Source organism: Dromiciops gliroides, chromosome 5, assembly GCF_019393635.1.
Source record: "Dromiciops gliroides isolate mDroGli1 chromosome 5, mDroGli1.pri, whole genome shotgun sequence".
Classification (NCBI taxonomy): Eukaryota; Metazoa; Chordata; class Mammalia; order Microbiotheria; family Microbiotheriidae; genus Dromiciops; species Dromiciops gliroides.
The window spans coordinates 294,096,476-294,165,238 of record NC_057865.1 but is presented as its reverse complement, the minus strand read 5'-3'; the positions used below and the strand labels follow the sequence as shown (position 1 = coordinate 294,165,238).

The 68,763-nt window shown below is 51.5% G+C and overlaps 4 protein-coding genes across 5 annotated transcripts in view; 2 read left to right on the top strand and 2 right to left on the bottom strand.

The window, feature by feature from the left end:
* The window catches only part of TTLL12 (tubulin tyrosine ligase like 12), a 37,323-nt gene extending 18,339 nt beyond the window's left edge, over nucleotides 1-18,984 (top strand). The window contains exons 4-14 of the mRNA XM_043967010.1: nucleotides 208-367; nucleotides 1,401-1,534; nucleotides 4,239-4,315; nucleotides 11,089-11,205; nucleotides 11,766-11,960; nucleotides 14,555-14,666; nucleotides 15,636-15,787; nucleotides 15,869-15,950; nucleotides 16,659-16,727; nucleotides 17,397-17,541; nucleotides 18,111-18,984. Coding sequence (XP_043822945.1) covers nucleotides 208-367; nucleotides 1,401-1,534; nucleotides 4,239-4,315; nucleotides 11,089-11,205; nucleotides 11,766-11,960; nucleotides 14,555-14,666; nucleotides 15,636-15,787; nucleotides 15,869-15,950; nucleotides 16,659-16,727; nucleotides 17,397-17,541; nucleotides 18,111-18,262 — 1,395 coding nt within the window. The 3' untranslated portion in view covers nucleotides 18,263-18,984. The remainder of the gene's footprint in view (nucleotides 1-207; nucleotides 368-1,400; nucleotides 1,535-4,238; nucleotides 4,316-11,088; nucleotides 11,206-11,765; nucleotides 11,961-14,554; nucleotides 14,667-15,635; nucleotides 15,788-15,868; nucleotides 15,951-16,658; nucleotides 16,728-17,396; nucleotides 17,542-18,110) is intronic.
* A 3,894-nt stretch (nucleotides 18,985-22,878) lies between these two features.
* Nucleotides 22,879-37,738, bottom strand: TSPO (translocator protein). Of its 2 annotated transcripts, XM_043967203.1 has the most exons (5): nucleotides 37,620-37,702; nucleotides 34,331-34,374; nucleotides 29,818-30,013; nucleotides 25,390-25,528; nucleotides 22,879-23,432 (listed from the first exon to the last, which is right to left on the bottom strand). In XM_043967203.1, the coding sequence occupies exons 3-5, from the start codon at nucleotides 29,997-29,999 to the stop codon at nucleotides 23,247-23,249; spliced, it is 507 nt and encodes a 168-aa protein (XP_043823138.1). In that variant the 5' UTR covers nucleotides 30,000-30,013; nucleotides 34,331-34,374; nucleotides 37,620-37,702; the 3' UTR covers nucleotides 22,879-23,246. The 2 variants fall into 2 exon arrangements, with proteins under 2 accessions (XP_043823138.1, XP_043823139.1); XM_043967204.1 differs by lacking the exon at nucleotides 34,331-34,374 and having other exon boundaries at nucleotides 37,620-37,738.
* Nucleotides 37,739-41,738: 4,000 nt separating this feature from the next.
* Nucleotides 41,739-42,948, bottom strand: LOC122729106 (histone H3.3A-like). The gene has a single exon (XM_043967777.1). It carries the CDS (start codon nucleotides 42,517-42,519, stop codon nucleotides 42,109-42,111), a length of 411 nt encoding a protein of 136 aa, XP_043823712.1. The 5' UTR covers nucleotides 42,520-42,948; the 3' UTR covers nucleotides 41,739-42,108.
* Nucleotides 42,949-44,383: 1,435 nt separating this feature from the next.
* Nucleotides 44,384-51,689, top strand: MCAT (malonyl-CoA-acyl carrier protein transacylase). The gene is made up of 5 exons (XM_043967291.1): nucleotides 44,384-44,419; nucleotides 44,924-45,451; nucleotides 46,304-46,391; nucleotides 47,718-47,935; nucleotides 50,589-51,689. Exons 2-5 carry the CDS (start codon nucleotides 45,020-45,022, stop codon nucleotides 51,018-51,020), a joined length of 1,170 nt encoding a protein of 389 aa, XP_043823226.1. The 5' UTR covers nucleotides 44,384-44,419; nucleotides 44,924-45,019; the 3' UTR covers nucleotides 51,021-51,689.
* The last annotated feature ends 17,074 nt before the right edge of the window (nucleotides 51,690-68,763 follow it).

Sequence of the window (68,763 nt, the reverse complement as noted above, 5' to 3'; positions counted from 1 at the left end):
GAAGAAGGGTGAGGTCCATATCAGTAGAAGGTGTATCACCAGTGGAATGCTAGGTCCTTGAAATAATGTTGAGTCCACACAGTTACCAAAGCTAAACCCCAAAATGCAAACATTGGCACCCACAGCTGTGAGGATAAGCTGAAACACATTGCTGTTTAGAACTATAAGTCTTTGTAACATGTCTCTTTTATTCTTTCTGTCCAAAAGACTGCAGAGGAAAAGGTTCCTGTGTGGTATATCATGGATGAATTTGGCTCTCGAATTCAGCACTCAGATAACCCCAGCTTTGCCACGGCACCCTTATTTTATATGCCTCAGCAGATTGCCTACACAGTTCTCTGGCCCCTGAGAGACCTTGAAACAGGTGGTAAGTCTGCTTGTCCTCATTTGATGGTCCACAAATATCAGTGAAGCACCTACTATGTGCCAGGCACTATGGATACACATAAGAAAAAAGGCAGTGGCTTCTCTTCACAGGGAGAGACAATGCGTACACATGCAGAGCACAAAAATACATTTGTGTGTGCACATGTGTAGAAAAGTTAATCCAGGGTCATTTGGCCAGGTAGGCAGGCACCTGCATTTGGGGAATCGGGAAGGGCTTCATATAGAAGGATCCAGGGCTGAAGTTTGTCAGGAGAAGAGAGATGAAAAGACCAGGGATTCCAGATTAAAGGACAAGGCAGAAGTGAAGTGGCCGACTGTTGGGGTTGAGCTTGAAGAGGAAAGAAAGTGAAATCAAGTAGGGGGAATTTTCCCATCCAAGTTCATAGCTCTCCTCCAGTTTACCTACAGACTCCCTAGTGTCTGGACCTCAAGAAAGATCCCCATATCTATGGATTGAAAGTCTGCTAGTATAAAGGAGGGCAGGAGCTGAGAAGGAGGAGATCTTGGTGAGCCAGGTGCTAGCTTGAGAAAGGAGGGGGAAGGAGCTGGGCAGACTTCCAAGAAGAAACGTTTCTGAGTAAAGCAAAAGTCTGGAAGTGCCTGTGGGCATCAAGGAGTGCTCCAGCTCCCCCCAGGACCAGTGCGCTTGGGTGGAGAGAAGGCAGAGCCAGTGCCAGAGAGCAGAGTGAGGGGAGTGGTGTCATCAGAAAGAAGCAGGCTCTCAGTGAGAGCTAATGAGTAGAAAGAGGGTGGGAGAAGAAGGTTCAGAGGGAACCACGATTTGACAGCAGAAGAGATGGGTGGGGTCGGATTCACATCTGGATGGTGTCTAGTCAAGGGAAATGAGGATGAGAGAACATGGGAGCATAAGGGCGTCATGGGGTGGCGATGATTGATGAGGACAGAGCCTGCTCTCCCTGCTGTTGTCCCTTGGAGCGTGCCATGGCTGCCCTGGCAGTTAGAGAGGTGCAAAGAGCCTCGCCACCACTGCTGAACCATGTACCTTGACACAGAGGAGGTGACCCGGGACTTCGCCTACGGAGAAGTGGACCAGCTAATCCGGAGATGTGTGTTGTTGCCGTGGGTTCCTGATGACGTGTTGGATGTCAGCTCCTCTACCCCCGAGCCATCAGAAGAACACTACCAGGTATGGCGGTAAGCTTGCCTGTGGCAGGCATTGCTGCGTGCCACCTTGCATACTGTCCTTGCTCTGCAGACATTAGGAGGCTGTCTCTCAAATAGGTGTGTCTTTGTGCAGAAGAGGGTGCTTGGCCAAACAGCCAAACGAGGACCCTCGGAGATTGGGTTCAGTATCAGGAAAAATGTCTCAGCTCCCTCAGCTGCAGGTGCCCCGTGCCTCCTGGAGCCATCGAAGGGTGTTGTTCTTTGGAGAGCACCCCCTCTGAGGTCAGTTCCTTTTTGCCTTCTTCACACTCTCAGCCCTCTTGCTGTAGATGTGCCAATATATATAGAAGATACCACCCACCCCCACCCTCCAAAGTGAAAAGAGTAAGGCCTTGGTCAGATCCTACCTTTGTGACTTTGGGTCAGTTTGCTCATCTGTCAGATAGGAATAATATCAATACTATCTGTCTCATGGGATTATTGTACCACTCACAGGAAATAATATAGGTAAGGTGCTTTGCAAATTTTGAAAACACTATAAATGTTATTGTTAGTCTGTTCCTATTATAGGGGCACTGTTTAGTAGGGGCTCCAATAAATGACTCATGTTTCTGTCCCAGAAGGCCGGGTCCCTTTGCCTAATTTGCCTCATAAGACCATGGGATCTACAGTTGCAAGGAGCCTTAGACACAATCTGTGCCGGGGGTTCTTCCGTTCTCTAGTGTTCTGGATGCCTCAGGAGTGAATCCAGGGAAACCTGGAGCCCCTGTTGGAATAATGTTTTTAAATGCATAAAATAAACTGTGTAGGATTCTAAAGGAAACCAATTCTTTTGAAATACAATGATCAAATACCTTCAAAAAACAAGGCCACAGACCCCAGACTAAGCCCTGATCTCACCCAGTTCCCTCCCCACAAAGATAAAAAGACTGACCACGTGCAGCTTGGGCATGGTCACCTAAGTAGTAATGATAGCAGCAGCAGCGTTCTAACCCGTATCCACTCTTACTCTACACTAAGGGTTCTCACCACAGCCCCGACTCAAGAACCATGAAACGTGAGGGATGGTCAGAACAGTGGCCATCCAGCTAGGAGAAAAGAATGATACAGCACTTTTAAAAGGCTTTCCTCCCAGCGATCCTGTGACATTTGAACAGTTTTGCAAGTGGAAAGTGGCGGAGTCCAAAGTGGGCTCAGGGCATCAATTGAGTGGCTTTGCAGAACAGGAGTTTGGACCCACATCTCCTTATTCCTAGTTAATTGCCCCTTTGACCACAACCAGGAAACTTTTCAAGATAGCAATCTCCTAATCAATGTTTTCCCAAAATACTGTTATTTGTATTTTAAAGTTTTAAAGTTTTCCTGATTGACTTTTGGTTTTTGTTTTTGTTTTTTTCTTTTTGTGGGGCAATGAGGGTTAAGTGACTTGCCCAGGGTCACACAGCTAGTAAGTGTCAAGTGTCTGAGGCCAGATTTGAACTGTTGGGGCCAAATTTGATATGGGGAGAGTTAATCGAGTGGCTCGCTGAAATATTGGGTCCCAGAAATAATGAGGGACCTCTAGGCCCGAAGCTCCCTCCCCTCCGAACTGCCTTTTTAGATATTTCTCCCAGGCCAATAAGAAAGGAGCCTGACAGCCTCTTTTCCACAAACAAATCAGGTTTTATTAATGGGAATAAAATAAACAGCAAAGGTGAAATTAATAAAATCAAAGACAAGGGAATAGGGGAAAACAAAAATGGATAATCCCCCTAAGTCTAAACAATCCCCAAACTCGCTTCCAGTTCAGCTCATTCAGAAGAGCTGGGCTCGTATGTTAACTCACCACCTGGAGCCCTTAGCTTCAGTGGGAAACAGCTTTGCAGCCAAGGCCCACAGGACAAACTGCCAGGGAAAAAAACTCTTTCTGCCCACTCCTGCAGCTCGCACAAAGGGAAAGAGACCGAGCTCCCCTCAGCCTCCCCCCAAAGGGGAGGTCCTTCAAACTGCCTGTGGAGAGTGGTTTCTCCTGCTGACATCAGCGGCACACGTCACTCAGGACAGGCCAGGTGTGGCCCATCCCAGTCAGTCTGCCAGATCCCATTATTTTACCACAGAACTCAGGTCGAATCCAGGGCTGGGGCTTTATCTAGTGTGCCACCTAGCTCCCCCCACCATTGACTCTTTTTGGGGGGGGGGGGGTGGGGCAATGAGGGTTAAGTGACTTGCCCAGGGTCACACAGCTAGTAAGTGTCAAGTGTCTGAGGCCAGATTTGAACTCAAGGTCCTCCTGAATCCAGGACCGGTGCTTTATCCACTGCACCACCTAGCTGCCCTCCCCTCCATTGACTCTTTTTTTTTTTTTTTTTTTAGTGAGGCAATTGGGGTTAAGTGACTTGCCCAGGGTCACACAGCTAGTAAGTGTTAAGTGTCTGAGGCTGGATTTGAACTCAGGTACTCCTGACTCCAGAGCCAGTGCTCTATCCACTGCGCCACCTAGCTGCCCCCTCCATTAACTCTTAATTGGCAGAGTGAATAGTTGAATTTTCAGTTGGTCTAGTTTCCACATTGTGGAAACACAGGACTCTGGGCAGTGGAAGACAAGTGGAGTGTGTCATTAAGTGGAAGGAGAATTCCAGCACACCCTAATAATTTTGGGAACTGTAAGAAACTTGACCTTATGTAAGAAGGGTCTCATGAATTTACCCCCCTTCTCCTAAGAGCTTGTGTGTTCTGTTTCCTCCCAGGCCATTCTAGAGGAAAACAAGGAGAAGCTTCCTATTGCAGTAAGTCCAGCAGCTTATCCCAGAGGTCACATATTTAGGTATGTAGCTTCTTCCTCAAATTGCACAAGAAAGCACTTCTCTACCTTCACTTTTTCCTGACACTGAGCAAAGCTTTTCCAAATTAGTTCGTCCTTTTCTGGTCAATCATTCGTGGGCGGGAGCAGCTCCTTAAGAATTTCCAGGGAGGTTTGGGGCAAAGGCGTCACGAGAAGGAGCCGAGCCTTTGAGTGGGTTGCAGTGAATGGTCTGTTTCCAGAAGCCTGGGGTGGGCGTGCGCCCTCCCCTATGGCAAGGTTTGTGCCAAGGCTTCTGAAGCAGATCGGGTCAGGGGCCTTTCTCAGTCGTGTTTTTAAGTGCATACATAAAATAGAGAGGCTTGTGAGAAAGCCGACTCAGAGTTCTTGGAGTCCGGCTGAAAAGCCGCCACCTTCATGGATGGGGTCAGAGACGGGGAATTGTACAAGTGTTTCCACAGTGACTTGGCCCTGGGAAAGTGCTTCTGAAACAGAATGTCTGCACTGTCTGCAAGACGGGGGCTTGAACACTCCCTGGGCAGGTTCTTCCAGAGTGGAGCACACCTCCTTTATGGCCATGATTCACTTAAATTGCACAGTATCTGGCGGGTCGGCATCCCACCTGTTTGATGGATTAAGAAAGAACAAGGCAAGTGGATAGAGTACCAGCCCTGGAGTCAGGAGGACCTGAGTTCAAATCCAGCCTCAGACACTTGATACTTACTAGCTGTGTGACCCTGGGCAAGTCACTTAACCTCAATTGCCTCACCAAAAAACAAAAAGAGAGACAACAAGGCAGAAAAGGCAAGTCTGGAACAGTGAGATCTCAGTCCTGGTTCTAATGCCACCATCTGTGTGTGGCCTGGGGCGAGACCCCAGCACTTCATTCTGTTTTACTGATGGAGAAACTGACCTGGACAGACATCTTTTTAAAGATCACTCCAGGGGGCAGCTAGGTGGTACAGTGGATAGAGCACGGGCCCTGGATTCAGGAGGACCTGAGTTCAAATCCAGCTTCAGACACTTGATACTAGCTGTGTGACCCTGGGCAAGTCACTTAACCCCAATTGCCTCACCAAAAAAAAAAAAAAAAAGATCACTCCAGGCCCTGTGCTAAGCACTGACAAGACAGAGAAAGGGAACAGTCAGTCAGTCCCTGCCCACCAAGAGCTCCCAGTCCAATGGAGGAAACAAGATGTGAAAAGCAGCTGGGCGATGATGGTGGCTGCCCTGGGTCCCCCCCTTGCAGAGGGTCTGGGAAGGACTCGTGGGGACACTACCAGGAAGAGAGGTTTGGCTTCTGCATCTATCTTGGTGCCTGCCTTAGGCACATCTTACTTGGCATCACAGGGAGCTAGAAGGAAGCAGTTGCAGTTTCAGTTCTTTGCCGTGAGTGGTTCATCCTGGTATAGGAGCCAGCCTCCATCGCTTCCCTCATGTTGGATACTTGGAAATGACTTTGCAGGTTACATCCTGAGGCCTGCCAGGTCATTTCTAAGGGCCCTTAGCAGTTGTCTAGTCCAGCTGCCCATGCCGTGCCTGGATGCTGGCAACATCATCCCTAACAAGTATCAGCTTCTGCTTGAGCTAGGCTAAACTATAACAAAAAGGCATTTCTCTGGGTTCTCATCTAGTGTGCAGTAAAGTGTGCATTTGTTGTTGGCTTGTTTTGTTTTTTTTTTTAATATTCAGGATTAAAGTAACAGCGAAGGCATGTTCAGTAGCCATAAAACTGGAGGTGCAGCATAGTTTGCTTTGTGTGCCTAGCCATATGTCTTAGGGACATAGTGAACCACCAACTAGGTTGTTGCATCCTGATGTTCTGCATGTTGGGACAGGTTGGTTGTGAAACTCTGGGCAGGCCTAAACCAAGTGTTGGCAGACCTCTCCTGTATGGGGGGCTTAGCCAGCCATATGAGAGGAAGACTCCACTCAGCCAGCCTAGCTGTAAAGTCAAGCTATGGGGAAGAGAAAATGTACATTCAGGACTCCCTGTCAGTGCCACTGCAGCTTCATTGCTGTGGATACTTCCTCAGCCATAACTATGCTGGTTGCAGCCCATCTGTGCTCTCACACCCTGTGTAGCTATTGTCCATCTCCCACATGCACCCTTGGCAGAAAGAAGACTGTCACATTTCCTTGTCTCCGGCCTTCTCCATTCCATCTTGAGTAAGGCTCCTGCCTTCCAGGGAAGGGAAGCATTGTAGAAGCTCCCCACCCTGGCCCCCTTGGCTGCCTAAGCCCTAGGAGGGGACCCTGAACCAAAACCTCTTAGGGTTCAGTAATTAACAGATTCGTGCTTTGTCATACCCTCCCTGTCTCAGATTCTGAAACCCTGCTGTCCTCCCTGTCCTCCCTGATTCCCTCACTGTGCCCCCTAACGTCCCACTCCAGAGCTGCCCACTCCTCTTAATAATGGCAGTGCCTACCATTTATGTAGTCATTTTAGGTTTGCAAAGCACTTTACAAGTTTTGTCTCGTTTTATCCTCACAACCCCATGGGTCAGGTGCTGGTACAGTATTGTCTCTATTTTACAAGCAGGGAAACTGCGGCGGGCCAGATCCTCTCTGGGACCCTTGCTCCCTAGGTCCCAGCCTGCTTTGATCTTAAGTCTTTTCCTTTCCTACTCCTTCCATCTTCTGGTTCTCACTGAGACCCGGCTCCCTTCCGATGACACAGCCTCTCCGGCCTTCCTCCCTTTCCCTCATTCCCCTTCCCCAACACACTGGTTGAGATGGGGGTGTCACATGGAAGACTCCCCCTCTGCCTCCATCACCAAGTCACTTCTCCCCAAGGCTCCTCAATCCCTATCTACCCCCCACACACACACTCCCAGTGGTGGTGGCTGCCCTCTGGACCTCCAGGACACTCCTTTCTTCATTCAGTGCCCAATTCACAGCCTTTCTCTCCTCCTTTATCCTGCACACATGCTAGGGAGCTCCAGTGTATGTGTCAGTGCCCTCCAAGCCCAAACCCTGTTCCCCACCCACACTGTGACCTCCAGACCATTGCCCCTCTGCTAGCTCCACTCCCCTCCTCACCTTTTGGTGACCCAGTTAAGCTCTACATGATCCTCTTGATTTCCCTGCTCCCTTTAACCTAGCGGTGATCTTGCCCTACCAAGTCTCCCTTTCAGTGACTCTCGCCGCCTTCACTGCTGTGCATGTTCTGCTGAACAGAACTGGAGGAAAATCACGAGTCTGTGCTGACACAAGCGGGCCCTCGCCGCTGCACGGCCATCCGGCTAGGCCTCCCTAATCTAGTCACTGTCGCTTTGCCCACCTCCTCCACCCTCCTCGAACCTTCCGGGCCCCTCTCCTCCCCAGCAAACCTTTCCCTGTCTCCAGTAAGATGAGTGGAGGGAAGGTAGAGTGTGCTTCCCACCGTTCCCCTGACTACAGTGGGACAGTGCTGAGAGCCCCGCACTGGGGCTTCTCCTGCTCTTGCAGCCAGCCAAGCGGTGTGTCTGACATTCAGGCCAGGGCTCGCTCGTTATGTAATTAGCTGGCAAGAGTCTCAGCGACCCAAATGACAACGTGACTGTGGTCCTGTTTTGTTTTTGTTCGTTGACATTTGCCCGGCAATGTATTGTGACTCAGTAGTCTGAAGGACTCAGCCTGTCACGTCAAGCGAGAAAGTGACGTGTTGACATTGTTTTCCATCTGACTCCAGAGTCGTCCTCTGCTTTTGTCTCACTGTGATGTGATCATGAGACCTCGAGGTCTCTCAGAACTGTTCATGAAGTCCCCGCCCTGACAGGTCCTAACAGGGTTTATGGCGCCGCTGACATTACTGGGTGTGCTCTGTGCCAGCGTGCGCTGCCCAGAGTACGAGAAATGGGCACGAGAAGACTTCGAAAGCCGTGATGGTCCTCCTCAGGTGTCCTCAGACGGCTGATTTATGCCTTGGATCATTGTCTTGATTAGAGTAGCCAAGGCATTCTTCATCATCATATGGTGTAACTAACTCTTACTGCAGACAGTGTTCTCCCGGTTCTGTTCCCTTCACTTTGCATCAGTTCATGGAGACACTGTAACTATCTAGTGTCTGTCTTCCGTCCTAGTTTCAGGGTACTTGGGAAAACAAAATCGAGGATCTTAAAGTTGTTTCAGTGAATATACCATTAGACTTAGAGGGAGTTTGCCAGTCTGACAAGATGGTTTATGTTGGCTACAGAAATGAATTTATTGTATGTAATTGTGGTCTCCAAACTGTTTTGATTATGCACCCCCAGCATAGATGAATTCGTTACTTCAAAATTATCTGTGTGCCCTACCAGACTAATAATTACGTGCATTGTAAAATGTAGACAGAATAGACCTTCTTAGAGAATGAGAGATGAAATACTTACTCCCAGACACCAAGAGGGCACCACAGCTTATCAAGTAAAGGAGTAACAGATCTGTGCTCTGGGGAAATCCCTTTGGTAGCTGTGTGAAGGATGAGTTGGAGATGGGAGGGCCTGGAAGCAGAGAGATGAATTAGAAAGAAGACCGTGATGCAGGAAAGGTGTTGAGGGCTCTGATTAGGGTGGAGTAGAGAAGGAACACACAAGAGATGTTAGAAAGGAGAAATCACAAGCCAGGGGCATGTGCCCAGGGAGTGAATGTCCAGAAAGATGATGGGGCCTTTGACAGAAACAAGGCTGGGATGGGGGAGGGATAATGGGGAGAGGTCATGAGTGCAAACAGATGCCTCGTCCTCCTCCGGGACTCACTTCATCCCAACCCCAGCAAAAAGGAGAGACGAGGCTCCTAGCCATCCTTCAGTGGCCCAGAATGCAGAGCCTGCTTTTCGAGGGTGACTGGGGGGCTGAATTTCACTCGCTGCTGCTATGGGCATACTGAGAGTGACGAGGTTGCAGCTGGCCTAGGAGATAGGGGGTGGGATGGATCCCCTAGCATCACGCCATAGTCCTCACTTGAGAGGCCGTTGGCATGTGGCCCTGGATAGCTTACAAACCACTTTACAGAGATGATCTCACTTAAGTTCACGACATCTTTGTGGCAGACGCGGACTTTGACTCTTTAATTAACAGATGGGAAGATGGAGGCTGTCCAGGGTGCCTGGAGTGACACCACAAGGCAGTGGCAGAGCCGGATTTTACCAGTCATTGCCCTTCCTGCCATTCTGTGACAGAATATGTCTTTCTAGTGATGGTGTCTCTTCTTTGAACAGAGAAACCGATTCTCTCGGCCAACTGTCTTTCTCTGGCTTCACACAGATCACTGTCCCTCGGCTCTCACTTGTCATCCCAGTAGTTTTCCTGTGCACTTCAGCAGCCTTTCCCACCCGGGTGTTAGAATTTCCCTGGTCGCAGAGTGGTTTCCATCGGTCAGGTCCACTTTAGGGAGGCCGCTCCCCCTACCACCTCCAGTGACGCCACGAACTCAGCCCTTGCATTGCTCTCTGCCCAGCACTGGGGCAGCTTACTTAGCAAAGCTTTCCATAGCCTTCTCCTCAGTCTCCTCCTTCCTGGCCTTGTCCAGGCACACGGATGGCGTTGGTGCTTTGCCCCAGGCCTCCTCACCCGGTCTCTGCCTCTCACAAGCAAGGTTCGGTTCAAGCGTCTCCAGTGTAGCCTTCAGCCCCCTCCAGGGCACCTGGGAGTGTCCTCTGGGGACAGGGACAGATCCATTTTTGTCTTTGGGCCCTTAGCACAGGACCCTGCTCCGTGTTTGGGGGGTTTCATCAGGGGATGCTGTTGAGGTTAGTGAAGCATTTGTCTGGGCAAGACAGGGACACTTACTGGGTGAGGAGGTGCTTGGATGACCAAACTCCAAGAGTCACCCTCCACAGAGGGAGGTCACCTGGGGATCTGGGCAGGGCTGTTGAATATTTGCTGATTGGGTGAAAGAGGCTTTGAGGGAGGGATGACTGACACACTGGGTAATAGCATCCAAAAAGAAGGGGATGGACGGTCCGAGCCTAGAATGATGGAACATACTTAAATAGAGAGAGAGCCTAGCAGACGAGTGTAAAGTCTTATATTTGGGTACGAAGAAATCAGCTCGAGCAGTGTGAGAGGGGTAGCAGTGGAGGAAGGAGGCCTGGTGTGAGCAGACAGACATTCACCTGAGTATGTCTAAGAGTGGGCTACAAGGGGCAGCTAGGTGGCGCCGTGGATAAAGCACCAACCCTGGATTCAGGAGGACCTGAGTTCAAATCCGGCCTCCTTGGGCAAGTCACTTAACCCTCATTGCCCCACAAATAATAATAAAAATAAAATTAAGAGTGGGCTGCAAGCTCAGGATGGGTTAGTCTAAGTGTGGGCAGCCCAGACAAGCCATCATCGTCTTCAGATGCCGTTGGTCTGCAGGCAGACGTTATTAGGAACTTACTGCAAACGAGAAAGAGTGTGCTAAACACTGGAGATTCGAAGACAAAGCAAAAAGAGCCCCTGCCCTCAGGAAGCTTACATTCTAATAGGAGAGCTGCAGAGCCAAGAGCAGGGAGGACCAGAGTCCTGCTAGCTTGTGCCCTGCTCAGGCCCCACCTGTTCAGTCGTGGGTTCCCCATTCTAGAAGGAAGAGGAGTGATCAGGTCACATGGAGAGGGAAGGGGCCTGGAGATTGCCCGGCGCAGGGGCTGACCAAAGCAAGCTCTGGGTCACAGCCCCAGGCCTCAGAGGAGGAAGCAAGGGCCCAAGGTTTAGTGACTTACCCTGGGTCTGCCTGCTGATGAATGCCTGCATCTGGATTTGAACCCAGGCTCTGACTGATCCAGCTCTGAGCCTTGGGGGCAGGCCTGGGAGAGGCCCTGGGGCCCCACCTGCTCCACCTTTGTTTCCTTCTAGGGTTTACACAGATCTCCAGCAGGTGCTAAACAACCTCACCCATCCCCGGTTTCAGTTCACCACCGTGGAGGCCGAGGCAGACATCTTGTACAACTTCTCCCATTTCAAAGACTACAGGTATGGGCTCCTGTGTCTCCCTGCGCCAGGCTCTTCCTGACGCTGTTTATTCTTTATATCAGTGGTTCCCAGGGAACCTCCTGGCTGTGGTCAGCTGCATGGATTCCCCCAGCTCTTCCTTAGCAGAAGGGAAAATGCATTAAGCCATCTCTTCTCTGGAGCTGGTTTGCTGGTGGGAATTCACGAGTCTTGTTTCCACTTACACTATTGTAGTTGAGAGGGCTTGTTTCCCTGCCTCGGCTTACTTCATTCAGATCTTCTGCCTTTCTCTGAGTTCCTCACGTTCGTTTTGTCTCGTCTAGCTTCACGGTAGAAGTTTAATCTCGGTCTCGTCCGAGCGCGTCTCTCTTTTGCCAGCATTCTGGTATATTGTGAACAGCAGGAGGCTTGTCACAAGGCCTGGCCGCAGGTCCCGAAGCCCTTCCCCAGGCAGAGCCTCGCTTTCCTCCTATAAAATAGGAATCCTAGGCTTCGGGGTTGGAAGGGGCGTTGGGAAGTTCAGGCGCCGGGATAGGTGTGAGGGCGTTTTGTGTAAATGGGAGTTTTTACTGTAATCGTAGGAAATTCAGTGAAGAAAGGCCTCATGTGATGCTGAATCAGTTCCCTTGTGAGAACCTCCTGACAGTGAAGGATTGCCTTGCCTCCATCTCCAGGCGAGTGGGGGGACCCGAAGGGCCCCAGTGGCTGCCCAGGACCTTCAACCTCCGGACGGAACTGCCCCAGTTCATTAGCTACTTTCAGCAACGAGAAAGAAGGTAACTCATTAGTCAGTAACACGATCAGGGGCTTTTGTGTCCACAGGGCTTCCTGCCCCCTAAGCAGGCCTTGCTCACTGCACCATCCAGGCCCCCACATCCTGCAAGTGGCAGCAGGATGGGCACCCCTAAAATCAGAGTCGGGAGACCTGGCTAAAAACCCAGGCTCCGCTCCTTAGAAACCTGGTGACTCAGGAAGTTACGTTTATCTCCCTGACCCTCAGTTTCCTCATCTATAAGGTGAGGAGATGCCCTCCTGCCAACAACACGTATGGAGCATTCTCCAGGTGCTTTGGCCACAGGGTGACCACCAGCCCATGGGGCTTTGTGGGGGAAGCACTTGGTGAGTGCCCAGGCCCTTTAAAAAGGTCAGGGGTTAGCGGCGTGCTTTCCTCAAGCCATCCCCTCTCCCTGCTTCCCCTTCATCCCTATCCTCGGCTCTGCTCTCGGCGCTTGGGGGCGTCTATTGTCTCTAGTTGCCAGTGGTACCAGAAGAGCATCCGTTTTATGGAGGAAGAAGCCGGGCCCTGGAGAGATAAATGAGACTCCTCAGGCCCAGCTCCGAGGGACAGCGCAGGCGCAGCAGAGGCTTCTCCTATGCTCCTTTCACTCGTTCTTCCGTTCCTTCCCTACAACATTGAGGTGTATGAAGCCCTTTTTCTCACGACATGCGTGTGGGGTGGGCGTGTGACCCCCATTTTTCAGGTGAGGGAGGGGAACACTGAGAAGAAGAGAGAGTAGGTGGCCAGGTGAGAATGTTTTCCCCTCGGTCACACTGCTTCTCATCCCCAGTACACTTCTCTAAAACTGTTCTCTCCGTGACCCTGAGCAAGTCATCCCACCTCTGTCCGCCTCAGTTTCCTCACCTGTAAAATGGGGGTAATAAAGCGCCCCTCTTCCCGGCTTCTTGTGAGGACAGATGAGTCATGTGTAGAGCGCTCGGCTCACTGCCCCGCCCAGAGCAGGTGCCTGATAAATGCCTATTCGTTCCCTTTCCCCACTTGAGAAAGACCCCACAGCGCGCTGTCTGTGAGGTTGTGCCTGTGCACAGAAAGGAAGCCGATAAAGCCCAGGCTGAAAGTAAGCTGGAGCAGTTGTCTGGGATTCCTCAGGGAAGATTTCTTCCTGCAAGAGCCACTTCAGGGGAGAGAAAACTGCAAATGCAGATTCCTCCGGGAACCATCGTGCATCCACTGCCCCGGCTTCCTGGAAATATCCCCCAGCCATTCCTTGGTCTGCCTTTTGGGACCCAGCAAAACAAGGGGCCCGGCCTTCTTGGGGCAAGGGTGTTTAAGTGTCATGGGAAGAGAGCCTGGCAGTGGGAAGGGATTGCAGACTCCCTAGGAGTCTGTGGTGTAGGATTCAGGGGCCAGAAAATGAGTTTGGACAGCATGAAGTCAGACATAGAGGTCTAGAAAAGGGACCGCAGGTGGGCCTCTGTCCTGATGAGCCTGTGACAAGTGTGTCCAGAAGAAGGCCTTGCCGGGATGGGGAAGAGGGTCACATGCAGCCCCTGGGGGCGCTTTAGCCCAGACAAGACTTGGGGCCCACAGTAGCCGCCTGCATATACCGGAAGAGCTCGTTATTGTTTGGTGCCCGATTCTGCTTGGCCTAGAGGGCTTAACCTCCAACCAAGGAGAGACCACGGAACTGTCCAGAAGAGGAAAGGGCTGCTGGGGGAAGACCTGGATCACTCTGCTATCAAGGAGACTCCTTCCCCAGGGTCTGCATGGGCCTTTAGGCCTTGCTCAAAGGAAGCCTCTCCGTCTGTGGGCATCCAGGCCCACCACAGGAGCACGAGGCAGCAGGCCACGCCTCTGGCCACCTGCGGAACCTCTAGCAGAGCCAAGGCCGTGTTATGAGACACGTCTGAGGGAACCAGGAATGTGTGGCTAGGGGGAGGACACACTAGCTGTCTGCATGGTCTCTCAGGCCCAGGTGGAACCAGGACCCAGGCTGGAAGCCACAGGGAGTCAGATCTGTCTGGATATTATACGGAGAGCTTTCCAGGGCGGAATAACGGAAAAGCAGCATAGCGTGGGGCAGAGGAAGGGAAATTTAAAGTGGGGCAGCCCAGATTTGACTCTGATGTCAGGGACTCTAGAGGAGAGCTGGCCAGTGCACCAGATGGTGAGCTGCCCATGCCTGTTACCAAGGCTGGAGGACCACTTGGCATGAGTGTGAGAAGGGATGAAATTCTGAGGTCCTTTGCACATGCTCCCAGGATGGGCCACTGAGCAAACAGCAGGTGCCAGCCCACGGCCACAGACCTACCTTCTCTGCCAAGTCTCTCCCAAGGGTGGTTCGGCTCCTAGGAGGCTTTTAGGAGTGAATGAATTCAGTCCAACGTGGATGCCAAGTGACTGTGTCCTTCATCTCTTCTGAAGAGTTAGACCAGATCAGATGCTGGTCATTCATTCAGAAGCCCCTTGGGAATATTCACCTACCACATTTGAACATATCAAGAGGGTGTCACCGTCTCCGTTAGTCAGGGGCCAGCTGTGAATCCCTGGCTCTTCCCTAGGGTCACATGGGTGGGGGGGGTCATGGGGGCAGGTGCCAAGCTGTGTAGCCAAGATTGCCTTTTGTCACAGGGGAGAAGACAATCACTGGATCTGTAAACCGTGGAACTTAGCTCGAAGCCTAGACACTCATGTCACAAACAACCTCCACAACATTATCCGGCTCCGGGAGAGCGCCCCCAAGGTGAGACAGGGCAGGGGCTGGCCAGAAGTGCGCTCCCTCCCAGCACAAGATGGCACATGTTCAAACCTCAAACAGAAGGGAAAATTACATTTTTTAACCTATTTCCGAACATCAGGGTAACCTTTGAGTCAGTACATACCAGCAACCACTTTTAGCCTCCCCATCCGTGGAAGCTCCTTTTTGCCTCACTGGGACACATACCCAGAAGCCAGACGCTGGGCTGGGCCTTCCAGGGGCCCAAGGGCAGGCCCAGCTCTGCCCCTTGGAAGTCGTGTGAGCCTGACAAGTCATTTAACCCTCCGAACCCTAACCTGTCCAGTGAAGACAGTTGTCTGACCCACCAGCCTCACCGCCTGTGAGGTCCTAATTAGACCGGCCAGTGGGCGAATCTTGATTGGGCAGAGTGTTCTCAAGTGAAAGTGCTCCTTATTGTGACCCTAGTGAGGCCAGTCACACAAGTACAAAGCTTCCTAGTGAACGACAGTGCCTGTTTGCACCACAATGCCTACGGCCTGCCCAGCCATTCTCCATTAGGCGAGCGACCTGACTTCTGTGGCTTCAGTCAGACCCGATGGTCTCTGCGGTGCTGTCTAGCCCCAAGGGGAGCTTTCCAAGCACAATCCCGCCCTTGTAACAGGGTGGGAAACTGAGACGCAGAAGGGGTGTGACCGTCCATGGTCACACCGTTAGTATCAGTTAAGATTCAAACCCAGACGTCCAAATAAGCCCCGTGCTCTTGCTATTGCGCTGTGCAGGAGTGGGCTTTGTCTGTCTTTCTCTAGTGATTTTTTAAAATAGATTTTCCTAATGATGTATTGGGGGTGGGGGGGTCCTGTGCATGTGCCAAAGCTTTCTTCTGAGCTGAACAAGTGACGCCGAGGAATCACGCAGCCAGCCCCTGTAAGTCTGGGACCTGCATGGTCAGGAGTGTCCACCGTCTGTGCCCGCTTTGTCCCTGCTCTCCCCCAGGTGGTCTCCAAGTACATAGAGAGTCCTGTCTTATTCCACCGAGATGATGTGGGAATGGTCAAGTTTGACATCCGCTACATCGTACTGCTGCGCTCGGTCAGGCCCCTGAGACTCTACGCCTATGATGTGTTCTGGCTGCGATTCTCCAATCGGTAATCCCGGGGGCTGGGGGCGGGGCTGGGGAGCCAGGGCGCAGCTCCTACTCATCCATCCTTCTTCCTGTGTCTGTCCAGGGCTTTCGCACTCAATGATTTGGATGATTACGAGAAACACTTCACTGTGATGAACTATGACCCAGACACGCCTCTGAAGCAGGTGAGTGGCGTGGAATGGTCCGCTGGGCGTGGGGAGGAGAGTGGGCCTTTGGCTTATCTGAAGATAGATTGGAAGAGACAGGCACTGAGGGGTGCCAGGCCCAGAGGCACCTGTTCTGGATCAAAAGCTTGGTGCCCCACGTGCACGGGATATGCAGCGCTGCGCAAGGCCTGGGGGAGGCGAGTTACTGCAGGCTGGAGGATTCCAGCAAGACTTGGAGGAGCGGGGAGAAGGCCATGTGCCCCCAGGGCCCGCAGGCTAGCCCAAGGACATGGAGGTGGGCATGGAGCATGGGGAGCCTTGAAGAGCAGGCGAGATGTTAAACTTGCCTTGGTGGGTCATAGGCAGCCGCTCCAAGGCTTGGGAAGTCTGCAGAGAAGAGAGGGCCGTGCATCGGGCGCAGGTGGGAGGGATCAGTGGGGATGGGGGCAGTGGAGGCCAGAAGCCTCCTTAAGGGCTGCAAGGAGGGAGGGGGAGGGAAGAGCCAGGAACACCAACTTCAGAGTCCGCAGACGGGGCCGTTGTTACAGCTGCGGTAGAGCCCCCACCCCCGAGTGCCCAGGCCAGAGTCCCAGAACCAGAGGGGCTTCCTCCCCAGCCCCTTGCCCAGATGCTGCCCCCCTGTCCCCAGAGCCCACAGTGCAGAGAAGACCCCGTCCACGGGGGAGGTGGCAGGGATGGCAGCTTCATGGGCTTTCTCTGTTTTAGGTTCACTATGATGAATTCATTCCCCTGTTTGAGAAGCAGTACCCAGAATACCCGTGGCAGAGTGTGCAGGTAGGCGAGCCTGTGGGCCCGGGCTGGATTAGCGACTGCTGACCCGGGGGACACGGATGGGGTGAGAGACATAACATGACACACAGGACACGAGGGGCCAGCTCTGAGTGTGGGCCCCCCCCCCCCCGCCCTTGTGGGGCAGGGCGGGGTGGGGAGAGGACTTCCCTTTTTCTCTGGATGCCTTAAGGGTCCCAGGGCACTTTATCACCCGCCCTGTGGCTCATGGAGCATAAGGATCATTATGCCCATTTTATTGATGAGGAACCTGAGGCTCTGGTGTCACTTCTGCCTTCAAACCCGCCTCGTCGTCCTGCACAGGCCTTTCCTGGGTGTCGCCTCTTGGTGTCTGAGGCCTTGTGCTTGTTAACACCCCCCCCCCCCCAAGATAGGCTCTCACCTAGACAGCCCTTCTCAGTCCTGAGGAAACAGCCCTTTGTTGAATTCCAGGCCAGGCGTCAGTGGCTGGACGTGCCCCTGCCGTAGGACCTCTCCCAGATGTCCTGGGCTCTGGTCTTCAGGCACCCGGCCAAGTGAGCAGAGAGGGAGGTCAGGCTTGGGAGGAAGCACCCTGGACTCCCAGCAGTGCCCCGGGCGGGCAGCCCTGCCTCAGCAGGGGTCCCACACGGCTGCCTCGGGCAGTCGGCCTAAATCCTGCCCTTCCCTTCTCAGGCTGAGATCTTCAAGGCCTTCACCGAGCTATTCAAGGCCGCCACGGCCAAGCCCGCGCCCCTGGGGGTCTGTGACTACCCTTCCTCAAGAGCCGTGTACGCCATCGATCTCATGCTGAAGTGGGACCACTCTCTTCCTCCTAACAGTAAGGGAAAACCCCCTCCTTTCTCCCCCTTTTTCCCCAGTGGCCATTCACGCTCGCTCTGTCTGGGCTATCCCCCTTGACCTTCGACCTTTGCCCTTTTGGCCATGTAATGATTTATGGTTGGTCTCTGTGTGGGCGTCCTCTGTCCATTCTGGGGTGTCCGCTTCATGAGGACAGGGAGCCTCTGCACACAGTAGTGTCGAGATGGGGTGAGAGCCCCTGGGCCCTGGTGCCTCTTCTCGGGGACTGGAGCCAGGTCCTGAGTTGAGAAGGAGGCCTCAAGGCCAGAGGAGGTCTGTGGCCTTAGGAAGGAGCCAAAGAACTGTCTCGAGGGGGTGACATCCCCCAGACCTGCCACAGGAGATGACTTGGCTTGGTCATTTTCTCAGCTCCGTGCCGGGGCCCCAGAGGCAGCGGGCAGTGTGTGTGCCCATGTAGAGAAGGCGGGTGAGGGGGCAAAGGGCTCTGAGTGAGGGGTGAGTGGGGGAGGAGCTCAGGGAGAGGAGAGCCCCAGGAGGCCTGGGGCGGCACTGGGACCCCCCGAGTGACCCGCCTGCATTTGACCCCAGGCAAGAAAGTCATGCAGCCTCAGATCCTTGAGGTGAACTTCAACCCGGACTGCGAGAGGGCCTGCAAGTACCACCCGAGCTTCTTCAATGATGTCTTCAGCGCCTTGTTCCTGGACGAGACCAAGAACTGTCACGTGACCTGCATCGTCTAAGCTGGGGTGTCCCCCTCTCCTCCTCCTCCTCTTGCTTCCTTCTTCCTGTGCTTCAGGGTCTCTCCCTCAGGTCTGTGAGCTTTCCTTCAGGCCTGGAGACGGGAGCATCTGTCTGTGGGGCTTTCTCTCTCCTCACTTGTTTGCAGTCACTCACTGTGGGGCTAAAATGCTGTGTGAAGATGGGGTATTTGCTGGTAACCTGAGCAAGGAACTGACCACTCTCGGTCCCTTTTTGCATCCATTGTGCTTGGTGGGCAGGACCCCCGGGTCCCATCGTGTGTGGATGTTCTCTGACTGCCGGCCAACATCAGAAGGCGCTTCATTCCTTGATGTCCCCCCCACCCTCCCAAGGGTAAAGCAAGTTATGAGAACTCGTGTCCTCCCCATGCAAGGCAAGAAGGAAGCCCTCACCAGCAGCCTCAGTATCCCGTCCAGAATCTTCTGAGGACCAGGACGGGCCGTTTGCCAAAGAACTCTGCTGGGCGGCTCAGAGCCCACCTTGGACGGGGCGGTGCACGGTCAGAGCTCTTGCTTCGTTCAGTGATCTGAAGTGGCTGATGGGACTCGTGTCCCCATTTTACAGATGAGGAAACTGACTGACAGCAGTGGAGGCGACTTGTTGGTGGCAGATGAGGCTCAGAGCACAGTTCATCTTTTCAGGCTTCAGGACGCCACATGCTCACACGAGCACTCGTGTGTGTGTGTGTGTGTGTGTGTGTGTGTGTGTGTGTGTGCGTGCGCGTGTGTGTGCGTGTGTGCGTGTGTGTGTGCGTGCGCACGCTCACTCTCTCTCTAGCAATCTCTATTTGTCTTGTTCCGCTTGTCCAGATTTCAAGCCATCCAAGCTCTGAATGTGCATGGTCCTCACTGGTTTTCTTGGGGGCCTAATCATCTAAGTCATTTGTTTACAGAAGGTTGAGACTCCCCTTTAAAGGGATCCAGAAGTTTTCTTTTGTTCTTGGTCTGAGAGTGGAGTCAGTCCCAAGAAATAGGCCATCCCGTTTTCCTGTCTCGTCTGGTAGAACATTCAGTCCCGGGCCTAAGCCTGTCTCGGGTGCGAGCTGTGTGACAGGAGCAGAGCACTTGGGCTCTCTCAGTTTGCTCATCTACAAAACGGGTCGCGGTCTTTGCCCCGCTTAGGTTTCCCAGTGGTTGTGAGTACACGCGATAAGAAACGGAAAGGCTTTGCCGCTACAAGTCACCACACACCCAGGAATGATTGTTCTGCCCTCTCTGTGTTACCAACTTGTGCCGCCCGGGCGCCGTCCCTGACCTTTGGCTGAGGACAGCTGCAGCCGCCCTTCCTCCTGCCCAGGTTTTCTGGGAGAATGAGGATCAGTGAATGTATCGGGGCCCTTCCCACGTGTGGTTTCCTCCCCTGGAGCGCTTGTTCTTTGCCATGATTCCTCCTCCACAGATCTGTAATCACAATAAAGTGCTGCTTCCTATTTCATCTGTCCTTGTGTTGAATCTTCTCTGCAGGGCAGGCCGCCAGCTTAACTCACGGTTCAGAGTCCCGGAAGGTCGGCAGCGGTCAGGACCTCATTCCCCTCCCCTCCTCCCCATCGAAGCCCAAGCACACCCACCCCCACCCCGGGATACTTGGCCAGCCCATGCCTCTCCCTCTCCTTCACCACATCAGTCAGTCACTAAATGCCTGGCGTACCCAGGACAAGGGATGAAGCTCTCGTCACCCGTGAGGCCCTGCCATCCTAGCACAGAGACTAGTGCACTGCAGAGGAGTCTGGGGGCAGAGGAGATCAGCAAAGACTTCCCGCAGTAGTGGGTGGGTGGTCTTGAAAGAAGGGAACGGTTCTGTGGAATGGAAGTGAGGAGGGAACACGTCCCAGGCATGAGAGGGAAAGCCAGTACAGAGGCACCCAGGTACTGGGGGAGGGAGGCAGGGTCATACGCAGAGCAGAGAAGAGCAAGAGATGGACAGTGAGGCTGGACCACAAGACAGGGTGTCCAGGTTATGAAAAGTTTCAGAAACTAAACAAATGTTTATTGGATCTCAGGGACAATTGGGAGCCCTTGAAGTTTGTTGAGTAGGGGAGTGACACGTGGTCAGATCTGTACTTTGGCAAAATCACTCACAGCTGTGTGGAGGGTGGCCTTGCTTGGGCAGATTGGCACTTTTAGGTAGGGCCAGGAGACAAAGGGGCACAGAGGCCTGTTTGTAGAGCTAATGGCCACATATTTATTCATCTATTAGTAGAGGCAGGGACACCGTTAGGAAGCCATTGAAGTTGTCCCCATAGGAAGACACCATGCAGTCTAATTCTCTGGACTCCCACAAAGATGCTGAAAGCATTTGACCAAGTACTGTTTGGAGACCTAGGGAGAAGTCGCAGATGGTCATCTCCCCAGCACATGTCCAAAGAAGTGGCCCGCAGGCAAGCGACCAGGGCAGGAGCCATGGAGGAGCAGCACCCCGTCCGCCCCCCGGCCCATGGTGTTACTAACTCAGCAGAGGAGATTGAAGGGGAAACAGGCTTGCTTCCAAAGGAGTCGGCTTTGCAGAGAGAAGGGAGGCCGTGACCAGGTGGCAGCCAGTGAATGAGTTCTGGTGCATTAACAGCATCCTTGGAGGGTTGGCCTCCCGGGGGAGGCATTTTGGGGTGTTAGGCAACTCAGACCAGGGCACCATTGAAGGGAGCTATCAGAAGGGTTCCCTTCCCTGCAGACAGGCCCGGCCAGGCCAGGGAGGCACGCCATGATGGGGAGGGAGGGCGCAGTGCAACGGTGTTTCTTTCCCAGGCAGGAGTGGGCCAGCCCATAGGACAGGGAGAGGGAGCAAGATGGGATGGCATCTCTCTAGTCTTGATAGAATGCCATAGGCCCTGAGAGGAGACCAACAGAGTGGGTTGTTTTGTCTCAGCAAGAGGCCAATGAGGGCAGCTGGAACACTTGGAAATTGTGGAGGAAGCACGGGGTTTGATTAAAAAGCCCTTGGGCAGGGCAGCTAGGTGGCACAGTGGATAGAGCAGCAGCCCTGGAATCAGGAGTACCTGAGTTCAAGTCCAGCCTCAGACACTTAACACTTACTAGCTGTGTGACCCTGGGCAAGTCACTTAACCCCAATTGCCTCATTTTTTTAAAAAGCCTTTGGGCTTTGTGAATGGGCATTAGGTCCATGGAGTGGTGGAGAAAGGCTCATTCATCATTATGGAAAGAGCAGTTTCTGTGTCATCAATGCTTGCTCACCAGCTTTCTGGAATCTATTTATTAGATGTTTTTCTTTGGTTTTGGCCTGCAGGCTAGTTTATAGGGGCCTGTTCTTGGCCTGGGCTGGCTCACTAACAGGTTCAGGGAGGTTGGAGTCTTCCCGGTTAGGGAACAGTGAGTCATGGCTCTGGTCTCCCATTTCCACTCCTCCAGTCCTCACCCCATGAAACCCCTGGAATGTCACACTGTCCCCTCCACCTGTCTCCACCCCTGACATCTCATCCACCCTTCAGACTTTCCCTTATCCACCTTATCCAAACCTCCAATAGCATTTGCCTTGTTCTCATGGTAACCTCCTGCATCATAATTCTTGTAGAGCCGAGTGTGAACTCCTCAAAGTCTTAGAGCAAGCACAGAAGATGCATCGCACCCCAAGGGCCAGGGGTTTTTTTATGGGGTTTTTTTGCAGGGCAATGGGGGTTAAGTGACTTGCCCAGGGTCACACAGCTAATAAGTGTCAAGGGTCTGAGGCCAGATTTGAACTCAGGTCCTCCTGAATCGAGGGACGGTGCTCCATCCACTGTGCCACCTAGCTGCCCCACCACCATTATATTTTGAGAAAGATATTGATAACCTGGGAGTGTCCTGAGGAGAGCAGCCAAGAAGGCACATGGTGTTGAGATGAAGAGATGGAGCATGTGAACTGTGGAGAGGCAGATGTGACAGCTATGCTCAGGTATCAGAAGGATTGTGATGGAGATGGGAGGGCCGGGATTTGGGGTACTCAAATTTTTTTTAATTGTTTTAATAAATAATAAAAAATTAGGGGCAGCTAGGTGGCGCAGTGGATAGAGCACCGGCCCTGGAGTCAGGAATGCCTGAGTTCGAATCCAGCCTTAGACACTTAACACTTACTAGCTGTGTGACCCTGGGCAAGTCACTTAACCCCAATTGCCTCACCAAAAAAAAAAAAAAATTAGATCCAAGAACTGAAGCATAAATCTAGAAATATCATTAATAGCTAAGTTATCAAAGAATATGAATAAACCATTTTTAAAAGAAAAAAAAAAGGACCATGATGTGAAAGTAGGAGGGGAGTCAGCTTTGCTCTGTTTGCAGAACCAGGGGCAATGAATGGGTAGAAGCTGTGGAGAGGTGAGGCTGGATGGCAGCAATGAGGGGTGCCCCAAAGTGGGATGCGCTGTCTGGCAGAGAGAGTCAGGGAGTGGACTCCTCCCTGGAGGTCTGCCAACAAAGGCTGAACAACCACGTGGACATGCTTCGGTGGGGACTTCTTTGAGGGGTGGCTGGGACCATCCCACTCTCCAGATGCTGTGGCCAACATTCTTGACGCGCCCCTGCCCACCCCTTGAAAAGACTCTGTACATACTTTGGTGAGTTTCCGAAAGGACCTGGGATCTCCTCCACATCAAACATCCACATCGCAATATGGTTGTTGAGAAATTTATTTGCATCTCAAAGTCGGGACCATACTAGAGCGTGACCAAAATGGTGGCACCAAGCTTGGCTCACTCCACTGCCCACAGGCACAAGGGCTGTTTCGTGCTGGAGCCCGGTTGAAAACGCTAGAACTAGTCACAGCCCAGTTCTCATATATCTTGAGACACCAGGAGGGAATTTTCAAATGAGATGCCACCCTTTGGGTGGCCCCCACCTACAGAGGGAATGTGTTTTGTTTCCTTGCCAAGCTGACTCACTTAAGGAGAAGGCTTCCGACTGAGAACCTCAAGTTGGCTTTAGCCACATCCTCATCTCGGTTCTGAGACTCATCTCAAACAGAAACCCCAGAGCTGCTTTATTCGGTATCAGGGCGACGCTTCTTGTCTTTGTTATCCCGCCAGACGCAGTAATTCAGGGTTGTGGCCATCACCATCCAGGCCAGGTAAGGGTACATGAGTCGGGCAGCTGTCGGGCTCACTGAATACCAGGACACGGTGGTGGCCACGGCAGCCCCGCTGGTCAGGATGATCTCCACCAGGCCCTGCAGAGAGATAAGAGGGAGGCATTCAGGGACACACTTACAAGGACCCTGAGATGCCAGCCCAGAAACTTTTCAGTGCAGAACGATTTCTAGGCAGAAACCGCTGCTCCCCTTAGCTCAGATGGGCCAGGGCCAGGGTGGGGAAGCCTTGGACTCAAGTCAGGAGATACCTGGCCTCAAGTGCCAGCTCTTCCACTGACACCCTGTGTGAGCTCAGCCAAGTCACCTCCTCCCTCGGCCTCCATTTTCTTGGCTGTCAAATGGGGATAAATACAGAATTTGTACTTGGTATTTCACAACACACTTGGTTGTAAAAACTGCCAGACTTGCATAAAGTCACAATGGAGATAACAAGGAAGAGAACATCCTTCAAAACCTGGCTCAAGGGGCAGTTAGGTGGCGCAGTGGATAAAGCACTGGCCCTGGATTCAGGAGGACCTGAGTTCAAATCTGGCCTCAGACACTTGACACTTAGTAGCTGTGTGACCCTGGGCGAGTCACTTAACCCTCACTGCCCCACCAAAAAACAAAAATAAAAACAGCTCAAATCCCAACTGCTGTAAGGGGCCTTTCTTGGGGGCTGCAAGTGCCTTTTGACAGGGTCCCCCATCAACCCCGTGTCTATCTTGTGTGGACACAATTATTAATGTCCTGTCTCCCCATTTAGAAGGAGAAGAGCTGGGGGCAGGGATCAAGCCAGTTTTTGCCTCTCTTTGTCTCTCCAGTGCTTAGCACGATTTCCTGGCCCATAATGCGCTTTTGGTGGTGAGACAACAGAATCACCTGGGGCAGGTGGGACCAGCTTAGGGAGGTCTCATCTCATCTGAGTTGGAAGCCCAGAAGTCCCTTCCGTAGCTGGCTCCTTCCTTCCCCACATTTATCCCTGTCCTCTCTTGGCCATGCCTGGTAGGAAGAACTTGGGCACCAGAGAGTCCCACTGTTTTCCAGGTGCCCAGTGAAGGTAGAGAGTGCTGGCTTCGGAGTCACATCTCATCTCTGCCACTTACAGACCATTGCCTTGTGTAGTGGGTGAAACCTAAAGGCCCTAACTCCTAAGGAATCCTTGACCTTTGGACACTGAAACCAAAGAATCCTGAAATGAAAAACAATCCATGTTTCCCAGGAGACAGAGACCAGGGGGCCTGCAGACCCCAGGATATTTGGAGAGTTCTATCTGGGATGTCAACACCAATAAGCATATCAAGGTCCGCAAGGTGCCCGTCAGCAAGATGTGTGCATCACTTGACCCCCAAACACCCCCTCCCCCACTCCCCTGTCACTTGGACAAGCTGAGCTTTGTTGAGACTCAGATTTGTCATCTGCAAACCAGCCTTTGCTTTGCTCCCCTCCCAGGGTTGTGGCCAAGAGAGCTTTGTCAGCCTTCCAGGGCCTGCTGACCACCGGACCACTGTGGGGATCTCTGAACGTATCGGCTTGGATCCTCTTTCCACCAGCGGAGATGGTCTTAGTGAATTTCCATGGCCAAAAATCTCCCTGGCCCAGGAGTGGCTAGGTGGCACAGTAGATAGACCACCGACCCTGGATTCAGGAGGACCTGAGTTCAAATGCGGCCTCAGACACTTAACACACTTACTAGCTGTGTGACCCTGGGCAAGTCACTTAACCCCAATTGCCTCACCAAAATTTAAAAAAATAATAAAAATAAAATCTCCCTGGCCCTACCTGGGAAACCACCCTCGTGGGATGAGCCCTCTATCCTCAGCCAGGCTGAGCCCCAGATGAGAGACAGGCCATCACTAGTGCTAAGAAGCCTTTCAGGAGCCAGCATCCCCCTGAGCCACAAGGATGCATCAGGAGAGGACACCATTATGACTTATCATCACCTCGCCTTCTCCCTTGGCTCTCACCCAGTGTAACCGAAGGGAGGGTCACAAGTCATCGTGCCCTGCACACTCATGGAGTCAGAAAAGGCAGAGAGCACAGAGTCCAAACTTACCCAGCCCATCTGGTGAGCACCGAAGAATAAGGGTGGCCAGGCCCAGTTGAGAGCCAGCTGGCCTGCATAGAGTCCCAGGGGCACCACGGCCTTCTCTGTGAAGCCCCCCAGCTCCTTCCAAACCAGGTACGAGCCATACCTGAAACAGAGCAGATCGGGAAGGAGGTGAGCCCCCCATGGCGGGCGAGGTAGAAAACCCATCCCAGGCTCTCCAGCGTGGAAGTCAAGTGCAACCTTTCCCCAGGCAGATCTCTCCACAGCATTCACGCCAAGGGGCTCTGCCGACGGTGACGAAGCCACCCCATCCAAGGGAACGGGCAGCTTGTTCTGACACCCCTTAAATCCCCTCCTTATAACTTGCCCCCCACCCCGGCTCTGCCCTCTGGGGCCAAGCACACCCAGGCTGAGGCCGCTTCACAGGCCAGCTCTCCAGAGACCTGAAGACAGCTCTCAGCTCCCCGCTCAGGTCTCTCTTCTCCCCTCAGTAGGGGATGATTTGGGGGCCCTTTGTGGTCCTGGCCACCACCTTCTAGGCACTCCAAATTTTGACATTCTCAGTATGGGCCTTTCAAGTTTGGAAAGCATTTACGTCATTGGGCTAGGAGGGAGGAATTTTCCAGGAGGGCTGTGGACCTGTAATTTAAACTATGTGAGAGATCTCCTGGTGTGGACATTCCCTCCACTGGTGCAGATGGTGACTCATCAGTCTTAAAGAGACTCATACAGGTCTTAGAGAGTGGACTGGCCCACTGAGAGGCTAAGTAATGGGCCTTTGTCACATATACCTAGTAAATGCTGGAGGCAGGATTTGCACTCAAGTCATCTGTCTCTATCTACACTATGCCTCTTTTACTCCAGCCTGAGGTTAAATTCATTTTTTGACTGCCCTGTCACACTGCTCTCTTATAATGAGCTTGGAGACCACTAGGGCCTCCAAATCTTTTTCACACAAGCTGTTGTCTAGCCCCTTTCTGTCTATCTTGTACTTCTGCAGTTGTCTTGATTGCATTTCTTTTTTTTTTTTTTAAGTGAGGCAATTGGGGTTAAGTGACTTGACCAGGGTCACACATCTAGTAAGTGTTAAATGTCTGAGTCTGGATTTGAACTCAGGTACTCCTGACTCCAGGGCCGGTGCTCTATCCACTGCACCACCTAGCTGCCCCGATTGCATTTCTTTCTGAAGTTTTACTGCCATGTTTGGTTTTTATATTAATCATTACATTTCTATAGCACAATGAAAGTTTACAAGAGCCCAAAGAGATATGCAGTGCCAATATTATTACAGAAAAGGAAATTGAGGCTTTCCAGGCTGAAGGGACTTGCCCAGGGTCACATAACTGGTAAGGACTGAAGCCTAAACTAGAAACCAGTTCTCCTGACTGCAAGTTCAGGAGTTCTTCTGCTACAAAACCTCATCCATCCTTTTGGCCCTCAATTACTTGTCACTGTCGGCCATTCTGGAGGTGATCCCAGGAGCCCAGAGGGACCTCTGTGGCCACCCAGTCCCAGGAATCTGGGCTTTCAGCAGGCAGTCTGATGAAGCTGAAGAACCACCCCCCCCTCATAATCAGGGTTTTCAATTATTGAAGGAAATGCTAAATATTAATTAGAGGTGAGTGGAAATAAAACTTTTTTCCCCACCCAAGTTCATAGACTTCCTGCAACTGTCCGTGGACCCCAGATTAAGAACCCCTGATCTAGTCCAGCTCAATCATTTTACAGATGAGAGCACAGCCGAGAGAAATGATGTGACTTGTCCAGGGGCATATAGTAAATGTCAGAAGGAAGATTGGATCCAGGGCCATCCCATGGATGGTGTGGTCCTAGTCCATCCACTCCATCCTTGCTGGCTCCCTTGTGGTTCACATCGGTCCTCCCCTGCAATGAGGGCTTCTGGGTCACAGAGGAAAGATTATTGGAATCCAATCCAGATCCGCCCGCCACTGTACGAACACCCCCTACACACACACACACACACACACACACACTCCTGCTGCCACGGACTATGCAAATTTGTTTCTCCTGTGGCCACTGGGGGGCACTCGAGCCATACGACAAGGCAACTGTTTCCATAAAACCCAGTTTTAGCCTCCAGGGTGTTCACCTGGTCCCCAGGAAGAAATTTAGAGTCACAGAGACCACAAAAGGGAAGAGTCTTTCCCAGGGACATACAGGTGGCTGGATGACTCAGTGGCTAGAGCGCGGCACAAGAACCAAAAAAGCCTCGGTTCAAAGCCTGCTTCAGACGCTAAAAGCTATGTGACCCTGGACAGCTCAGTGACCCACCTTCAGCCTGTGTCCCCATCTGCAAAATAGGGATAACAGCACCTAGCCCACGGGGTTTATTGTGAGACACAAACAGAATAACATCTACAAAGCACTTTCCAGACCGAAGTCGTTACATCAACACTAGCGGTTATGATTTTGATAAAGCTTGGACCCCAAGCCTAGGAGAACAGGCTCTACTCTTCCCAGCAGACACTGGGGTTTAATTAGATATATTAGAACCCCAGATCCAAGGAATTTCAGAGTTTGCAAATCGACTGGAATGTCAGAGCTTGGAGGGGCATCAGAGGCCATCTAGTTCAACCTAATAGAGTTTTTTTTGTTTGGGTGGGTGAATTTTTTTAGGCAATGGGGGTAAGTGACTTGCCCAGGGTCACACAGCTACTACGTTTCTGTGGTCAGATTTGAACTCAGGTCTCTATCCACTGTGCCACAATGTAACTGTAATAGACCTCCCTTGTTTAGCACTTTCAGTTTTGTAAAGTATTTTCAAAAATTGTCTCATCCGATCCTCACAACCACCCTAGGAGGTATGTGCTATTGTTATCCCATTTTACAGCTGAGGAAACTGAGGCAGGCAGGAGTTAGGGGACTTGCCTATTATCAGAGAGCTGGTGTCTGAAAAAGGATTTGAACTCAGGTTTTCTTCATTTCAAGCATGGTACTCTATCCACTAACGGACCTAGTTGGTTTCTGGGGTTGTGGACAAGGAAACTGAGGCTCAACAGAGGAAAGGTCATTTCAGTTTTCAATGCGAAAAAGAATGATTAAGTGCTACTCTGCATGTAGCAACCCAGGACAAGGACTTAAGAAATGAATTTTTTTTTTTTAATTCTGTTCTAGGGGCAGCTAGGTGGCTCAGTGGATAGAGCACTGGCCCTGGAGTCAGGAGTACCTGAGTTCAAATCCGGCCTCAGACACTTAACACTTACTAGCTGTGTGACCCTGGGCAAGTCACTTAACCCCAATTGCCTCACTAAAAAAAAAAAAAAAAAAAAAATCTGTTCTATATAGCATCGACCCTGGGTTCAGGAGGACCTGAATTCAAACCTGGCCTCAGACACTTGACACTACTAGCTGTGTGGCCCTGGGGAAGTCACTTAACCCCCATTGCCCCCCCAAAATCAAACAAAAACAATATTCCTGTTAATAAAAAAAAAAGCCAGGTCACAGACCCCAGTTATAAACTTTTGTTCTGGTAGATTAGAAGCTCCTCGAGGGCAGAACTATTCTACTTTCATCTTAGATGGATGGATGGATGGATAGATGGATGGATGGATGGGTGGGTAGTTGGATGGATGGGTGGATGAGTGAGTGAGTGAATGAATGAATGAATTAATGAACAAATGAATGAATAAATAAATGAAAAGCTGAAATCTCCCCCTGCAAATCCCCATGACATGCAGACTCCACTTGAAGATGGGCAGGGATGGGGAGTTCAGTGCCTCCTGAGGCTGCCCATTCTACTTAGGAGTATATTTGTGGGGTGACATGAGACACACCATCCCCAGAAAAGGGATCTCTCTTGTCCTGGTTGGCCTCAAGGGGCCATTGCACCAGGATGGATGGCTTTAGGGATGGGTGGCTGCTAGTCTAACTCCCTTATTTTACAGTGGGGGAAAACTGAGGTTCCAAGAGGTGGTGGTTTGTCCAAGAGCACGTGATAAGTAATAGAGCCAGGAGTTGGACCCAGATCTCCAAACTCCAAAGCTGTGGTTGTTTCATGATTTATCAAAGCCTCTTTTTACATCACTGTCCCATTTACATCAATGCCCCACCCCCAAGAGAACCCTCTCTGATCAATAAAAAGCCAAGGCAAGTAAAGCAAACAATGCAAGCCTTGTTCCACACCTGGAGTCCACCCTTTTTTTGCTTAGAGCCAGGACACAGGCTTCATCATCCAGGCTTCTGAAGGCCTAAATGCCAACAGTATCCAAGTTCTGACCATCCTATCATACTGCCATGACTCAGTGTACAAAAGATTCTGTGAAGTACTAAGATCCCCATCACCAGAAGTATCCAAGCAAAGGTTGAATTACCGAGAAGATTCCTGTACCAGATGGGAAACAATCCCTTCCAACCCTAAGATTCTGTGATTCTAATTCTTCTGTGTATTTGGGGTGTTATGTATGATTGACCTACCCCATGGCTGTGTACAACGTCCCCCAGACAGGGCCCAGCGTCCAGTAGGGTGGATGCCATGATGGCTTCTTTAGAGTTGCATACCACATCGGAACCTCACGGCTTGTGATCTGGGATCCCAGCACGCCACCGATGCTCGGGAACAGCGTGAAACCAACTGCAGGGACCCACGGGGGTGCCATGTCTAGTAGGAGCTCTGAAAGACAAAGGACATGGGGGTCCCATTAAGGTTGACTGGCTGGAGTCTAGAGCAGTGTGGGGCTGGGTGGGGGGCGGGGCCAGGAGGCAGAAAGTCTGGTTCTCCTTCTGATTCTACTACTGTTGCATTTATTACCATCTCATTCTCCTTATTATCCTTAGCCTTCATCTTGGGATGGAGCTAGCCCTGGGACAAGTTGCCATTCGAATGCCCTGTAAACTATTGCACTGGAAGATAAAAGAACTACTTTTTATAGTCGAATAAAAGTACTGGGATATGAGCACATCCTCTATAGGTTGACTACAAGCATCCCTGGTGCACCCCCAGCAGCCAACAAGCCTACAGTGACGACAGAGAAGTGCTTCATCCTGTTCCCTCATGGTTCTGTTCTTTGTTAGGTCTCTGTATTTTGAAAGTTTTTTGTTCCATATAACTGAAAGATTATGAGTGTCTGGTTAAAACAACTCTGAGGTGCCACCTCACACCTATCAGACAGGCTAATATGACCGAAAAGGAAAATGATAAATCTGGGAGGAGATGTGGGGAAATTGGGACACTAATGCATTGTTGGTGGAGTTGTGAACTGTTCCTACCCTTCTGGAGAATAATTTAGAACTCTGCCCAAAAGGACTATAAAACTGTATACCTTTTGATCCAGCGATACCACTACTAGGTCTGTAGCCCAAAACGATTACCAAAGTGTGTGTGTGTGTGTGTGTGTGTGTGTGTGTGTGTGTGTGTGTGTGTGTGTGTGTGTGTGACCGAAAAGGAAAATGATAAATCTGGGAGGAGATGTGGGGAAATTGGGACACTAATGCATTGTTGGTGGAGTTGTGAACTGTTCCTACCCTTCTGGAGAATAATTTAGAAAGGCCTGGAAAGACTTGTATGAACTGATGCAGATTGTAGTGAGCAGAACCAGAACATTATACACAATAACAGGAACACTGTATGATAAAGAACTATGAATGACTTAGCTATTCTCAGCAATACAATGATCCAAGACAATCCCACAGGACTAATGACAAAGCATAGTATCTGCCTCCAAAGAAAGAACTGATATTGACTGAACACAGACTGAAGCATGCTATTTCTCACTTTGTTTCTTTCATTCTTGTAAAAAATTACTAATATGGAAACGTTTAATATGATCACGCAAGTATAACCTGTATCTGATTGCTTACCGTCTCAGGAAGGAGGGAGGAAAGGGAGGGACAGATAGAAAATGGAACTCAAAACTTTTTTTAAAAATTGTTTTAACTGATGTTGAGTAAACTGAGCAGAACCAGGAGAACATTGTACACAGTAACAGACATTGTGTGATGACCAAGTGTAATAGACTTAACTCTTCTCAGCAATACAATGATCCAAGACAACTCCAAAGGACTCATGATGGAAAATGTTCTCCACATCCAGAAAAAAGAACTGCAGATTCTGAATGCAGATCGAACCAGACTGTTTCTACTTTTTTTTTTCTTTTGAAATTTTTCCCTTTTGTTCTGATTCTTCTCTCACAATATGACTAATGCAGAAATATGTTTAATGTGACTGTACACAGATAACGTAGATCAGATTGCTTTCTGTCTTGGGGAGGGGAGAGGGAAGGGAGGGAGGGAGAAAAATTTGAAACAAAAAACCTTATGAAAACAAATGTAGAAAACTATCTTTACGTGTAACCGGAAAATAACAAAATGCTTTTTTGATTAAAATTATTTTAACATGTAATGGAGAAAAATAAAATATTATATAAAAAAGATTATGGATATTTGGGATGACCAAATACATTTTTAAAAAACACCCTATCATGTTGAGAGAATCGGGCATAGGGAGCAGCAATGGGTTCTGCAGTAATGGTTTGGTTCCAGCATAGTTGGTTGGTTGAATTCTGCAGGATTTTTTGAGATCTGCATTTGTAGTCTGGGGATGTTACCTGCCCATGAAGGTTAGCAAGGTTCTGATGTATGGTATAAGTCTAGCTACCAAGTCATGTCTTGCTAGGTATTCAGTAGGTGCTAAACTCTTGAATTCTGCAGCGATGTGTTGTACGATCCTGTATCACCCATATTGATCACTAAGTTGGGGATCCCTAAGGAACCCTAATTCAGTTGCCGGTGGCAATAACCTTATTCTGAATCGCCATCATAAACCTTTCAGTCTCCATAAACAAATCTGCAGGGCTTGGCCATTGGTTGACATAGCATGGACTGGGTTCCTGGGGATGTCACCCCTGGAGGGTCTTTTGAGTTGGCTCTTAAAGCTTTGGGGTTTTGTCAGTTCTATCAGAGGAGTGGAGCCACCTTGTGTCACATTCAGCAAACCCAACGGCATGTGCCCTTTCGGGTTGCCATCTTGGTCACAAAATATTTCTGGAGGGTTTGCTTGGTTTGTTTGTTTGTTTGTTTGTTTTTTAAGTGAGGCAAGTGGGGTTAAGTGACTTGCCCAGGGTCATACAGCTAGTAAGTGTTAAGTGTCTCAGGCCAGATTTGAACTCAGGTCCTCCTGACTCCAGGGCCGGTGCTCTATCCACTGCGCTAGGTGCACCTAGCTGCCCTGTTTGCTTGGTTTTTTAACCTGTGCACCACATGGTCTAAAGATTTCTAGCAGTCTTTTTCCTCCTTGTCTGCACAGAAGTGGAAAGCTTTCTCTAGCTGCGTGAGGGTGATGGGCCCCATATTTTGTTAATGTTGCCTGGGGTTTTGTTAGGATATTTGCCCAGTCTGTTGCAGACCATTGTGCAATGTCAAAAGTGTACAAAAGTGCAATTTCCAAAGGGAACATGGCAAAAGGTGCCCACTCATGCTGGTATTAGTGCGGTGCCAATGGCTTTACACACGGCTGTTCTGATATCGCTCCTTGAAAGACTGTGGTCCCTGAGGTCCCTCCTGGTTCTGCTGTTCAGTTTCTTAGAATCCTCCTTTGAGGACCCATGAAAGAAGAAAGATGTTGGTGTTCCCTCACTTGTTCCTGTTGGAGCCGAAACACCGGCAGGGTGTGGAGGACACAGGTCTTACCTTAGCTCTCTCAGCTCAGAGCCAAATTCAAATCAACACCTGATAAAGGAGGAGCAGCAAGGAGGGAAACTGAGGTGGGTCCTGCTGGAGCAGGAAGGGAGAGTCACAGACCGAGCCGATGGCCTAGACCAAGTTATGACAACTACTAAAGGAAAATACAAGCAGCTTCCTGCCCAGTCAGCCCCTCTGCCCAGCCCTGCTCAGGGAGTTCTCACCTCCAGGGGAGTGGAGCCCAGGGAAGCAACCTAGGACGGTGGAAAGAGCACCAGAGAGGGAGTTGGGCAACATGGATTACATCCTGGCTTTCTCAATGATTAGCTGTGTGACTTCAGATGAATCTGATCTCCTTGCTGGGCCTCAGTTTCCCCATCAGTAAAATGAATGGCTTCTCCTAGATGATCTCAAAGGTTCCTCCCAACTCTGACATTTCCATTTTATAGATGAGCAAACTGAGGAGGCCCAAAGCAGTATCATGACTCAGCAACAAGTCACTGAGCTGGTGAGTAGTGCAGCAGATGCCAGAGTTGGGGGAGAGGGGGGGAAACCGAAGCCCTAAGCAAAGCTATGACCCCTAGACCACGCCAATCCAGGGCCCACTTCTTGTCAATCCAGGACATTTCAGAAAATCCAGCCCTTAGCCCCACCCAACCCCCAGGACCTGCTGAGTCCTGGACCTCACCACAGTAGCACAGTGAGCAGCCCCCAGGGGCCCAGGAAGGCACCCTTCAAAACAAGCAAGCCCCAGGATGGAACTCAAAGGCTTGGCCTGAGAAACCACTCCAAAAGGACCAGCGCAGAGCAAGAGCCAGAAGTTCTTGCGCCCAGCCCCTGGGCCTCCATCCGGTGGGACTTTTAGGACAAAACACATACCTGGCTGACCCAGACCCAGAACATAAAACTCTAGTCCAACCCTGGCATTATTCAAAGGTGGAAACTGAAGCCAAGAAGGAAGAAAGGACTTATCCAAGGTCATACAGTAAGTTAGTGGCATAATCAGCCTTAGTCCTAGAGAACAAACAAGGAAATGTATTTTCCCTCCTCTTGGTAGAGAGGTGGAGTGCTACAGGGGCAGAACACTGCATACACAGTCATACAAGATCACAACTGGCTGGTTTTGCTCCACTATAATTGTTATATGGGAGAGTTTGATGCTGTGGGTATGGATATCTGGAAACACTTATGATGTGAAAAAAGCACATCAATAAAATGTATTTTAAAGAAATAAATGAGGGGGGAAAGAGGCATAATGGAAAGGCTATATGGCCCCAGACTTTGAGTTGGGAGACTTGGCTCTGACCCTTACCTGCTGTGGAGTCACTCGGCTGATGGGAGCCTCAGTTTCCTTCTCTGTAAAATAAGGATAGGGAGACCTCCCACTACTTACTACTAGACTGTTGTGAGAAAAGTTCTTTATAAAACTTTAAGCTCTAGACAAGCCTGAGCTATTATCATCAACTTGGCCCGCTGGCCCCAACTCCCAACTAAATGCTCTTCTCACAGCCCAGGGCTCCCACTAGAGAGAAGAGTGACCAAGACATTCCCCCAGTTCATGTGGGTTCTTCTCCCTAAGCCTGGAGCTCTCTCCCTCCTCCCTCCCTCTCCTCCCTCCCTCCTCTCTGTCTCCCTCCTTCCCTCCTTACTCTCCTCCCTCTCTCTCCTCCCTCCCTCTCCCTCCCTCTCTCTCCTCCCTCCCTCTCCCTCCTTCTCTCTTTCCCCCTTCTCTTTCTCCCTCTCTCCTCTCTCACTCCCTCCTCTTTCTTTTTCTCCCTCCCTACATCTGTCTGTCTGTCTGTCTGTCTGTCTGTCTCACACACACACACACACACACACACACACACACACACACACACACACACACACAGATTTCTCCCATCCCTTAAGGCCAAACCCCTTGGGCCCCATTTCCTGTACAACTGGTTATCAAAGCCTCAGTTGTTGGCCAGGCTCTCCAGGCCTGAGCCAGCCGCCCAGGTGCCAGCACTAGATGACGCTGCACATTTATGGGCCTGGCATGGGATCCCAAGAGCAGCCTGGGCACAGGGAGGGCTTCCTGGCACAGCCAGATTCCCGTCGGGAGGATTTTCCCCCTGGCCTCCCACACTTCCCAGCTCTGCTGGCTTGGGCAGGTCTCTTCCCTCTGGGAGTCTACTCTGTAAAATGGAGTCTGTGATCCCCACCCAACAACTCCCTCCTGAAGTTGCAGGAGAATCAAACACCTGATGAGTCAACTCCAAAATGCAGCCTCCCCTTTCTCAGGAAAGGACTTTGGGGGAATTGTTCCTTCCTGCCAGGATGCTGGCCATCATTGAATTTTTTTATTTATTTATTTTTTTTAGTGAAGCAATTGGGGTTAAGTGACTTGCCCAGGGTCACACAGCTAGTAAGTGTTAAATGTCTGAGGCTGGATTTGAACTCAGGTACTCAGGCTGGATTTGAACTCAGGTACTCAGGCTCTATCCACTGCGCCACCTAGCTGCCCCCATCATTGACTTTTCATCAGTCATCGCTGATGACTTTATTAATCCCAGACCTGGGCCTGTGGCCTGCAATACAGTAACAAAAATGGGACATGATACCTGCACTCAAGAAGCCTCAGTTCTACCAGGAAGAGACAACCATTCACAGATAAATACAAAATGGATAGCAAGTATACTCAAAGTAGATACGAAGTTAAGTACACAGTGGATAGAGCACAGGCATTCAGGAGGACCTGAGTTCAAATCCAGCCTCAGACACTTGACACTTACTAGATGTGCGACCCTGGGAGAGTCACTTAACCGTCATTGCCCCACAAAAACAAAGTTAAGTACAAAAATTACAAAGTATCTTTTGAGGGGGAATTGCCTCTAGACACTAGAGAGATCCCAGAGATTAGGGGGTAGTGCTAGAAGGAAAAAAGGGAATCTACAAGTAAGATAAATGCTTTAAGCTCCTTGAGGGCAGGACCCATTTTTATCCCCAGCATCTAGCGCAGTGATAAGTACACAGCAGGTACTTAATAAATGCTTATTTCATGCAGGAAGGAAGGCATCTCAGGCAGGCAGCTGGGAGACAACCCCTGCCAAGGCGAGACGCAAGATGGAACCACCTAGGTCTCCCATCCCCAACCTGGTGTGAGTTCTTTTGCTGGCTCACCTGAGCTCTTGGTTCACTGAAGCCTCCAACTCTTTTCACCCCCTGGTAAAGAGCTGGCTGCAAATGCAGTGAGTGTTCAGTCTCACACTGGTACCCTAACTTTCTTTGTGCCAAATCTTGAGGGGCTTCGATGGCAACCCAGAAACCTGCTATGTTTGAACTATTTCTGCCTTGATATGATGCATAGCCCCGGGGAAGCCACAACCTCTCTGGGTCTCTGTTTCCTTCCCTGTAAAACGAGAGTTGGGGAGTCCCCTGCTCTCTCTTGCTCTTCCAGTTTACTGAGAGCAGTGGTCCAGACCAGGTCACAAAGAGAATCTTCTGATTTCTAAGGATAAGGCATCTTCTCCCCCAGCCTGGCTGACCTCCATCCCTTCAGGCAATGGCCGCCCACCAGTCCCACAACCAAGGCGACAGCACCTCTAATAAAAGCTTCAGAAGGGATTTAAAAGTGGCCCCTGAGCAGAGAGGGAGGCTACGAGCCCTTCCAATTTCCCCTTTCCTCCACGTTCTGAGTGGGTGAAGAGGAACAACTCCCTATACAATCGCCTGGGCTGACAGCCAGGAGATTCCCAGGGGCTCTGGTTCCAATGTAGCCGCTTAGAAACCAAAAAAACTCTCAGCCCTTAGGAACACCAGAAGGCATCTGGACCAATCTTAGCAGGAATCCTCTAGCTTCTGTCTGAATTCTTTCCAGGGGTGGGGAACTCACTACCTCCAGAGGCCAGCTGGTCCACCTTGGGAGAGCGCTAAGTGGCAGAAAGTTTTTGGCTTCCCAAGTACCGTTGCTAAATAAGTCTGTTACTGGTTGGGCAATGTCCTTCCACTCTCCGGGACTCGATTGCCTCATCTGTAAAATGAGGAAATCGGAATTCATGGTCCCATAGGTGCCTCCCGGCACTGTTTCTGCACCTTTGCCTTCCACCCAATTCCATACTGTCTGACCCAGGAGGGAGGGGGGAGGCGCTGACCTGAGAAGGCCAGGGCTGGGCTGAACCCGGCCGTCCTTAGAACCCGCTTGCTGTGTCTGGGGCTATCCTGCACCTCGAAGGCGAGGGACCCGGGGCAGGCTGGCGTTTTCCTAGCAGTGCCCCAGAGCCTGACTAAAGAAGAGAAGTGGCGCTGCTTCCTCATGAGTAAAATGAGGCGAGGCCGGGGGAGAGACTTGTCAGTGCTAGGAAGGGGCTCGGACATCTTTGAGTCCAACGGCCTCATTTGGCAGATGGGACCAATGAGGCCCAGAAAGGGAGCGTGATTTGCCTAATGTGGCACAGAGAGGCAGCTAGGGCCAGAGCCCGAAGGAAAACTCAAGGGCTGGAGACTCGTAGGCTGGTGCCCTTTCAAACCCCGCCCAGGGAACTGCAGAGAGCAGGATGGGAGTGAGTCTCGAGGGGGCCGATCTCAGCTCCAGAGGATGGGAGAGGGGAACGGGAGGCACGGGGCAACCACTCACTCACCTGGAAGTTCAGCAGGGGCAGGGGATGGAAGGTGCGCACCCGTGCAGCCCGGACAGAAGACAACGGAGGAGGTGGTGGCCAATCCCGCCCCTCCCAACCAGGGCCCGCCCAGCCCTCCCAAGCCTGGGCTGGGCCAGAGGCCGCCCACTGAAAAAGCGCCCCACCCAGCATCCGATCTCCCTTGGTCCTTCTGGCTCTCCGCGGAACCCGTCCCTGCCTCGATTTCCCCTTGTGTGTTTTGGTTGGTCCAGACCAGCGGACCACTCATCACGAAGGAAAGTCGCTTCACAAAAGCCACAAGACAACTCGGACCGTCTTAGAGCAGGGCTTCGTAAACTTCCCACTCGCGGACGCGACCCCGGTCATACAGGTCTAGAAAATAAGTAAAGAACCTTTTCCTCTTGTCACATTCTGCCCGGGGCCCCGAGAGGCTCGCCCCGCCCGGAGTCACAGTCAGGGGAGCCAGGGACCGACGGGACCTGATTTCAGGCAGGCCAAGATCTACCCACTCTGCCCAGCCGAAAAATGGGACTAATAATCAGTCCTTGGGCTCCGTTCCCCTACAGGGTTATAGGAGCCCCGCCAGGCCTCGGAAGCGGGTGAAAGGGACCGACTCCTTAGTGCTGGTTCTCCTCCCACCTCTCGGGCCCTGGTTCTTGGACTTCTCTTGTGCCCTCCCTCTCCCAATGTGGCCATTATCCGGGGCTCTTCCCCCGCCCCTAACGCAGCCGGCTCACCGGCTCCGGGCCTCCCAGAACTCCCCTCCAGCCGCTGACCCCCAAGTCTCTGCCTGTGGCCAGCTGCAGGTGAAGGCTCTGCCAAGGCTTGCAATTCCACAATTCCACTGATTCTGTGGCTCCTCAGCCCCGGCCACCGCATTTCCATATGGCCCCATCTCCCTCCCGGGGCTCTGTCACAACAGCAGGAGCAGCCCCGTCTCCTGCTAAAGACCTCTAGAATGGCAGCCCATAGAGAGGACCTGCAGCTCATCGAGCCAAACCCATTCATCTTACAGAGGAATAAACTGAGTCACAGAAATGGGGACTCGACCAAGGTCACACGGTCAATAAGTCCCTATTATGTGGCAGATCTTGTGGTGGGAAGCTGGGGGATGCTGATGTTGTTCTGTCATTTCAGTCGTGTGGGACCTCGTTAGGGGTTTGTCATTTCTCTAGCCTATGCCCAGACTGCTCAAAGCCCTTTATGAATGGGGAGCTCACTACCTGTCACGGTGGTTGATTCATTCCACTTTGGGACAAGATCCTAAGATCTAACCTCCTAAGAAGGAAGGCTCTGCTGGGGCAGAGCAGAACAAGATGACCCCTCCTAGAGCCAGCCCAGACCTCCAGTTCTTCAGGGGAAACAGCCCCAATTCCTTCTGCTAACCCCAGCCTCACCTCTGGTGCCTAACACACAGGCACCTACTCAGTGAAAGCTAAATCTAACGGTTCAGCATCAGAAATGGAGAGGATGCTTGTCAGTGGGAATGACTAACCATGGGGCCTGAGCACGGGCTTGGCTGCTAAGGACCAGGGGACTTTCCCATGTGACTTGGATTGGAAAGCTTCCCTATATTTGTTGTGTCCCCCAATAGAATGGGAGTTCCCTGAAGGCAGAGGCTGTCCACCTTTTCTGCTTGTATTTTCAGTGGCCAGCACAGTGCTGAGCACATGGGAAGTGCTTAATAAACACTTCATTCATTCACTCACCTGGGGGCATGTTGAGCATCATAAGACCTGGGTTCAAATCCTGATTGTGCTACTTCTTGTAGGACCTTGGGCAAGTCACTTTTTTGTTCTCCAGGCCTCAGCTTCCTCATATGTAAAATGGGTTAATGTAAACCATGACATGATCCCACCATCCTCCCAAACCTTATGGTAACAACATAATCATGGATCCTCGGAGATTTTCTGGTCCAGTCCCTACAAGTCACCCATTAGAGGAATGAGGCCCTAGGAGGGAGTCAAGGGCAGAATGAATGGGAATAGCTCCCACCTAATAGACTTGACCTTCTGCTGAGGGAGACAGTGTGGTGCAGTGGGCAGAACTCTAAACCTGGATATTGAAAGACTTGGGTTCAAATCCGGTCTCTGACACTCACTGACCCTGAGCAGGCCTGCCACAAGCAGTCCTCATCAAGAATGATCTAAAGGCGAAGTCTGAGAAGTCACAAGACGCTGAGCCCTTTCCTCCATACAACCCAGACAGGAAAAGGGTCATCATTCCCATTGTGCAGATGGGAAAACTGAAGCTATTAAGCTCAAGGTCACTCATCAGCTGAGTGTCAGGGCCTGGATATAGGTTCATAGTGTAGGTGTGGAACAGGAAGGGACCTTAGGCAATCAAACAGTCCAACCTCACCACCACCACCACCACCACCACCACCCCTCCCCGGCCCCTTTTTATAGATGAGAAAACTAAAGCCCACAGAGGTTGTGATTTGGGACCTTGAGATCTCAGATCTAGAGCTCTGGGACCCCAGACCACTGAGTTATTGATCAATACCACAACCTTGGCCCACAATCTTCAGTGTCATCTCTTGCTACCAGGGCAAACAGCAAACATCTCAGCCTGGCATTGAAGGCCCTCCTCAGGCTGCTTCCAACTCATCTTTCTGATTTTATTTTATTTTTTTCTTGTGCAGGGCAATGAGGGTTAAGGGACTTGCCCAGGGTCACACAGCTAGTAAGTGTCAAGTGTCTGAGGCTGGATTTGAACTCAGGTACTCCTGAATCCAGGGCCGGTGCTTTACCACTGCGCCATCTAGCTACCCCTGATTTTATTTCATATGATGTGTCCTGGCACCCTCTACTGTCCAGGCAACATTGACCTACAAGCTGTTCTGGCTGGAGGGGGGGAAGGGGGGCAAGGGGAAACCATTCCCAGACACAGCTGTGCTCTGTCTCTGGTCTCCATACACTTGGGCTTGGAAGACACTCCTTCCTCATCCTGGAACCCTTCTCATCCTTCAAGATTGGGCTCAGCAGCCAGCCCCTCCATGGAACCTTTCCTGATCCCAGTCACTGGGTCAGAGGCTCACATAGCCTAAAAGGATCCCCTAAGAACCAGGTGAAGGAATCCTATATCTCAAGCTGAAAGGGGGTAAGGAAGTGGGGAAAACTTGTCCAACCCTTTTATGTTACAGCTGGAGAAATGGGTCTCTGGGAGGTTAACTGATTTGCCCTAGATGGTCACACATGTAATAAGCATCATTTGGCAGAGTTTGAACCCAGGTCCTGGGAGTCCTAAACCAGGGCTCTTTGCCTACTGCCCTCCCCTTCCCCCAGCAGCAGCAACAGCATGCTGGCTAGTGTCTACCATTTTGCATTGGTGGAAATGCCGCTGGGGTGTGAGCCAGAAAGAAATCCGTTTTCTCTGGTAACCCCAAGCACAGCCAAAGGGGCACCAGGATGCCCATATATATGGGGAGGGGGTCAGGGAAGCCTCACCCTCATTTCTATGCTCCTTCTTCACCAGCCCACTGTAAGCTAATGCAAGAATCACTTGGCTGTTTTTTCGTCTAGGCGTATCTGTGACTCCATCTGGTGAGGGAGCTCAGAATGAGAACTTCCTCTACCAATGCAGATGGGCCTTCTTTGCAATTCAAGATTAGATTAGCTGGGCACTAGAGGGGAGAACAGACTTGTCCAGGGTCCTACAACTAAGTGACTGGTGAGTATCTGAGCTGCCAAGTCCCAGTACCAGAAATATGTTTATTGTTCTCTAAAACATTCTTCGAGTAACAGAGGGAGTTCTAAGGGGAAAAGAGCCTGGACCCCAGATTCAGAAGTGTTGGTTCAAATGGGTCAGACACCAGCTCTGCTGCCAATTACCTATGTAAAAATAGGAGGCAAGTAACTTCATTCCCTGGGCCTCTGTTTTTCCGTTTGCCCTTCCTTTTATGAAGGGCACCAATGACATACCAGGTGATGTCTTCACCTGTGTGAATTGGATTTTTATTTTATTTTTTTAGTTTAATGTATTTTAATAGCAAACTTAAAGAAACAGCACAGAACACAGACAACATTAAAAACATGTACTTGCATGTAGGACAACTCAGTTAGAAAAGTATAGTGAATAGATGGAATCTACTGTATGATAAAAATGCTACAAACACCATTTAATTGTCATCAATAAGAAATTTACTTTTTAAAAAAATCCAAATCTTCGCATTGTCCAGAAAAATGTAACAGGTTTATTTATAATTGTTATAAAGTTGAATTGTTGAAACTTGTTCACAGAAACATTTCACTGCATTAATGCTTTATGTCCTCGCATTTATATTCAAAACTCACACACAAATGAAAATGGAAAAAACTTGCTAATACCCGTTTCTATCCCCTATTTTTCCATTCGTGATCATATACTTAGGTACCTTTTGACCCCGTGGGGGAAAAAACAATCTGACGTTCAAAACAACCAATAACAGGAAGAGGTGGGTTTTTTTTTCCATTTTGAGAATGAAGAATGTTTCCCCTCATCGTGAAGTTTAAGCACGTTCTCCACGCATGCGGCGTGCTATCTGGATATCTTTTGGCATGATTGTGACACGTTTGGCATGGATGGCACATAGGTTGGTGTCCTCAAACAGGCCGACCAGATAGGCTTCACTTGCCTCCTGCAAAGCACCAATTGCTGCACTCTGGAAGCGCAGATCTGTTTTAAAGTCCTGAGCAATTTCACGCACCAGACGCTGGAATGGAACTTTACGAATCAGAAGGTCAGTGGACTTCTGATAACGTCTGATTTCACGGAGAGCCACAGTACCCGGCCGGTAACGATGAGGTTTCTTGACCCCTCCAGTAGAGGGCGCACTCTTGCGAGCAGCTTTTGTAGCGAGCTGCTTCCTAGGGGCTTTACCACCGGTAGATTTACGGGCAGTTTGCTTAGTACGAGCCATGTTCCTGAAAACCTCCTTATACACCCCGCTTCTCTTTCGGCTTGGGCTCCGAGAGCGAGAGGCGGCCCTAGAGCTGGAGAGCTACGGCTGCGAATACCGTGTTACGTGAGGCAGAATTTCAGTCTTCTCAGCCTCACTGTCTTCTAGTCACGGAAATCCAGCAGGAGGACAAAGGCAAGATGACTCGTGGTGATTTTGTCCTCTTCCGTGTCTGACCAAGCTCCAAACACTCCGCAGTACCTGCTTCAGCTGCTTTTAGAAGACTATCCTCGTCTGGCTGTTCCACCGAAAGATGTTGTTATAAATGCAGCTCGCACCTCAAATTGCACTTACACAGCTCTGGCATTTGTCGTTCAAGCGTTACTAGCAGTGCAGTCCCTTAATTTCAAGCCCACAGCAAAGAACAAATAAAGACTTGACGGAGAGGGACTCTTCTGAAAGAGTAGAGAAGACGCGCTCCTTCACCTCTATTTATACCCCTCAAGGGTCCCTCTCCACCAATCACATTCCACTTCATTTACATAAAACATTACAGAAACAACCAATCACAGCATATAGTATCAACCTCCCATCTGTGGTAGATCAGTCCATCAATCAGACTTCCCCATTGACAACTAATCAGATTGCACCAGTCAGCCAATCAGATTGTGACACTAGGCCTTAGCCTTATTCTGGGCAAGAATGTTCACGCCTCACTAGAACAGGGCTGTGTTAACACACACGGGGGTCATGTGGGGGTCACCTAGGGCAAAGTGGAATTCCAGCTCAGCTTGGCTTTCTGTTCCAGGCCCTGCTGGGGAGGCTCCTCAGAGCCTAAAAGGATCCCCTAAGAAGCTCTAGTGGGGCTTGAAACTAGACTCACTCTGTCCCCATGATGTGGGATGGAATTGGGGGTCAAATTGATTGTGAGTCGTCCCAAAAGAATTGCAAGACTCAGTGACTCAGTTTCCCAAGTTTTATTGCAATACTGTGGGTGACCACAGGGAGAGAACCAGAATAGTGGAAAGGTATCTCTCAAATAGTGAAAGAAAAGAGTTATATTTCTAGTATGGGTAAATTGATTATCCGTCTCATTATAATAATCTCCACCTTAGGGAGGTATGGGGTGGGCTTATCATAATTTGGAGTTCCTGGGGTCCTAAGCCAACCCCAAGACCGGTACCTTTTTCTGTGGAGGTGTGTTTTGGGGGTTTACACTTTTTTTTTTTTTGGTGAGGCAACTGGGGTTAAGTGACTTGCCCAGGATCACAGAGCTAGTAAGTGTTAAGTGTCTGAGGCCTGATTTGAACTCAGGTCCTCCTGAATCCAGGGCCGGTGCTCTATCCGAGTTTACACTTTATAAGGTGAATCCAGCTGGGGACAAATTTGGCCTTTTCTGCACATGTTTCTGTTTCCCATGACTAGTTTCAAAACACCTTCATTTTTCTTTTATTTCTAGTCTGAATTTCTATAGGCTGTCAATTCTTTTATTGTTATTTAACCTGACCCTTTAGGGTCCTGTTTTGGGAACTGATTTCTGTGGGTAAGAGTGATATGGGAAAATACAGGGGATGAAACTGAGGCTCGAGCTGAGACCCCCAAAATGAAAGTAGAACATACTGTTTGTTCCCCTGAAGTCTGTGGTTTAGTACCAACTTCCTGACATATGCCTCTGTTTACTGAAATATGCCTTCCTTTCTGCCAAGTAAGCTTACCACAATGTACCCGTGAAAACCTGCGTGCATTTTCCCACTTAAGAGATATAAAAACTGCAGCTTGGACACTTGGTGGCTGTCCAGAGTATCAGAGGTGACTCTGCTTTGGGCCAGCGCATCAATAAACTGCTCTTCCTTATTGCTGAGTGCCGTTTGGGTTTCTCCGTCAGAATTTCCCACAACAAGAGAACCTAGCATCTTGACTTGTAAGTTATCCATTAACTGGGGTCTGACTCCTTTTTGGAGCTAATATCTGAATTAGAGCTTGGGGCTTAGGTTTTTCTATTAACCCTTTTTTCACCTCCTACATCACCCAGGACTCTGAGAAAAGGTCAAAGAAGGTATTTTCTCCCAGTATTTTCACACGCTTGGGGTAAATATTTCCTAACTCACTATCTGGAATAACACGTGAACAAAATGATCTGACTATAACAGAGACTGGGGGCTGGGTACTTTCCAGACCCCATCCTGAGAATCTAAACTGACTTAAGTCCACCTATTTCATACAGCTACCTTTACTAATCCTTCCACTACGCGACGGGAAGGGCGCGTTTTGTAAAACTTGAAGCCCCGTAGAAATTGTGCCCGTCGCCTTTATGATTATATTATTGAAAGTAGTTAGATTTTATTATTATTATTAATTAGAGAGAGAGGAGCCAGAAGGCGTTGCGGGGAGGAGGAACTCTTCTCCCGGACTCGGGTTTCCGCAGGAGCCCGGATGGAGTTGGGCGCGCACCACGCGGTCTTCCGTACGGACGCGTCGGGCCGTTGCTAGACAACGGGCGCCGGCAGTGGTGGCGTCAGTCATGGCGGCCCGGTTCCGGCTCGGCGCGAGGGCCGCAGATGGGCTCCGGCGGCGCCTCTGGTCCTCGCAAGCCCGGGACCCCTCGGGGCCGCCGCCGCCGTCCGAGGTGGTGGACGTGGCGGCGCTGCTGAAGGACGCCACGGTGGGCGCGGGTCCGAGGCCTGGAGCTCGGTCTCGGCCGGGTCCCAAGACCACCTCGGTGCTGCTCTTCCCGGGCCAGGGTAGCCAGGCGGTCGGCATGGGGCGCGCGCTTCTACGCTACCCGGGCGCGCGCGCGCTCTACGAAGCCGCCGGGCGCGTGCTGGGCTACGACCTGCTGGAACTGAGCTTGCGCGGGCCGCGCGAGGAGCTGGAGCGCACAGTGCACTGTCAGCCCGCGCTCTACGTGGTCTCGCTCGCCGCCCTCGAGGCGCTTCGGCACCGTCAGCCCGAGGTAAGCCCCGCCCCTCACCCCCTCCATCTCCGTGCTGCGCGTGCGTCCTCTCCCGGCCACCGTACCCCGCCCCAGCCCTCTGCTTATCCTTCTACTCTTTTGTAAAATGGGAATGTTTGTAAGAAGCAAGTAGTAATCCCTTCTCCGGGCTGTTGTGAGGCTTCGGGGAGAAGAGTGTCAGAGGAAGGAGGGACCCGGGATGGGAAAAACACCCACAGCAGATAGTCCAACATGCACTTCGTGTTTTCTCCTCAACCTCGGACTGGAGTTATCTTCAAGGAGGAGGCAAATGCGTTTCGCGTTGTCCTTCCTTTTCTCATCCTCCATACTTGGCATTCATCATGTCCTGTGGTTTTTCAGTCCGTGACCCCTCTGGGGCTTGTGGGGGTTTTGGTTGTAAGGGTGCTGGTTTGCCTGATCCTTCGCCAGCTCATCTTACAGATGAGCAAACCGAGGCAGGCAGGGTGAAGTGACTTGCCCAGGGTCACACAGCTATCGAGTGTCTGAGGCCGGATTTGAACTTGGGAGGCTGGCCCCTTCCTCCAAATGGAGCTTCCAAGAGCATCTCACCAATGGAAGAAGGGGCCACTGGCACCGAGGGGCAGAGCGTGTTTTCCCACAACCCGAACATGGGCTGTTGAAAATGCTTCCTTCTGTGTTGGAGGAGTCAGTCTCCCCTTCAGGGCTCCCTGTCCCAGCGTGGCAGCCTACCCTAGTCATAGGAGCACAGGATTCCTTGCTGCTCAGAGAGGGGCATCGGGACGCTGTGTCCAGCTCCGCCTCCAGCTCACCCTGGTTATTTCGGAGCCCACCTTCACGGCCTGACCTTGTGTTATGCATCTCTTGCCACAGGTTATTGAGACTTGTGTTGCTGCAGCCGGATTCAGCGTGGGAGAGTTTGCAGCCCTTGTGTTTGCTGGTGCCTTAGAATTTGAAGAAGGTGCTAAAGACATTTGTTGGCTTTTGCCATAGGGACGTGGAAGGCATGGGCTTTTCTGCTGTTGTTTAAAATGGCACTAGATTATGTGGCAGTTCTGCCTTGGGAATAAGAGGGGGTAGAGTTGGGAGGTAGTGGGGTGCAATGGGTAGAGCACTGGACCCAGAAGGGCTGTTTTCAGGTTCTAGTTCTTGCTGTGAATTGGAGCACATCCCTTCCCTTTCCTCAGCCTCAGTTTCCTAATTTGTAAAATGGCTGGTGTAATGAGAGGCAGTATGGCATAGTGTATCAAGGGTTCTCTCTTTCTCCCTCTCTCCCCCTCCCTCCCTTTCTCTCCCTTCCTCTCTCCTTTCTTCTCTCTCCCTTTCTCTCCCCCTCTCTCTCCCTTCCTCCCTCCCTCTCTCCTTCTCTCTCCCTCTTTCTCTCCCCCTCCCTCCCTTTCTCTCTCTCCCTCCTTCCTTCTCTCTCTTTCCCTCTCCCTCTCTCTCCCCAGCCTTCCTCTGCCCTCCCTCCAGAGGTGCTGAGATCCTTCCAGCAGTTGCCACAGTGAGGAGGGGGAGTAGTTTCTGGGTAGATTGCTTGAGGAGTTTGCCGGGCTTTTGGCTTTCCACCACTGTCCCCTGGGGGGGTTGGCACGAGGGTTGCCACTCCAGTCGTCCAGGTGAAGAAACTGAGGCTTGGAGAGAATGGCACTTGCCTCAGGTCCCACAGCTAGTGGGTGTTTGAGGCAGAATTGGGAGCCCGGTGCTCTGCCACCACGCCTCCCTTGGGCTCTGCTCTTGGTCCTTGACGAACGGCCTGGGTGTCCTCTTGGAGAGTGGGGTGGAGGTGGAGGCCCATCCCTGGGGGCTGCTGGAGAGAGAGCTGCCAATCCCCCCCCCCCCGCACTGCCTTTGGGCTGCTCGGCCTGCCTCAGTTTCCCCCTCTCCTGCCCAGCCACCCAGTCCCCTCTACTGGCTCCAGAATCAGCTGGAAGCCCTTTTTCCTTTCCAGCCACCGAACTCTTAACTCCCTCCCACTCAGTCAGGCTGCAGCCCAGGTGGGTGGGGGGCTCCCGGGGCCTTCCTTTGTGCTGCCCAGCCCCAACCTGGCGCCCTCCCCTTAATCGTCTCTGCTGAGATCCCACCTGTAGGAAGCCAGCTGGCGGTGCCCTCTCCCCAACCGTTGTCTCCATTTCCACGTCTGTATCTCACACATCCCTGGTTGTTTGCCTCGTGTCTCTGGTGCTGGAATACCAACCTCCTGAAGACAGGGGCCATTCCCACTTTGTCCCTTCCCAAAGAGCTTTGTGAGCGCATGCCGAGTGACCAGTTCCCTTTGCTCCACTAGGGTTGCACGCAGTCAAGGTCCGCGCCGAGGCCATGCAGGAAGCGTCGGCAGCCGTGCCCAGTGGGATGCTCTCGGTGCTTGGGAGCGCCAGGTCCCAGTACAAGGCGGCGTGCTTGGATGCGCGGGAGCACTGCCAAGCCCTCGGCATCAAGGAGCCCGTGTGTGAGGTGGCCAACTACCTGTTTCCTGACTGCAGAGTGATTTCTGGGCACCTCCAGGTGAGCATCCTCCTTCCTGGAACCTCGGGCCTCTGGGGAATTGAAGGTGGTCACAGCAGTAGCTCTCCCCAGGATTGGCCCGGCAGAGGCCAGAAGACACCAGACGCTACTTTCCAAGAGAGCTCCTGGGGATCTCCCGACAGCCCTGGGAGGGAGGGACTGACTCAGTGTCTCCAGGAGCCTGGGTAGGGACACCCTCCACCAGGGCATCTTGCAGTCCCCCTTTGAATACGAATCTCCCCCAGTGGCCAACCCTGAGACTGGGCCAGGCCCATCCTTGACTCTTCCCAGCCTAGGAGGGAATCATGGTCAGCAGGCAGGGCCTTGGAAAGTCTAGAGAAGGTCTTGGTGGAGGAAGCAGGCAGCGCAGGCTTTATTCTCCAGGTTTTCCAGAGGGGGACACCGTGGCTGAGAGCAGTGACAAGCCCCCCAACCACTGAGCGGCCAAGGCAGGGCTTGGCCAGTGGCCAGCTCCTGGTCCTCGGCTCTCTCCATCTCGTGCCCAGTAGCTTGGGGAGCAGCGCACATGCCCTCGTCCACCTCCATGTTCGGGATCCCTCTAGACCCGGCCCTTCCACTGGCCAGCTGTGCGGTCTCAGGCCACTGCTGCCCCTTGGGCCTCATTTCTAAACGAGGAGCTTGGATTTGAAGAGGCACAAATCTGACCTTGCCCGCTCCGACTTGGCCGTTGTCAGACCGAAGCTTCCAGAGGGGCTGTCCTGTGGGCAAGATGCCCCCTCCCCTCCCCCAGGCATCTGGCATCCAAGGACCTAGGGGTCCTCGGCTCCTTCCTCTGCAGGTGGGAGAGCCATGGTTCCCAGAGATTGTAGAATTCGCTTGAGGCCACAGGTGCCCCCAATTCCAGAACATGGGATTCTTTCCCTCTGTCACTTTGCTGATGCTAATGAGCAGCCAGTATCCCTGGGTCCCAGGGCTCCTTGGAGGGGGAGGTGAAAGCTGTGTTAACCTTTCTTTTCTGCTTAAAAATGTATTGCCTTTGAGGCAGCTAGATGGCGCAGTGGATAGAGCACCGGCCCTGGATTCAGGAGGACCTGAGTTCAGATCCAGCCTCAGACACGTAACACTTACTAGCTGTGTGACCCTGGGCAAGTCACTTAACCCCAATTGCCTCACCCCCCCCCAAAAAATGTATTGCCTTTTTAAAAGAATCCCAGGCTCTTCAGAATACTCTCCACAGCCCCCCATCCCACCCCCCTTCTGTGTAACAAGGATCCATGGTGAAGCATACTTGGAGACCTAGGGGCCAAGCTGACCCTCCAGACCCTCAGACCCTCTTTCACCTCTTTCACCTCTCTGCTGAAAGGAGGGCGTGGGTTATGTCCTTGACTGACCCAGAGTCCCCAGGGCCAGAACAGGGAGGGGTCTTGGGTGCCAAGTCCAGCCTCCATCCTTGACAGGGAGGGTTGTCTCCTCGACCAAGACTGGTCATTCCTGTCAATCTGAAGCCAGCTGCTCACATTTGTGGCTAAGTATCACCTCACACAGGTCTCCCTATAGCCCTTGAATTCCTGCCCCATTGCATCCAGATGCCACAAAAAAGCTTGGTCAGCTATCCCTTGATTGATGGGCACCCAGTTCATTTCCAGTGCCCCAGTACTCCCAAAAGGCACTCTTGTGGATGTTTTAGTCTGCATCTTATTTTGTTCCATGTGCAGCTCCACCAACAATGCATGAGTGGTGCCTGTTTCCTCTCCTGCAGCTCCTCTGGTCATGTGCTGGCCATCGCCCTTCTTGTTGGTCAGTTGCTCTCTCCTTTCTTGTTAGAAGGCTGGGCTGAAGTTGTTTTTGAGGAAGAGCCTGGTTTTTCCCTTGGAGGCTCAGTGTACATCACACATTTACTTCCCCTGAGCTTTGCTTCCTGTGGTCTGACCCAACTGATTCAACTCTTTCTGCATTTGCACAGGCCATCCTCCATGCCTGGAGTGCACTGCCCCCACCTCTTGACCTGCTGAAATGTTTTTCTTTAGTGCTTGGTTCAGAGGTCACCTCCTCCTGGAAGTCCTCCCTGATCCCCATTTTCCTTCTTACATTTCCAGGGAGCACTCTGTGCTTTGTCTCCCTACCCAGGACAATCTCCCATAGATCATGTGATCATTTTAAGAGATGCCTGATCCATCTTCCCCACTTTTCCACGGCTGGGCCCCCTGATCCATCCTCCCCACTTTTCCATGGCTGGGCCCATTCTTTGGGAATATGCCCCAGGCTCTTAAATGTTCAGTGCAGTGAGTTTATAAAAGGTGATGGCTGTGCCTGGGTGGAAGAGCAGGGGGGGCGTATAGACCCAGCAGGAGGCCATGGTTCACGTGGCAGGAGGGGACCTAGTGATTGAGCCGATATCTTCACTTCGGAGCTCAAAGGTCCTCAGAGACCAGCCTGCTTATTGACCGGCTGATTGACAGAGGCCATTTTGGCCTGGGGTTTGCCTCTGGCTCTTTCTACCATCCCACCCGAGGACACCGGCCCTGGCCCTGGGTTATGTCTGCAGTCACATGAGGTCAGTCACCCCTACCCTTCCCTCCCAGGCCTATGGCCAGAATGAGATTCTCAGCGTGGGCCCCATGGGCCCTGTTCTCTGGGTCAGACTGCAAATGTGCCACTGCTGGCCCCGACACCTTTGTTTATTCTATCCCAGGCCCTGCAGTTCCTACAGAAGAATTCTTCCAGGTACCACTTCCGGAGGACCAGAATGCTGCCGGTCAGTGGGGGGTTCCACACGCGCCTCATGGAGCCCGCTCTAGAGCCATTGGCCCAGGTCTTAAAGAAGATGGACTTGAAGAAGCCTTTGGTTTCCGTCCATTCCAATGTGGACGGCAATAAGTACATGCATGCCAAGCACATCCAGCAGCTGCTGGTGAAGCAGGTCGTGTCCCCCGTGAAGTGGGAGCAGACTATGCACGCCATTTACGAGCGGAGGAAGGGGACGGACTTCCCGCAGACGTTTGAAGTGGGGCCCGGGAAGCAGCTGGGGACCATCCTAAAGAGTTGTAACCTCAAGGCCTGGAAGACCTACAGCCACGTGGATGTGATGCAGGAGGAGGAGGGGGAGGAGACCTCAGACGTCTAGCCGAGGCCACTCTGTCACCGGCGGGTTTGGGGGTCCAGGGCCAGGCCGCTGGCACTTCAATAGGGCTGGGGCCTCCCCAGCCGCGTATCAGAGGGAGCTCCCTGCCCTCCCAGGGCCGCTCTCAATATTCTGGGCAGCCCCACAGGCAGGTAAAAATAGAAGGTGCATTCTGAGCACTGTCAGATCCTGTCTTCTCGGCTGCCTGTCTCGTTTCAAGCGTCCTTTGGAAAGATTTGGTGTCTGGAGGAGAGAGTCAACCGGGATTCTGACCCCAGCATTAGGTGTGGGTCCCAGACGGTCGTCTCCCAAGGCAGTGACACAAACGTGAGATGAGAGTCCCTGCAGCCTCCCCAGAGGTGCTTGGCCGATCCCCAAATCCCCTATGCCCCAGCCTGGCCTCTGCCGCCTCCGAGGCAGCCCTTGTGTTGTGGGAGGACACACCTGACCGCCATTCTCCCGAAATCTGCACCCCATCACGCTGCTGTTTGAAAGCCCTCTGTGGCTCCCCATTCATTGCCGTCGTCGGGCCCTAGTCTCTCTCAGTGCATTTTCAACAGCTTTGTGTGTGCCTGTCTTTATTCTCAGCAGGGACTGCCTTTGCCTCTCTCTCTGTATCCCCAGCACTTAGCCCAGTACACAGTAGGCGCTTAATAAATACTCATCAGTTGATTCCAGACTCATCCCACACCTTGACCCACTCCCTCTGCAGTCGGTGGATCGGTGAGTGATGCTCCAGCGGGCCCTGGGCTGCCCTCTCCTCCTCCCCCCCAAAGGGGCAGTTCTGCAGGCTATGAAGGAGGCGTGCTGCCTTCAACACGTCTGTCTTAGGGGGCAGCCCATCCCCTGAGTCCCAGGTGGGCAGGAGGCTGAGCCAGACCAGGCCACTCCTAGAAGGGAAGCTGGGACATAGAGCAGGAAGTCTTGCTGTTAGAGGTCATTGAGCCCAGTGCACCCATTTTGTAGATGAGAACACTGAGGTCCAGGAAGGAGATTGACTCGCTTCTAGGAGTCTAGGTGACAATCCGGGGAGGAGCCTGAGGCTCCATCCCAGTCACAGTAGTAACGGGCTTTCCTATTGCACTTCGTGAATCTTTGCCACAGCCCTTTGGGACAGGAATGGTCATTCCCTTTTTACAGATGACTCGGCTGGTCCCTGAAGCAGGGTTTGAACACCTGTCCCAAGACCTGGATTCTGCCATGGACTTTGTTGCACAACCTCGAAGGCCCCTTTCAGCCCTGAGACTTGTGTGGCTTTGGGAAAGCCATTTTGGTGAGCCTCGCTGTTCTCATCTGTGAAATGGGCCCGACATTGCACTGTGTCCCTCATCAAATGAGATGATACGCCAGAAGGGCTTCCCCAATGCAGATGAGTAAGAGGTATTAGTGATCACCACTGTGTGGCCATAACATTTCTACATTGGCCTCAGCCTCCCTGCCTTGCTCTTGGCTTCTGTGATTAAATGACTGGGGGTCATTTGGCTTGTCACACACAGCAGGAGCAAGACTTGTTCTGCTTGGCCCCAGAGGGAAGAATTGGGTGGGGGGAAGTGGCCAGGCGGAAGATGCCCACCCGATACAGCAGACGGCAAACCCTTGATGGCTGTAGCTGGGCCTGGGCTGGGCGGCCGTGGGTTGGGCTGCTGCAGGGCAAGTGCTGGGACTCAGGCTCAGGCCTTGCTGCCTCTGGGTTCAGAGCTGTCCCCCAGCCCATGCTACATCTCAAGCAAGGCTTCTCTGCTGTTCCGGGTCCTGGACCCTCTTGCAAAGCCCAGGGCCCAAAACAGAACACTCGAGATGACAAAGGAAGCTAATTATACTGAGATGGTTATCAAAATGTATTTTTCTTCAGTTCGCAGACCCCAAGTTAAGAACCTCTGATCTCTGAAAACCCTTAATGTCTGGGATCTAGATCCATCATCACCCAGGCCCTCATCCTGACTCTGCCATTGCCTCAGGCAGCCTTGGGTCCCTTTTCCTGTAGCCTCAGTTTCTTCATCTGTAAAATGAGTGATTTGTACTAGACTTGTCCCTTTGCTGGGATCCACATTGCTGGGATGCACCTGAGAATATGTGGAGTGGAAAGATCCCTGGATTGAGGGTCCAAGGATTGGGGTTCAGTCCCCGGCACTGCTAGGTATTTATGGCTAACTGGACCTTCTTTCCCTTTTGTCTGTAAAATGAGGGGATCGGGGGACTCGACTCTTTTATCGCTCTCTGCTTTGTGCTTCCAAATCCTTTCCCTTCCCTGGGCCCTATTACTTTCTGGTTCTGACCCACCTTCCTACGTATGCAGCATACAATGTACCACATCTGGCCAGCTCAGGCAATCCATGGCACAGAAACACCTCAGAGAGACACCAGAAGCCACCTTAGTATTTCTCATTATTTATTCGTTTATTCAGCCCCTCAAAAAAATCTTTGCCAGAAGATTTTTTTTTTTTTAATTTTTGCAGTGGGCGTCTCAGTGTTAAAGGATGACCAGCATTCCTTCCTGTCCCACTTGTGCCAGCAGACCCAATACCTGAGATGCCCGTTCCTGGGAATGAAAGCACCTTTTACTGGGATGGTTCTTAAGAAAAACAAAGCCAGAGTTTCTGATTCCCTGGACGGATGTTATCCAGCAACAACCGAATATTATTTAAATCACTTCTCTTTTAAAAATATGAACAACAAACCCATATGAAACCTTGGCAGCGTCCCAGCACTATCTCAAGGTTTGCATAGTATCAAGGGTTTCATCGCAAACCATTATTTAAAATTTTAAAAAACAAAACTCTAAGCTAACCAGGCAGATTTCCACCTCCAGGGTGGCAGACCAGAGGGTGGGCCAGAGACCCGCAGTGGCCACCTTCTCTCTTCGTTCCCTGCATCACTTTGGCAACCCATAATTGACCACCAGTCCAAAGAGGATTAGAAGCAGGGCTGCTGGGATCATCTTCCGGCACACAGTGCTGGCTGGTAGCACAGGGACCTGTGACAAAGAAGGGGAGCACCGTGTTAGTGTCGGCCAGGTGGCTGCCCTTGTCGCAAGGTCAGAAGCCAACCATCTTGTCCATCATCGAACACGGCCCTTAACAATAATTGCCTCTACAACATGCCCAGCATCTGCCTGAAGAGCTCCTGGGATGGAAACCCATCCAGAAGCTCCTTAAGAGCTCGGGCTGGGCTTTTGCCTTCCTTTGTATCCCCAGTACTTAGCACTGGGCTTCCATCTCTTCATCCAGAAGACATTTTACAAATATCTTACTTGTCCTCACAACAACCCTGAGAGGTTGGTACGATCAGTATCCCCATCTTACAATTGAGGACAATGAGGCAGGAAGAGGTGATGTGATTTCTTCAGGGTCCAAGAGCTAGTCGGTGCCTGAGGTTGGATTTGAATTCAGACCACCATGATGCCTCTTGATTCTTTTTGTTTTGTTTTTTGTTTTTTGGTTAGGCAATTGGGGTTAAGTGACTTGCCCAGGGTCACACAGCCAGTAAGTGTTAAGTGTCTGAGGCTGGATCCGAACTCAGGTACTCCTGACTCCAGGGCCAGTGCTCTATCCACTGCACCATCTAGCTGCCCCCCTCTTGATTCTTTTTGGAGAATTGGACACAAAAGTCAGAGTAGGGAGTGAAAGGCCCTGGACCAGGTTCCAGGAGGAGAGGACCTAGGCTCTGATGCTCACTCTCCAGTCTCATCAGGTGAGTCACTGGCTGCTCAGTCCCTCAGTTTCCCCACATGTCATATGATAGGGTTGGACTTGATTAGGAAAGTTCCTTCCGGCTCTAAATCCCGTGATGGGACTCAGGCCCTGTGATGACTCTTTAGCCTTCTCTAGGGAGAAAGGCTCCCTGGGGCTTTATTTTCTCATTCAATCCTCCCAGCAACCCTGTGAGGCTCACTCTCCCCCTTTTACAGGTGGGGAAACTGAGGCCCCCAAGGGGCAAGTGACTTGCCCAAGGCCACACAGCTGTGTGAGTATGAGAGGTGGGATTCAGAGCCAAGCCTAGAGGCTTTTCTTCCCTCTAATGCCACAGCCCCTTGGGCAGATTTCCCTTTTTCAGTATCTGGAGCACCCCGGGGACTTCAGAGGAGCCTTTCACTACACAGAGGCAGCCCCTGCCAGACTCACCCAGTTTCCACAGGCCAGGAGCCTCTGCATCCAGCTGCTGTCCACCGGCTCAGTAAAACATTTCACAAAATTTCTAAAAATACCCAGGGCACCTGTCTGGACAAAACTGGAAGTCGGGCTGTAAAGCAAGCGAGACAGAGAATTGTTCCTGGGGGTCGGAGCAGATGCTGCCCATGGAAGGTCCCCTTGATCTCCATATTGTCATCTACAAGCATCAGGGGAGAGCAAGTGGCCTCGTGGGCAGCCACAGGACACTAGGGGCAGAGGGAGGGAGGGAGCTCGACATAAAAATGGGCAACTTAACACTGGTAACTGGATGGAAGAATACAGCAATGCAATATAGCAATTGTGTTTTTATCCATTGGACATTGATGCTGCAATTATCCTAATATATTTTAGTTACGTTGGGTTTTTTTTGTTTGGGTTTTTTTTGCCGGGCAATGGGGGTTAAGTGACTTGCCCAGGATCACACAGCTAGTAAGTGTCAAGTGTCTGAGGCCGGATTTGAACTCAGGTACTCCTGAATCCAGGGCCAGTGCTTTGTCCACTGCGCCACCTAGCCGCCCCCTAGTTATGTTGGTTTTAATTAGTGTAGGTTTAGAGCTGAAAAGTCACCGCAGGAGTATTGTAATGTGATTACCGTATGGCCCAGTGGACTTGGACTTGAGAAGACCTCAGTTCAAATCCTGCCATAGACACTGTGTGATTCTTTCAACCTCAGTTTCTTCATTTGTAAAGCGCCTGCCTCAAGGTTGTTTCAAGGATCAAATGAGATAATGTGTAAAGCGCTTTGCAGAAAGTGTAAAAATGCCTTGCGAATGCTAGCCATGATCACTGTACTTTTACAGATGAGGAATCCGAGACCCAGAGGAGAAATGACTCTCCCAAGGCAACACAGGCAGGAAAAAGCAGAACTGGAGTTTGAACCTACGTCTTCGGACTCCAAACCCAACGTCCCATTTCTTGTCCCCCTCCAGAAGGACTTCAAGTATCATTCTACCCATTGCACAGATGAAGAAACTGAGGGTGCACGTTCAAAACCAATACATTATGATAATACAAAGTATCCCCGAGCTATTAAAGCTAAAAGCTGCACTCAAGAGTTGGGGGAACTCATTACCATCTGTAAGCTTCCCCTTCCACAAGAGGGCATTCTTCCCTTATACTGAGCACAAACATTTCTCCCTGTATTCTCCCCTCTCCCATTAGCACTAAAAGGTTTTGTCCTGTGGCGCCAAGTGAACCAAGTCTAGCCCTGTGTGATGATCCTTTGTATCTCAGCAAGACATGGGTGATGTGCCCTGAAGCTCCAGCTGAACACCCGGGTACCTTCTTCTCATGCCTCTGACCACAGTGGTACAGGAATGACACCAGGCCTAAGGTTCTGCACTCTGCTGGAGCCAGCAAGGGTTGAGGGCCTTGGACTGAACTGCCCCTACCTGCCCAACAAGCCTTGATCACAGAGGAGGAGGGCGTATATGCCCCATCCCCATGCCCCAGTGGAAGCATATGTCCCACTGATTGGGGGGGATGCTTTACAAGGGAGAGGCCGATTTCTTTTGGCTGGCGGGCACCCCCAGCCCAATCTGCCATGAGCCTCCTTCCCCACTCTGCCCTTGCCAGGGAATGTTAAATGCCCCCTGCTCCAGGAAGCCTTAACCTGATCACCCGAGGAGCCTCCCCTCCTATTATAGCTACACTGGACACGTAAGGGGTATTTGCATCATCTGCTGTGGTCTGACCATGTGTGGGGCCTCTTCACTCCCTATCCTGGGTCTCTGGGCTTTTGGTAAATATCATTCAATTGAAGCAAAGGGAGGCTTTCTCCTCCCACAATCCCTTGGTCTGCAGTTTTGTCATCCATAGCAAGATTGCCAGTTCTTGCTTTTGTCTCAGTCTGGAAAAGCCTCAGATCTAAGAGCCTTCCCTCCACCTCCCCGCCCCAGTGGGTACGCTCTTGTGCTCTTCAAGGCCCAGTCAGATGTCACCTCCTCCAGGGAGCCTTTGCTGATACCTAGAGAAAATGACACTGTTCCTGCTTCTCATAGATGGTCAGACTTTGAAAGCTTCTTGGCTCGTCCTGAGAGCAGGAAACCAAGTGGGAGGAAGGGAAATGTGTCCTGCTGAGGCCACCTCCAGAGCAAGGACCAAAGTGGAGAAGGGGAAAGGGAAGGAACAGGAGATAGTACTGCATGACAACTGGCTGAAAGAATTAAGGACGTGCAACTTGGACAAGGGAATACTGAGGAGCAGGGGACATGGAAGCTGTTTAGCCCTGAAGAGCAGACCGAGTACTAGGAGGGACAGGAAGAAGTCACAGATTTTGGCTTCAGATAAGGAAGAAGCTATCCAACATTGGAATGAACGTCCTGGACAAGTAGTGCTATTCCCATTACCAGAGGTATTCAAGCAGATTATGGATGATCACTTGAGGGCAATGTTGCAGAGAGGTTTCACGTCCAGGATCACGTTGCACTAGATAACCTCTCAGGCTCCTTCCTGCAGTGGGAAGCTTATTCTTTGGGTCTCAGAACCACCCAATGAAGTGGAAGATGGGAAGTTGCCTCCTTCTGAGAACATTCTTTCTCTACCTGGGCAGTCGCCAAAACCAGTCATTGTGGTGTAGTGGCAAGATTGCCAGACTCGAGTAAGGAAAGACCTGCCTCTCTGCTTGTTAGCTATAGAACCCTGGGCAACTCCCTCCTCTCTGTGACAGAGCCTCAGTTTCCTCATCTGTAAATGGAGACAATCATACCTGTACTCCCCTCACAGGCTTTCGTGATAGTATTTGTACCTTAAAGAATTATCTATAGGTCTATCAAGAACAGATGAGCCTCATCTTCTCTTTGTCCACTGCCCATTTAGGGACAAGGACCCTCTGTCAGCTGAGCAGAGAAGGAAGGAGAAGGAGCAAGCACTTATGTAAGCGCTTACCATGTGCCAGGCATTGTGCAAAGCGCTTTACAGATCTCTCCAGGGGAGAGAAGGTGAGGACATGGCAGGAAGGAAGGTGTGCATCACGCTGGAAGCACAGACAGTCACTCTGGGTTACCTCCACACAGGTGCCGGGGCCACATGGGATGCTGTGTCCTGGGTCTTCCCGCAGTACATACTGTTGAATTCGTCCCCGATGACAGCCAGCTGATGGCCAACCTGAATAGCCGCACTGCCAGGAGGGCACAGAGGCGGCAGGAAGAGGGAAAACCAGACTTAGCATTGAAATCAGATTTGGTTTGGCCAACAAGTAGTCAGCTGTCAGTCAGCAACCCCTAGAGTGGTGGGGGTGGGCTGGGCTAGGGCCACCCTTCCCTGGCTGCTGCTCAGCCCAGGATTAAAAGTCAGTTGTATTTCATGGGGTCGCAAGGCCAAAATCCCCATCTCTTCTGGGGCAGTGAACTTGGCTGGTTTGGGGTTTTTAATTATTTTGGTAACTTCCTTTCATTAAAAGCGGTTTCCTTTGCAATCCTATGCATTTTGCTTTGTTCATTTAAACACGTTATTCTAAAAAGGAGAGTCCACCAGAAAGCGGTTAAGATCCCCTGGTCTAGTTCAGCTCTCTCTGATGCTCAGAGGTCATGACTCATCGAAGGTCACACAGAGCAGTGAAGGGCCCTTCCTTCCACCAGCACTGGAGGCAGGAGACTCAGGTTTGGACCCCTGCTCTGCTACTCACCAGCCGTGTGAGCCTGGGTGAGTCCCTCACCCTCTCTCACCTCAGTTTCCTCATCTGTAAAATGAGGCAGTTGGACCTGCTAGGAGGCCAAACTTGACTCCAAATCCAGTGCTCTGTCCACTGTACCATGGAGAGATGATCATAACCCCGCCAGAGCCAGAGGGAAAGAAGCCTGGGCTAGGGGAGTAAGAGGCCGAGCCAGCCTTGGTCACTGAGAGTTGACCATAAACAAACGGAAGCCCCTTCGCCACCACCAAAGGTTTTTTTTTGTTTTTGTTTGTTTGGTTTTTGAGGGCAATGAGGGTTAAGTGGCTTGCCCAGGGTCACACAACTAGTAAAGTCAGGTGTCTGAAGCCGTATTTCAACTCAGGTCCTCCTGAATCCAGGGCTGGTGCTTTCTCCACTGTGCCACCTAGCTGCCCTCCCCCCACCACAGTTCTTTAAAGTGGATTCTTCCTCCCCAGCCTTGCACCCACAGAAAATGACCTTAGTGGTTGGACCAGCTTCTCTTCCCCCTGCTGTGGATAAAAATCTTCATGATGGTTTTCTGGACAGTCTCACATTCCATTCAAATGATTCAATTTGGAATTCCCAGGCTTTACTTAAAATAAGCAGCAGAGTCACCCCCTACCCAAATCTGAGTCACAGGCAGCCCCTCATGCAGCCTCTCCAGCCCAGCCCCAAAACGCAGACCTTTCAGAGCCTGCCTGACCTACTTCCTGCCCTCCGGGCCTCCGCCCTGCCCCCCTGGCCTGGTGGGACAATGGGAGGAGGCCCAGAATGGCTGGGAGGTGGGGACCCAGAGCTTCCCCATCCACCCTTCCTCCCACCTGCTACCCTCTTCCTCCAGAGCCAGTGTAGTCACCTCTCCAAAAGAGCTTCCTTGGCTGGGAAATAAGGACAAGTGCCCCACCCCACTCCCCATGCAGTCATCGCGAGGGTCAGGTGAGATAATGTAGGTGAAGGCCCTTTGTCATCACAACCACTCTGGCCTTCTCTGGAATTCCCCAGGATCAGGCAGAGCGGGTCTCCTGGTATCTCCACGCCCAGACTGAATCTCTGGAGAAAAGTCAGTGAAGCTTAGCTTCCTCGTTTGTAAAATGAGAGCATTGGACCCAGTGACCTCTGCCACCTGAGCTTTGGACATGGCCAAGGGAGGGATCTGCTTTGCTCGACTATGCCTATTATGAGTTTTATTTTTATTTTCACTGGGGGGGGGGTCATTGAGAAAAATGGCTTTACAAAAATTAAACCATATGTTGCTATGCTCCTGCCCACTGGACCTGGGTTCAAGCTAGAATTTAGACCATCGAGTCACAAGAGCCTTGGGTCATCTGATCCAGTACCCTCATTTCACAAAGGAGGAAATGCTAGAATTTTGGTGGCAGATTTCAAATGGTTCAGAGAAAGGAAAGGTGAGATAACCTTGGACTAAAGTTCTACAGGGGAAGCCAAGTCAGGAATGGGGCGGGGGGTGCTCTCAAGAATGAAAACCCTGGACACGAGAACCTTTCAAAGTACATGGATAGAACAAAGATCCTTGGAGAATGTAAGAGAGCTGCTATTGGCTTTGGGGTTTTTGTTGGGTTTTTTTAGTGAGGCAACTGGGGTTAAGTGACTTGCCCAGGGTCACACAGCTAGTAAATGTTAAGTGTCTGAGGCCGGATTTGAACTCAGGTACTCCTGACTCCAGGGCCAGTGCTCTATCCACTGCACCATCTAGCTGCCCTTTGGCTTTGGTTTCTTAAAGTGTGTATCTGCACTTTTTATCAAAATGGAAAATCTCTAGCCTGATCTCCTTTGAGATTCTGTTTCTCTCTATATTTGTTTACTTGATAGATGGTATTTGTTGAACTTGTGATTGAGAGATTCTGACTTAGAATGTGAGTTACCAGAGAGCAGGAATTTGCTGGGGGATTTTTTTTTCTTTGGCCACTGTTTAGCAGAGAGGAGGTGATTAATATTTGTTGACTGACTGACTGATTGATAAGGTCATTCTGGCTTCTCCAAGGCTGTCCTAACAAAGCCCAAACTGTAGCTTGGGAGATGATGAGAATGGGCCTGAGATGCTCTATTTGCCTGTTGCCTGGGGACCAGCCTAAATAAGTGTGAAAAGGGTCATCCCAGGGGGCCAGCTGCCAGCAGACACATTTTTTCAGCCACTAAAGCTCAGGAAAAGCTGTCAGATGAGGCAGAGGCAGGAGGAGTCACAACCAATGAAATCGCATGGAAATGCCTTACTAAGATGATGATAGGGAAGAAGAGTTTTTTAAAGAAAAAGAAGGGAGGGGCAGCTAGGTGGTGCAGTGGATAAAGCACTGGCCTTGGATTCAGGAGGACCTGAGTTCAAATCCAGCCTCAGACACTTGACACTTAACTAGCTGTGTGACCTTGGGCAAGTTACTTAACCCCTCATTGCCCTGCAAAAAACAAACAAAAAGAAAAAGAAGAAAAATGCAGCAGGCCAGGGATAGACAGGAGACTGTGCAGGGGGAGTACCTGGTATTGAACTCTGTTTGTGCAGTGGTGCCAGGAAGCCTTGAAGCCAGTGGTCCAAGATGAGCATCCGTCTCAGGTGCCGTGGCAGCCATCACTGCCTGGCCGTAACTGGGAAGAACCCAACGTCTCGAGAGGGCTCTTGCCTGAGTCATTTCTTCTCTAGGAGAGAAAAGCACATGACATGTATTCCCTCCACACCAGCTCAGGATCTCCGCCAGCAGTTGCCATTCAATTCAGGCCAATTCAGATGTGCGCCACAAGCATTTGAGCGCCTCCTGGACTCAAAGCCCTGTTCTCTGTGCTAGTGACACAAAGATGAAAACTTTCAGTGCCTGCCCTCATGAAGCTTACAATCAACTGGAGAGATATATGAAAAGAAAAATGGTAGGAAAAAGAGCTGGTGGGGCAAAGGCGGTCCAGACAAAAGGCTCTGGGAAAACTGAAGGTCTAGGTCAAAAGGAGGGATTGTTTCCAGCTGGAGGAACCTGGGGAGTTTGGGAGGAGGAAGCAGGGGGTCTGAACTGGGCACAGAAGAAAAGGAGAATTTCACCAAGGAGAGAAAAGGAGACCATGGGGAGAATCTGCAGTAAGACCCAGAGGCTGCAGGTGACCAGCTGAAATGAGAGAACAGCTAGTGTCTGGCTTGTCTGGGATGTTGTGTGAAGGAAGGACACTCAGGGTCGGCGGGAGCCAGATTGTGGTGAGTGTTTACAGAGTCCAGCTGGGGAGATTGGAGTTTATCCTATGAGACATGAAGAGCTACTGAGGGTTCAGACATGGTCTGATCTGTGTCTTGGGGGGGTCGCCGGGCAGCTGGGATGGATTGGGGAGCATCTGGAAGCAGAGAGGTCAGCTAGGACACAGTGAGAGCAATGAGAGTGTGGAAGAGGATGGCAGCGCCATGTGTAGAAAGGTGGGAAAGACTGAGGCCACTGGCTCTTCCCTCCCTCCTCCCCACCCCATCCAATCATGTGTCAAGTCAATTCAATAAGCATTTCTTGGGACTGATTACAACTTGGGAGGCCAGCAGAGACCAGAACATCCCAGAACCAAATCTTGTTCCACCTCGACCTGACCAGGCATCCCCCCCTCCCCCAGAACACCCCTGAGCAGTGGTCATCTGGCCTCCACTTGGAGACCTGCATCAAGAGGGCTCCCCCTCCTTCCACGCTGGGACAGCTCTTCACTTTCTGGAAGCTTTTCCTCTGTAAAGTAGCATTTTTTGTGTGTGTGTGAGGCAATTGGGGTTAAGTGACTTGCCCAGGGTCACACAGCTAGTAAGTGTCAAGTCTCTGCAGCTGGATCTGAACTTAGGTCCTTCTGAATCCAGGGCTAGTGCTCTATCCACTGCACCACCTAGCTGCCCCCTGAAGCTTTTCCTTAGAGCTCTCTGCAGCTTCCACTCAATGCTCCTGGTCTTTCCTCTGGGCCAAGCAGAACAGGCCCCAATGGCTTCTCCACGTGACAGGCAGTGTGACATTCAAGGCCCCCAGCCCCTGGCCTTAGCCTACCTTCCTAATGCAGGCAGTGTGCATTCCTTGCCTACTTAGTACAACTCCTGGCACATAGCATGCTGTCGTTTATTCATTTCATTCAAGCTTTCCAGGCCTCTTGCCTCTTCTCAACACTACTGAAGGTCCTGCTCCTGGCCCCATTTTGACCCTACCAGCAGGAAGGGCTCTCTCCCCCTGCCAACCACTGAAATGAGGTGGACAGGAAGGAACCTGGTGTTTGTTTCCACACCGCATCCTCCTTTGTGGATTGCAAGCTCCTTCAGGTGGGGGATGCCCCTTGAGAGGCAATACAGGATAGTGGGCAAAATGCAGGGCGTGGCATCTGCAAAGCTGATTTTGAGTCCTGGGGACAAAGTGAATCTAGTTTCAAGCCCCAGCACTAGGTTGCCCGAGCTTCCCAGCACACGAGGCTCTGAGGAGCCAAGGCCCCTGGGACTTAGGTCGGAGCAGAGCCTGGAACCGAGCCTGGGCTTTGTGGGAGCCGAGCTGGGCTGGTTTACCTTAAGGGGCCCGAGGTGACCCCCACATGACCCCGGTGTATGTTAACACAGCCCTGTTCTAGTGAGGAGGGGTCATTCTTGCCCAGAATAAGGCTAAGACCTAGTGTCGCAATCTGATTAGTTGTTAACGGGGCAGTCTGATTGGTGGACTGGTACAACCTGATTGGTCGTTACAGCTACCATACATGGGAGGTTGGTACTATATGCTGGGATTGGTTGTTTCTGTAATGCTGTATGTAAATGAACTGTAATGTGATTGGTTGAGAGGGACCCTTGGTGGGTATAAAAATGAAGGTGCAGGCAGTGCTTCCAGTGTAATCTTTAGGTGATTTGAAGGCGTTCTTATCTTGGAAGTGGAATAGAGTTGCCTTCACTTGTGTTTTGCTTTCTGCCTGGGTGCTTCAGCCTGCTAGCAACACTTGTTAACACTTGAGCTACTCAACACTATTTTTAAGAGCCAGTACTTATGTGTTAGTATGCTGGGCACCATACAAATCTTGGTCAGAGTGAGCATAACCTTTTCTAGTTCTACAGGAAAGCCCATTCTCTCTGCTTGTACCTTCTGTGGACCCGCTCCTGCTGGGGAGGGGGTATCACCCTTCCAGAAGCTGTTCTTGACACCTGGGCGCTTTAAGGTTTACGTTCTCACACCGACTCCTGGAAACAAATAGAATGATGGGATTTTCCCATTTCACAGATCAGAGAAGGGACTTCCCAGGTTCAAACTACGTCAGAGCCAGGGCATCTACGTGCTGAGTCCAGCTCATGTTATGGCCCAAAGCCGCCAGCACGGCCTCTGACTCAGACCATCGCTTGTCTCGGGCTGCCTGCCGCTCTTTCGCCAGAAGCCTCCCCATGTGGTCCACGAGAGCCGGAACCACAAGGACTGAGTTGGAGATATCTGATCACCAAACCAGCCATGGCGCACACCAGGAGTCACTTGCTAATGGCAGATGTCTCGTCTCCTGATGTCGCCTGACCCTGGTGACAAATTTCTTTTCTTTTTGTAAATAGTTTACTGTTTGCCAACAGAAAGGAAGGAAATGGGATCTAGCGTCCGTCCGTCAGCCAGTCACTTGGCCCCCGGCCAGCCCATTGTCTTGGGCGTGAGTCCTGTTGACTTCTGGTGCCCAGATCCGCGTGGACATCATCCTCTGAACTCATCCTGCCTTGCAGTGGCTCTCCATCTTCCTCTTACACATTTCTTATAGCTCACAAATAAATAGTCCATAGCCTTGATGTACCGTGTTTTTGTTCTGCCGTTCCCCAGTTGTCAGACTGCTTTTTGTTATTATTGGGCAGACCCCTGGACTGTCAACGAGACCTGAGTTCAAATCCTGCCTCAGACACTTACTTGCTGGGTGACTCTGGGTGGGTCACTTAACTACTATGCCTCAGTTTCTTCATCTGTAAAATGGGGGTTGGATTCAATGACCTCTAAAGGCTTTCCAGCTCCAGATCGCTGCTCCTGTGTATGACCCTGTGCAAGTCACTTAACCCTGTGCCTTAGTTTCCTCATTTGTAAAATGTTTAATTCGATCATCTCTAAAGCTCCTTCTAGCCTCTGTGCTGTGACTTTCCCATGTTCCTGTGATAGGATTCATGTCTATGATCTGATGTACACTTAGACACACATGGGCTCTTTCTGACCTTGACCTCTCCAGAGCATAAAGCCAGTTAGGGGATCCCTGGGCAACTTTTCTCACAAAGTTCCAAAATGTTTTCCTGAATAATTGGACAGACTGATAGTTCTAAGAGCCAGGGCCCCTCCAGCATCAACTTTTATTGTCTTTGCCATTTACTTTCCTAAAGAATGATACCAGCAGAACCCCCAGTGATGTTTGTTTGGGTTTTTTTGCGGGGCAATGGGAGTTAAGTGACTTGCCCAGGGTCACACAGCTAGTAAGTGTCAAGTGTCTGAGGCCGGATTTGAACTCAGGTCCTCCTGAATCTAGGGCCGGTGCTTTATTCACTGCGCCACCTAGCTGCCTTACCCTTTGAGTTTTAAAATTCAGCTTCCCAAGCACAAGATGGGGAAGCCTGACTGAATAACAGCTTTCCTGGAAAAGAGCTGGAGGTCTGAGTGGACTGCAAGAAAGCTCACTGAGTCAGCAGCAGTGGGATGCAGCAGCCAGGAAAGTTCATGCGACTTTGAGCTGCACTGAGATGAGCAGGGCACCCAGGAAGAAGGAGGTGCCTCTGCCTTAGTCCCACCATTTCTGGACTAGAGTTTCTGGCTCTGGGCATGTCAGGAAGAACCCTAATGTATGGGAGAACAGATACGGGAAAGTGAAGGGCCTGGAGAGGAGACTGGGGGGAAGGAGAGCAGGGCTCAAGTATCCCAGAGGCTGTTGGCTATTGTGTTATGCCGTGTTGTATTGTGTCATGTCATGTCATTTTGTGTCATGTCATGTTGTGTTTGACTCCAGAACTAAGAGCAAGGCTCAAGGGCTTCCTCCCAAGGGACCTGGGCTGCTCCCTCTTCTCTTACTTAGCAGTCCTCCAGTTAGGGAGCAAGGGAGTTCAAAGATTGGAGTCCCCATTGTATAGATGTGGAGACTAAGGCTGTTCCCCAAGTCACCCCTGCAGGGATTGGAGCCCACCTCTCCTGCCCCCTCCCCAATGCTCTGTTCCTCTCCCCTCCCCCAGGATGCTTCCCACGAGCCATGTGACTTTCTGGCTGACCTCTGGGACCTCAATTCCCACTTCTAAACCGAGTCCAAAGATTCTAATGCCTGCTTTTGCACGGGCCCAGGGGGTGGATCGAGAGCTGGCGAGGAATCCCAGAAGCCCTGGGCTCAGGTCCCTACTCTGAAGGCTGAGGCTTGGCAGACTGTGAATTACAGGTGAGGTGCTGGTCTGCATTGTTGAAGAGAGTTTCTCATCTGGTAGTTCTCTGCACCGATGACATCGCAGGTCTTGCCTTCCCCTCACTGGGCACCAATCCTCTCTTTAGATCCTCTCACACTAATAAAAATGTAGCTCCAACTGCCACCTCACCAGCTCAGCTCTCTGAAGTACCAGAGATGCATGAGTGGGGGGAACCTCAAGGGGCTGGCTTCACAAACCTGTAGGTCAGGACATGGAGAGCAAGCCCCTGGGAGCCTCTTCTCAGAGGGTGGCAGTTTTGGGGCTCTTAAAACAGGGAGGGGTCAGGCCTACATCTGCCCCCCAGGCACACCGAATGCTGCAAAGGAACCTGCATAATAAGACCCCAGCCTGCACCAGACGTGTCAACAAACTCCCCTCAGCTCCCGATGCCAGGACAAAGGCCTGGAAGCTGACAGATGCTACCTCACACCTGTTCGACTAATACCTTCCTCCCACAGGCTAAAAAAGAAACTGTCACCCATGAGCTCATGGGGATCTGAGTCTCCCAGCACCGACCCCCACCCCCCACCTCCCCCTTTCTCCTCTGGCCCAGCCCAGCCTGTCTGAAAGCCAGGGCCAGGGGTTGGCAAACAAAAGGGCCTTTGATAACCACCCTTAGTGAGGCAGGCCCTCCAAGGCCCAGACACAGGCTGCGGGGTGGCCCAGGCTGCCAGGGGAGGGGCCCCGCCCTGGAGTGTGGATAAATTTGGAGCTTGACTGGGGGAAACTTTAGAAGACCCAGCCACCAACCCTCTGCACCTGTCCTAGTCTGTCTGGGCTGGAACATCCTCATGGGTCTACGATCAGGAAATAGCAAAGTGAAAGAGAAATGTGTATGTTTATTTATTTATGTATTAGTCTAAGGGAGTAGAAGGACCCTAAGGTTGGAATCTTAGTTCTAGGCCTCAGTGAGGAAAGGCTTTACCTCAGTGTCCTCCAAGCTCCCACCAAAGTTCCAAGGCCGTAACCTGGTGACTATGGCGGGCGTCTGGGGGGGGGCCTTCTGCCTGTACCCATTTGGTAGATGAGGAAACTGAGGCTCCAAGAAGAGCAGTGCTGGTTAGTCGAAGAGCCAGAGGTCAGATTCTGGGGTCCTCGCCACCACACCCGAGCTCTCTCCACTACACCCCACTGCCTCTAAAATCCACGAGAGGGCGGGTTACAGAAGACGTTTCTGTTGTGGGAAGCTATGCCTGTTTGTTTGACGAGAGCTTCTGACTGATTGCTGACCCAGCTGTGATTTTACTTGGCACAGGAACCTCCCAGGGAAGAAAGCACCTATCACAGCAACCAGCAGAGTCAACGAGCATTTATTAAGCACCTTCTGTGTGCTGAGCACTGGTGGTTTGCTTTGGAGATGCAGGAAGAGCAAAACCACCTTCCTGGCTCTCAAAGCTGTCCACACAATAGAGACAGGACCCATTGGGGATCATCTTAGAGGGAAGGCACCAGCACTAAAGGGTGCCGGGAGAGGCTGTGCTCCCCAGTGTCGGGCAGCACCCCAGCCCTTTGTGTCACAGCTCCCCTTGGCTGAAACTTTGGGGTCTCCTTCTTGGATGCCTCAGAATGTATTTAAATGCATGGGATCAAAACCATCAGATTGCAAAGGAACCAATTCTAATGAAATACAATTATCACCCCCACCCCAAAGTGACTTACCCAGGGCCACACAACAAGCATGTACTAGAGATGAGGTGAACCCAGCCCTTCCTGGCTGAGAGGCCAGTTCTCCACCCCTAGGCCCCCCCCCCCCCCCAGCCTCTCTGAGCCTGTAAAACAGACAGCCCAACATGTGTGCAGGAAAGCTCCCACACCTTGCTCACCCCAGTCCCCTGTTTGGATCCTGCCTGTTAAAATCACAGAATCACATATTCTGAGACAGAAAGGCCTTTGGAGGCTAAATCTTGGTTATCTGGCCTCTGAGTCTTTGGGCAGGTCTAATGCCACAAGCTAGGTGCCACAGGTGCTACCGGGCTAGAAGGACTTCAGACTACAGACACGCACAGCTAGCTTAGCCAAGTGTCAAAATCTCATCATGCTCGAAGTGTCTGAGCCCCTATCTTTCCCCAAACAAGTAATAACCACACATCCCCATTGCACAGATGAAAAAGCTGAGGCCCAGACTCGCCCAAGGCCTTTAACCACTCCAGCCTACTGTCTCCCCTCAGGATTAGCAAAAAGTCAACCCAGTAGAGGTGGGGATGCTAGAGGCCCAGGTAGCCCAGAGCAGCAGCAGTGACAGCTGACAGCCCAAGAGGGTGGGTGGGAGGAGGCCTAAAAACAATGAACCTGAAAAGCAGAGCTGGGGGGTGGGGCAGGAGGGGGAGGAGTGAATCCAGGAGCCATGAAGCCTTCCTCCCGACAGTCCCTGAGGGCATCAGTGTGACATCAGGCCCAGAATCAGGCTGCTAGAGATCTCAGAGCCCATCTGCCTAGGCCGACCCCTTGAGTCACAGATGAAGAAACTGAGGCATGGCACCCGCCCCCTTCTCAGGCTGGGCCTTCCCCAACCCTGACATCCATCTCCCAGCTGCGGCCTCGCAGCAGGTCTTTCCTAAAGGCTCCTCT

Coding starts and splice junctions, on each gene's coding strand:
- TSPO (XM_043967204.1), bottom strand. CDS start 29,999: ATGGCACCCCCGTGGGTCCCTGCAGTTGGTTTCACGCTGTTCCCGAGC. Junction 25,529..29,817: donor ACGTTGTACACAGCCATGGG/GTAGGTCAATCA, acceptor GCTCTGTTTCAG/GTATGGCTCGTACCTGGTTT. Junction 23,433..25,389: donor GTGCTCACCAGATGGGCTGG/GTAAGTTTGGAC, acceptor ATCTCTCTGCAG/GGCCTGGTGGAGATCATCCT.
- MCAT (XM_043967291.1), top strand. CDS start 45,020: ATGGCGGCCCGGTTCCGGCTCGGCGCGAGGGCCGCAGATGGGCTCCGG. Junction 46,392..47,717: donor TGCCTTAGAATTTGAAGAAG/GTGCTAAAGACA, acceptor TTGCTCCACTAG/GGTTGCACGCAGTCAAGGTC. Junction 47,936..50,588: donor TGATTTCTGGGCACCTCCAG/GTGAGCATCCTC, acceptor ATTCTATCCCAG/GCCCTGCAGTTCCTACAGAA.
- LOC122729106 (XM_043967777.1), bottom strand. CDS start 42,519: ATGGCTCGTACTAAGCAAACTGCCCGTAAATCTACCGGTGGTAAAGCC.